The following is a 72,089-nucleotide window of genomic DNA, read 5'->3' on the forward strand; positions in this document are numbered from 1 at the left end:
CAAGCACCAGTTTGGAAAACCAGCAAGTTTCACATGTGAGGGCTGCTGTGCCTGTGAGCAGTGCCAGGGCAAAGGAAGATTTGTCATGTCCCAGATTTGGTTACTTTATAATGCTTCAGAATACACATACTGTCAGCGCTGTGCTCTAGATACCAGTGACAGACAGCGCATCCCAACTCCCTGCTCCCACCCGCACTCCCTCATGTCTGGGCCAGACTCTTCCGTCCTTCCCCTTCCCTGGCTTCGTTCTCTCAGTTATGGAACTGACCCTTCATGACAGCACCAAAGGAGATGGTCCTCCAAACCAAGCTGAGATGCAAATCTGTGACCTATTTTTTTGAAAAGGCCAGTCTCCAAATTTCCCATGAGTTAGCAATGGTTGGTAAAACAGTTTCTCGCTATGCGCTGATAGGTCCAGGCCATCCAGGTCACCAGACTAACACGGGGGTGCTTTCCCATAGGCAGTATGCTGTCCTCAGAGGTGAGGGGAGGAGGATTGCCGCAGCTCCCTGATCAGGATGCAGATCATCATGCCAGAGTGTGCTGATGGTTCTACAGGAGGATCTTCAACAGCAGATACATAAGAACGTGCAGGAGAAACAAAAGGCTATTTAATAACTTGCTATGCTAATTTATATGAGGATGAATTTCTTATTAATGGAGTTGCTGGTAAAAGAATTTTCCATCAAAGCCTTTCTCAGTGAAAAATGAGGTGCGTGAAAGTGTATCAAAAAATGGTCAACATACCTACTCTCTTTGGGATTTTTATCTTTTAAGGAGAATGTGAGAAATAATTCATTCATTTATTGTGTGGGCTTGTTTTCCATCATTTTATTCTACAAGGGATGTGGACAATGTTTTTCTAAACTTTTCTAAATCTTCAGTCAGCACAGTGTGAAGACCATATTCACTAGAAAACTCATTCTCTAACTTCACCATCTTGTCATCCCCCCCATCTTTTTATTCCCCCAGGATGTCAAAAAGGTCTTCAAGAAGGTGTAATCATCATGTAGTCTGCCTTTATTGAACCCCTACAGTGTCTATAAGTGGATCTTTTATAAGGACTGTTGTTTCTGATCAGTTGAAGACATTGCGAAGAAGCAGATACCATGATGCATGGTTGGCTGGGATAGAGGAAGTTAAGAAAATTTGGAATGCATTTCTTGTTTCAACCATCACTATCCCTGAAGACCGATAAATTTAAACTTTAGGTCGTATGTAACCCTGAGAGGATGTCAAGCACGTCTTAACAGTAAAGAAGAACCTGTAAAGTTACAGTGTTCAAAACTCTACCCAGTCTTTAGCTGGGAAAAACTGCTGAAGTAGTCACCATTTCATATTTCATTCTCAATGGTTTTAGGACATATGCAACACTGGTTTTATTATTATTATTATTAACCATGAGAGCATCTGTCCCACTGGGGTTTGGAGAGCATAAAATCCGTAGCATCCCTTGGGGCAGTGATGCATCTGCTCTGTGGGGTTTTGGCTAACACAGTAAGAGGTGTTTTTTGATGTAATGACAGTTGATTATCCTGGGAAGAAGATAATCAAGATGTTTGTTACATTTCCCCTTATCACTATCTCAAAATATCTCACATATTTCATAATCTCTCAGCTGGTGGTGCAAGGCAGGGAGACTGACGTGAGGTTGGGGAGGGAGGCAAAGGGGAGAGGCCACCGTCACAGAGATTGTATTTGAAGACCCAACAAGGTGTAAAGCAAGAAGACTGGAAAATACACTGATAAATGTGCTGGAAGTCCAGCTAGGATGGTAAGACAAGGGGGAAGAATTCAGTTGTGGGAGATTACTGAGGGATGCATGCAGGCAACATGTTGAAGCAAACACCACAATAGTGATTTTGTGGTCACTGATTCTGGCTTGACACACAGGAAAGCCAGGGAGCAGGGTTGCACTGAGACGTGAAGGAGAGACAGCAGCAAGAGCCTACAGAGGAGCGGGAAGGGGGAGAGCCTGAGCCCCATGCAGCAACAGCAGGCAGTATTTGGCTGCTGAAAGGCAGGAGACAGATTGTGTCATGCTTGGGGAAAAGTGGCCTTTGCCCTTATCCTGCTCACCACAGCACACACAAATAAAACCACAACCACCACAGGTCTCAGGCCCCTCACATACAAGTTTTTATGCCAGGGTAACTGCTGTCTGCCATGGAGAGTCATGTTCCTTGTTCAAATTAGTGGGGAATTAGGATCTACCTTTACCAACTTCTTTTAATATATAAGTCTATATATTAAACTGAAATAAATTTTAAAGAGATAGCTGGCTACTCATGGTCTTTCCAAGATCTGTATTTCACTCCTGCAGCTGGTGTAAGTTCAAGGAGCACATCCCCATATATTGATTTTTCTGACACCTTTCAGTTAATCAAAGGTTAAAGTCTGCCAAGAGAATGTTTAATTCATGTATTTAGCAAGTGCAGTTCTTTCATCTGCCCACACAATATGCCCAGAAAATATGCTAAATTGGAGCAATAGCTCAGTCAGGGCTAAAATGAGAAACTGTTAAATGGCAACACTTCTGCCAAGACACTGAAAGCAAGTATCAGGATCATCGCTAAATTATGAATTCTGCTAGCTGAAGTAATTAAAGAGTTCGTTCTGGACTTGCTTCATGGAGTTATGCTACTGTATAGAGGAGATCTTCTCATCCTAGGGATCTCAGTTGTCCCTGGACATCTGTGGCACCAGCAGCAGAACCAGACTCTGCACTGGCTCAGCTGCTTCTTCCGCCTGACAAAAGCATAGCTAAGGCAGTAATGGAAACTGCTATGGAAGCACCTATGACAGGTAATTCCTCTGAGGGAGACTTATTTAAATGAAAGGACAACAAGGGTGATGGAGATAAGCTGGCCGTGAATAAAGTTCCACTGAAATTTCAAAGAAGGTTTATTTTTTGGTGCAAGAGAAGTGCGATTTTAAGACAACCTTCCAACCAGCACAGCAGAGCCAAAAAAACTCAGGAAAACCCAGACGCAGTTTGGTGCTCTGTAAACCAAGGGATCTCCTCTAGGTTGACAATATAATACAGACCATGAAATTTTGTTGCACTGAAGTGCCATCACCTCTGTAGGTTTCTCTCAGTGTAAATGGATTTGATGGATACCCACACCTTGCTCAGGGCGAGAATGCTCCAAAGGACATGAAATGGCCTCTTAGGGCTTACGTATTATAGCCCTGCTGGAGCAGTGTTGATGCTACAGCAATTTACCTTAATCACTCAGGAGTGTATTTCACAGCAGTGCTGTATAGCTATCCTGACCTAAAAGCCCTGTCATGGCTTAAACTCAAATTTATGCCACTCACAGAAGATACCTAAAAGAAAAAGTATATCCAACAAAACCAGGAAGAAAACTGGAAGAGTGTAAAGCTATGAAAACTCAGAGAAGAAAATGTGTTGAAGGAAAATTATACAGTGGTGCCAACAATTATAAAAGTCTCATAGTAGGAAGACCATTAGCTTGGGGGTCAACTGTGAGAGCCATTATCAGCCATTACAGGGCACAGCACGGCAGGATGGCAGCAGGATGCCCGGCCTCCATGGCACCGTCCAGGGGCAGTGCTCGGGAAGATACAGCCAGCTCAGCAAGCAGCTTTCCTGTCTTTTGGGGTTGACATATGGCCACGTCACCGCTGCAGACAGGTGACATCACCAAAGGGCTCTGCAAGGGCCATTCCCAGCAGAGAGAGTCATCAGACAGTAGCCAGAAGAGGACAATATGGGTATGTTGGCAAAGGAAGCTGAGGCAGAAAGAACTGGACTTCTGTCCACATACAGTTTTAACTAGAAAATTTAAATTATAAAAGTTATGTATTTGAACATGTTAGTATGCTGCTCATACCGTGCTAAAGGGTGATTCAGCTTTATTAGTTCTCACATCTGAATGGCTGGTCAGTACATCATCCATCTCTGCCTCTTCACACCTACACTCTAACCTTCTCCCCCCATTAAGCACATAAAGAGAAGCTGAGGAAAAAAAGAAGGAAAGAGCATTATTTCATGCCCAGCTGCAGGCTCCGTGAGATGGATTTTGCAAATGGAGGGAGCACAAGCCGGTATTAAGGTGCTGCAAGACCGGGACCCTGCAGCAGCTGTGCCCACACTGTCTTCAGCACGGTGCAGCTTTGCCCTGTGGAAGAGAAGCTGGCACACAAATTTGCAAGGGAGAAAGAATATTGGCTGAAGTTATCTTGGAAATGTACACAAAAGCCAACAAATTCAGTAATTACTGTTTTCATAACAGGAAGGTGTGAGCTGGAAATATTTAATGAAGAGCAGGGATGGGCTAGCAGTGGCTGGAGAAGCAAGCTGGGACAGACCTGAGCTGTGAGCTTCAGCAAACCTCACCCGCTACAGCCCTGTATTCTTCACCTGAGCTTGCCCACAGGCATCTGATCACCCTCTGCGGGTTTCTCTCCCTGCCAGTGCTGATCTGCGTCGTACTCCTTCGGTCACACATCAGTGAAACAAATCCTTTGTGCATAGGTGCAGCTGGTGGTGGCCTGGACCCTTTGGGAGGCACAGGGAAAAGCAGTCATGGCTTTTGTTTGGCAGGCGTGGCTGCAAGTCCTGCTACACTCTCAGCTCTGGCACTTCATAGTGAGGTGTTTGCAAAACCTCACTGATCCTTGAAGTGCCTCACCCAAAGAAACAAGGCAAAAACCCAAGCTACTACTGATTTTTTTTCTGTTTGTTCCCAGCAGAACAACTTATTCTGCCAAGTTTTTTCATGGAAGGTGCTGTAATGAAGAGACAAACAGGCTCAATTCTTGTTTTACACATCTTGGTGTTCATTGATTTCAGTGGAATTACTCTTGATCTCCAAAGAGGTACAAAGTTTGCTGTGCAGCACAGTTATGGGAGATAGCACCTGGACCTGGAAGAGGTGTACAATCTTTGGGACTCAAAAGGAACCAAATCAGTGTTCTGTTTATTTTCACTGTGTGAAAAATACCTTCTCTCTCATGCACCAAGGAGCAGGAAGCATCCCCAGGGCTGCTGCATGATGTGGGGTGTCTTCTGAGGATGGCAGTAACTGCATGTAAGGGCTCTTTCCCTTCCAGAGTGATCCCACTGGGGCCATCCTGGAATGCAGGGAGAGGGATGGGGTGTTCAGGGTCTGCCTGCTTCCCCAAACAAAAAGGAAGGAATTTCTCCATCTGTACCTACTTATGTTGGCTTTGCATCTGATCTCTGTATGGGACAACCAAGCAGCTAGAGATTGGCACATTTCTCAAGGACTCTGCTCTTGAACTCTCTTTTTGCATGTCAGAATCTAACAATTTCTTTCTTGCCTTCTAAACACAGTTTTTCGAGGTTGCGGTTGCCCTTTTTTTAGGGTGCTAGTTCCTTAATCCTGTAATTTTCTAATGTTTCCCAAAATCATCAGGGGATTGAATTATGTGCAACGGTCACCTTTAAAGTAATCAATGTATGGAGGACTTGCATCCAGAACCACATTTGCCTGTGCTGCATCATGCAGCCTGAGGGAGGTTACTTCAGATGAGAGAATGAAGGCACCTTCAGTGACAGCTCGATAAGTCTATGGAAATAAAAGGAAAGTCCTTCTGGTACCTAAAAAGCAAATCAAGTGAATTTTCCAATTCAGGAGAACCTTCTCACAGCCCAGACTGACTGACTGCTCTGGAGTAGGAGATGTAGACAAACTGACAGACACACATATGCATGCATGCGTGCAAACACAGAGATGACTTTTAAATACTTTCACCCACTGATGCTCGCCTGGCACAGGGAGCACACGCAGAGCTGGGGACCCATGGGAGGATGACAGCAAAGCATCCCGCATCGTGTGACCTCCACCCATTGAACGCCCTCAGTGTATTCTCTGGCAGCCACGCAGGAGGAATCACACCATCACAGGTTTACGCACGGAGCACAGGCAGTGATGCTACACGAGCAAAGTGATACAGAACATCTCTCCATCTTCCTCTCTGGCAATCCAGTTTCCGCCCACCCCTGCAGCAAAATCTGGCTGCTTCTACCCAGCGTGACACAACAGAGCAGCTGCTACAGCTCCGCTCACTTCACGTTGATGCCTCTGATCCTCCATCAGCTGAGGATCTCATTTCAGGCATCTCAGGATTGCCTTCCTCATCCGTATCTCTTCTACTTGTCCTGTCTTAGAGCAGGTGGCACTGAACTTCACTCCAGGGTACAGAAGATGACACAAGTAGGTAGAGTTTTCATAGCAGTGTTCACACTGGAGATAATGGGCAAGTTTCAAAGTATTAATAGTTACATATTAGACTGAATCAAGGGAAGACTGCAATGATGCAAACCTGTACCTTTGGTCAGTCACTTACCTGCATAAAACATATTGAAATAGAGATTGGCAAACTGGATAGGCAAAACAGGAACTCACAGTCCACCACTGTTTAACATCTTTGCTGGAGACACAGACGGTGGGATTGAGTGCACCCTCAGCAAGTTTGCCAACGACACCGAGCTGTGTGGTGTGGTCGACACACTGGAGGGAAGGGATGTCATCCAGAGGGACCTGGACAGGCTGCAGAGGTGGGTCTGTGCAAACCTCATGAAGTTCAACAAGGCCAAGTACAAGGTCCTGCACGTGGGTCAGGGCAATCCCAAGCACAAATACAGGCTGGGTGATAAGTGAGGAGACCTGTGGAGAAGGACTTGGGGGTATTGGTGGATGAAAAACTGAATATGAGACAGTAATGTGCACTCACAGCCCAGAAAGCCAACTGTATCCTGGGCTGCATCAAGAGAAGTGTGGCCAGCAGGTCGAGGGAGGTGATTCTCCCCCTCTACTCTGCTCTCGTGAGACCCCGCCTGGAGTCCTGTGTCCAGCTCTGGGGCCCCCAACATAAGAAGGACATGGACCTGCTTGAGCAGGTCCAGAGGAGGCCACGAAGCTGATCAGGGGGCTGGAGCACCTCCCCTATGAGGACAGGCTGAGAGAGTTGGGGTTGTTCAGTCTGGAGAAGAGAAGGCTCTGGGGAGGCCTTATAGCAGCCTTCCAATACTTAAAGGGGGCTACAGGAAAGATGGGGAGGGACTCGTTATCAGGGAGTGTAGTGACAAGACGAGGGGTAACAGTTTTAAACTGAAAGAGGGGACATTTAGATTAGATATAAGGAAGTTCTTCACTGTGAAGGTGGTGAGGCACTGAAACAGGTTGCCCAGAGAAGCTGTGGCTGCCCCCTCCCTGGAAGTGTTCAAGGCCAGGTTGGACGGGGCTTTGAGCAACCTGGTCTAGTGGAAGGTGTCCCTGCCCATGGCAGGGGGGTGGAACTAGATGATCTTTGGTGTCCCTTCCAACCCAAAACATTCTATGATTCTATGATTCCTTTCAGAAAAAGGAGTGCTCCTTAATATTTTAGCCCTGGGAGAAAAACTTCACCATATGAAAACTTCCTGGCCCCACTGCCCAAGTCACCCCAGAGGATCTGGCCTTTATTTCCTTAGTATTTATCAACTAACCAAAGCACAAAAATGGAAGACAATAAATCACTTTTTTTTTTCTTTACTGCTATTTATCTGGGGACAACCTAGACCTTAACCTGCACTGCAGTTTCCATGAATCAACAGGGATCAGAGGTGCTTGGCATCTTACAGAATCATGTTCACCCATCCCAGGCAAAGGCTCTGCAGTGTTTCCACCTGCAGGGGCTGCCCGAGCAAAAGCACCAGGCTGTCACCAGAGGGAGCTGCAGCAAGAATAAAGACTTATTTTTTCGTTGTTTTCTTTGCACACATAACAGAGTCCAAATGTCTTTTCTGAATTACATTTTTTATTAGATGAACACGGTTTTAATATATAATTTAAAACTCCACGTGTACACAGCCTAGGATGCAACGTGCTCCCTCTCCCATTGAGTTACGAAACACTGACGCCGTGAAGGTGAACACCAGCTCTGCGTTTGCAGCCTCACAGGGATGTTACAAATGGCCGGGAGTGGAAGCTTTGCACGCAGGTGGGTCTACACAGGACAGGACAAAGCACATTAGGAAGAGGTAAAGAATAGGAAGAAGGGAGTAAGCGGGATCTGCCCTGGCTGAAGGACTGCTCTCAAGAAGCTGTTCTCCATTTCCAGATTCCTCAGGGAGCAAGAGGGTGAAGGATAGGCCATGATGTGGCTGGAGTCCTGTGGAGGGTGGCACTGTGTGGTTTCACACATGGTGCTGCCAGCCAAGGGCCCCTGTGAGAACCGCTGCTCAGGCTGCTGACAAACCATGGGCCATTCCGTACCATGTCTTCCTCTCCTGCTCTCTGTGCAGGGCAAACATGTGGGGCTCCCTCCTCCTCCCACTGCTCGCACCAAGATCTAGTGAAATCAGTGGGCAAGTCACTGAAGACTAATGGGATTTGGCACTTTCCTGGTGATGACCCCACTCTTGCACTCCTGTGAAGTGTCTCAAGGCACTGCCTAAAATCTCAGTGTTCTGAATCATGGTACTCCCAAAATTGAACTCCCTAAATAAATGGCCTGACAGAGGGACAGGGCAGGGAGGGACAACCAAGAAATCCACTGAGAGCTTGGTAGCTCCTCTTCATTTCAGTGATAGCACTTGGGCTGCTCAACACTTGAGTCAGTTATTTTAAAGTGTAATCATGGATTTAGGGGCTTTACTCCAGGTCCACTTCCCTTGGAAGGTTTGATTCTAGACAGACAACAAAAAAAAAAAAACAGAAAGCCACACTAAGAAAAATCAAGAGTTCAGAAGACTCATTAAGAACTGTTTCAACCTTCCAAAGCATGTGTCTTTTGACTCAGGCCTCAAAATCAATTTACTGCATTATTAAAAAAATAGCAATATAGAAACTACCCTTTTCTCAGTTCAAAGTTTAAGCATGTCTAAGAAGATCCTACAGAAACAGTCCTCTTTCTAACAAGGCACTATCCAGTAGTGTGTGGCACAAATAATATCACCTCTATCAAAGCCACTGATACAGTGAATGTGCACGTGCACGTCAGCCCACACAGCAACTTTAGCTAGTTACAAAGATTTACAGTTTAATTCACACTGCTCTCCCTTTTAAGAAGTTGGGTAGTTACAAGTATTAGCTAAAGATTGGGATCATTTGGTTCTCAAGATACTTTGTATCCAAGTATTTTAAACAGAATTAAGAATTTGTTATTTCTTTCAATAAATGGCTCTAGTTTCCACAGACCTTTTCAGTTACCTGACAGTTACATTCCATTATTAGAAAACTGGTTTAAAAAATTCCAGGTCATCTCGTGTAACAAACTAGAACTCTACTTGCTTTAATTACAAAAATAAGGCTGTTGCACAACAGACCAAATTCACACTCAAGCAACATATATGCATTTTTTAAAAAAACTAGCCACTTATAATTCAAAAGCACATATTCTAAGGGATTTACACTGCCAATCCATGCAAGCAAGCAGGATATCTTTGGAGCTAGTGTTGTCCTCCATACAACTGACTATGTCTACATGCGTGCTCTGAAATAAGCTAGGTTTACCTAACAGCTGTAACAGGACTAGCTCTCCACTGAATGGGAGGCTTCTATTCTACAATTACCAAAATTCAAGATGAGTTTTGTGAAACTAATTTCATCCCTGGAGAAATCAGTGTGCCTTTCACATCAGTAAGCCTGGGATTTCGCCCAGAATTACTCATGTGTATATACTTACAGACTTAGGTAGGTTTTTAGAAACTGGGACTTCAGGGAGTTCTCAAAGTTTACAACATATCAAGTACATGATAAATCCAGGATGGCTTCTCTGTAATCAACTGCATAATTATGTAAATTTATATCTGTATTCATTTGCAAAGTTAAATATTTAACTTTTTTTTAGGAATAGTTATATTGAACTTGGTGAAGTTAACAACATACAGCTCCACCTCATGTCACATTCCCTTCCTATAGTGAGGTTCAAGTCTCATGAAAATATGGGATCAGTGACAAGAATGTCACAATAACTTACCACAGACAACGTAAGTTTTAAAAATGCACATATATATATGTATACACATATATGTATACGCATGTTATCAACTCCCATTCAGGATTCCTCTAGAGAAGATGCTGTAGCTAAGGTTTTGACCAGTAAATACAATCACAGACTTGAAATCTGTGTGTGCTCTTACTCCATCTAGTCCTTTATCTGAGCTGAGGAGGCACCAGAGGATGCAAAGAGAAACTGATTTATGGATGGACTCCTTTAACATCTCCTTTTTTAAAGCTTTCTTGCCTTTGTACCAGAGTGAAAAGCCACACAGCTGTAAGCAGTTTGTAGCTGAGACAACACAGACAGGAAGGTAACCTTCTCTTTACTCCAGCAAGCAGTAGTCATGAATATTATTCATGTCATACTTCTGTAGTCATGAGTATGCTACTGTCCAAAATCTGAGAGGCTACAGTTCTAGTGTTCAGCATCTTCAGCAGGGACTTCGAGGATGACATAGGGTGCACCCTCAGCAAATTTGTAAACAACACCTGAACCTGGTTCAGTGGTTGGTAACATCTGGCAGAGCTTCAGTCCAGTGGCATCTCAATAACCTTGAGGACTGGGCTAACAGAAACCTCATGAAGTTTGATAAGAACAAGTAGAAAGTTCTGCTCTTGAGGGTGGTGAAGCATCAGTATGGGCTGGAAAGCAACTGACAGAGTAATACCCCTGCTGATGAGACCTGGGGATGTTAGTGAATGCCAGGTCAGCAATGTACTCGCTGCAAATAGGGGAAAGCATGCAGTGCACTACTTCAGAAGTGTGGCCTGCAGGCTGAGGAAAGTTATTATCCCACTCAGCACTGGTGAGGCCACATCCAAAATATTGTTTTGGGACCTCCTCCCAATTCAAGAGGGATGTGAACAAACTGGAAAGATTAGTCATCCACCAAAGCAAAGCAGCCAGGGGCTTGAAGCACACAGCCTGTGAAGAGAGGTTGAGGAAGCCAGGTTTGCATGATCTGGTAAGAAGAAGGCTAAGAGGTGTTCTGATGGTAGCCTGCAACTATCTTGAGGGCAGTTACAAAAAGGATGGTTCCAATGAGTGCCAGAAAACATAGCAAAGGCAACAGCCACAAATTACAGCCTAGGAGTTAAGGCTGGACATTAAAAGAAAGTTTTCGCTAGGAGACTACTGCAGCATTGGTACAGGTTACCTAGAGGGTTATGAGATCTTCATCTCTGGATATTTTTAAGACTCTGCTAGACAAACCCATATCTGATCCAAGCTAGTGTTGGCGTTAGCCCTCATTTTGACGGTTCTGGACCAGATGACCTCCAGTTGTCCTTCCAACTAACATGTCTTGGATGCCATGGTTACTGATTTTAACAGATGTGATCTGTTGCACAGACAGTGCTGTTTCCTGACACTTTTTACAAGTTTTGCTTCCTTCAAGCCACACAGTCTGAGTGATGCTGTGATTGCGAAGAAGCTTTCCCACATAATGCTTGTCTTCCATTTAGCCAAAGACATGAGGACATTTAGTGGAATGGCACTACCCTGTCATTATGAAATCACTTGAGTAAAAGCCACATGACAGCGTAGTTGTTATTTTCATAGCCAGACTTGATTCAAAATGCATAATGTAATTTGACTTCTGTCTAGAATGCATTTTGTAATGGTTATTGGCAAGTCACGAGCCTAAGTTCTGCTATGTGCATCAATACAGTCCCACTGGAATAATCTCCACTTCCTTCACTTGGCTCCCGCTCCTCAGCTGAGCTGACCACTGTGGCCTCATCCAGCAAAGCACACACTCAGCTTTCTCACTGTCTGTGAGGCACGTCCACATTTCCATACCTGGGGATATAACCAGGACAACAGCTGAGTGAGTTAGGTGTGCTCTTGGACCATGGTAGAGTATTTAACCATCCATGGCACTGAGCCCTGGCTCTCAAAGTATCCCCTGTCTCTCATGTGGCTAATGGTGGAGCTGTGTGTTATGGAAGGTAAACCTCAAGGTTTTGGCAGAATTTCATTTTTAAGACAGTCCAACTATAGAGTTCTGACTTTGGGTGTTAAGTCTTTCTCAGTTAAGAGGTAACTTAGTATTATCATTAGCTATGATGAGACCTCTTCTTCTGAACTACTCAGTTATTTTCCACCAAGTGTTTTCCTGCACATTTCACCTGCATTTGGAACAGGAACCATGTCAAAATATTATTCTGTGATTCTGTATTCTGTGACGATTCTGTGTTTCTGTGATTTCACTCTGGCACCTCCTCCATGGTAACAACTGTTTTTAAACAGTCAATTGCAGTGTGCATCATTAGACAAATCAAGTTTTCATGAACAAGGTTATCAGCCCATGGCTCTTACAATAAACATGATCTAGCAAAACAGCACAATAAACAAATGTACAGCAAAATATGGCAGTTATTGGCTTAGACCGAGATCTTAAGATTGACGATTTTTACCTTCTGGATCATAGCCAGCACAAACATTCTAGTAACCACCAGCACTTTAACTATCATGATGAGCTAATTTCAACTACAGTAGCTGGAAGAACTAAAAAAGGTAAGGAATCTGACTACATAAGTATATCCATGAATGACAGAAGCCCTTCATTTCCACTCCTTATTCTCAAACATATGTGTCTGTTAGAATACCAGTGCCAGTTGCAAAAACCATCCAAAGACAAAAGTAAAACATCAGCAATGAGTATTTTTAAAAAGGAAGATGAGTAGCCCGGCCTTAATCCTGTTTCATATATGTGTTATTAAGTCCACATTATTGGAGAGCACCGCCTCATGGCAAGCAGACTACTACTAATGATGCATGTTTGCTCTATCACAGTGATCCATTAGGGAAGCTGTTGTGTGCTGAAGAACAGGGTCGTTCATCCAGGAGATGTGCTTGTCGATACTTCAGATAGGCTTTCTAGGGTTCTGACTCCTATTTAAAACAAAAAAACCCAAAAGACAAAAAAAAATATTATTAATGTTATGAAAATACATTTTCACAGAATCACAGAATCGTCTAGGTTGGAAAAGACCTTGAAGATCATCCAGTCCAACCATTAACCTAACACTGACAGTTCCCAACTACACCATATCCCTCAGCGCTATGTCAAGCCTGGGATGGGGACTCCATCGCTGCCCTGGGCAGCCCATTCCAACACCTAACAACCTGTTCTGTAAAGAAATGCTTCCTAATATCCAGACTAAACCTTCCCTGGCACAACTTGAGGCCATTACCTCTTGTCCTATCTCTTATTACTTGGTTAAAGAGACTCATCCCCAGCTCTCTGCAACCTCCTTTCAGGTAGTTGTAGAGGGCGATGAGGTCTCCCCTCAGCCTCCTCTTCTCCAGACTAAACAACCCCAGTTCCCTCAGCCGCTCCTCGTACGACATGTGCTCCAGACCCTTCATCAGCTTCGTTGCCCTTCTCTGGACACGCTCGAGTAATTCAATGTCCTTTTTGTAGTGAGGGGCCCAAAACTGAACACAGTAATCGAGGTGCGGCCTCACCAGTGCCGAGTACAGGGGTAAGATCACTTCCCCTGTCCCTGCTGGCCACGCTATTTCTGATACAAGCCAGGATGCCATTGGCCTTCTTGGCCACCTGGGCACACTGCTGGCTCATGTTCAGCCGGCTGTCAATCAACACCCCCAGGTCCCTCTCTGACTGGCAGCTCTCCAGCCACTCCTCCCCAAGCCTGTAGCGCTGCTGGGGGTTGTTGTGGCCCAAATGCAGCACCCAGCATTTGGCCTTATTGAAACTCATCCAGTTGGCCTTAGCCCATCGCTCCAGCCTGTCCAGATCTCTCTGCAGAGCCTCCCTACCCTCGAGCAGATCAACATTCCCACCCAACTTGGTGTCGCTGCAAATTTACTGAGGGTGCACTCGATCCCCTCGTCTAGATCATCAATAAAGATGAATAAAGATTTTCATCTCCTGTGTCTGTGACCTTCGCATACAAGGAGACCCTAGCCCTGGTCCACAGAGCAGCTGAGGATGCATCTCTGTGAAGTACTACCAGACTGAAGCAGTGATCTGGCCAAGTTTATAGAGACACTCCTCCAGGCCTACAGGAGGTTATTTCTCAGGAACAGAGCTGCACAGAAGCTGTTATTTTTGATTGCAGTAAGACACCATCTTTTTCCTGGGACTAGTTCTTCAAGCTACAAAGAGAGGCAGGCTGCCAAAATAACCTGCTTTTGTGATTCCCTTTTGAGGTTCTCTGTCACTCATGGGGTCCAGAAATAAATGAATTCCTGGCAGAAGAGGAACTCTGTAGATACCCAGGCCTGAAACAGTGCTACTACCAACCACAGCTATATCTACAGCAGTCAAGGGAAGAAAAATCCTCCCCTACTTGTCTGATCTACTGCTCAAAGGCACACCATAGTCTCTTTGAACAAGTGTCCAGGCTTCCATATGTCAATAAAATCTCCTCTGTTAAACTGCCCTCAACAGAAAGATGTTATCTGGCTTTGTGTTCTGACCTGTATATATATGTATTTGTTAAAACCAAATTCTTACCCAAAAAGTTGATATAACTCCCAACTGCTCTAGCATTTCAGCATTTAAAAAAACCCAACTAACACCTAATGAATAAATGCTGTCCTGGTTGAGTCATTATGCCAGGCTGGCCCAGTAAGATGTTTTGGTGACATAAGCTGCAGATATTCCAGTGATAAAGATCCTAGTTCTGTCTCCTGTTATAATTCAGTTGTTTTCAATTTAGATTGATAACGTGAAGGAGAATGTATTCTTTAAACTTCATTTATCTGCTGTCTCAAATTAACTCCCATGTATATCCTTGGTTTCATTTAAAATGCTTTGCTTTTCATGGCAAACATTTCAATTACCTCATTAGCATGAAGTTGATATGGACAACGCATGGATCAGGGCAGTGGTGCATCCAAATACACAGAGTTCTTTCAGTTCAAAGAAAATTCAGTCTCAATATTTCAAGAATTCCGTGAAAAGTCTGCAATACTACACTGACCTTTGATGCCAAAGTAGGTTTCAGTCCAAGAAAGGAGAAGACAGTGTTGCTTTCCTTTGATTCAAAAAAGCCATCGTAATCCTAGAGAGAGAAAAAAAAAGATGAGTCAACATTTGTATTCATGTTTTCCTGATTGATCTTACCACACCATGTATTAGACTGAGGAGTGATATGTAATAATGCTCAGGAAAATACTGATACGTACCCATATACTCCTATACAAACCTAAAAGCTATTCTAAATGCAATGATATCACCAACTACAACATCAAAGAAAACCACACAAATTCTCAAACTACAACACCCTTCACTGACTTATTTGAGAGGAAAATATAAACATAGACTTGCATTAAAAGGAAATCTATTGTGGGTGTATTTTAAAGGTATTTAAGTGCCCAACAATGCAAATAAGTTTCCGACCAGGTTTCCAATTTGCATTTTAGCAAATAAAATACTTCCTAACATGGAAACCTCCAAGAAGTCCTAAGGCATCTGAACTTCTTATTTCTTCTGTGGTGGAACAGGGACTTCATCATTATCGTATCCTTTGAAATCAGCAATCATATCTCAGCCTTGGACAACCACATAGTTAAATACAAAATGTTAGCATAAAGAAACTTGTTTCATAGAAAGATAAAAAACAAGCTTCATTATCATGATTAAGTTCCTTTTAGGTTTCAGCTGCTTAAGATCTGATCTCAAGGTGTTACTGCTACTTTTACTGATTTGTTTATTTCATTGGACACCTGCTACTCTTCTATCATCAGATAAGCCTACAATATACAGCTTACAAGGGGAAAAGAGAAAAACAGAGCAGTTAGTGAATGGATTTGGCATATGGCAAGAAGTCAAGAAGTTTCAGGTCTTGTTCGTGGTTTCACAAAGATTTCCTCTATGACCACTAGCAAACAATAAAGCACCCAGTTCAGACTCTTTTCCTCCACCACATAGCTGCAAAATAGAAATATTAATCCTTACTTAACCACTTCTGACATGTAAAATACTCTGCAAATGTCAGGAAATTTCTGGTATGTGCTCATCACTACATAGCAATTACCTTTAAATATCTAAGATTAGTAGTTACACTTAACTTGAAAGCATTCAACAAGAGAAATGCCTTTAAATATTGACCATGCACACACATGCTTTCAATATAGAATAGTAACAGGCAGTCTCTGTGCATCCACATGCTTCCCATCTTTGTAACAGTCATTCCCAATGCACCTGAGCCCCAAAGTGAGCACTTCTTTGGCTCCTAACCTCTAATCTCATTACTTTTTGAGAGCTCATCTCTCATTGTTACAGTTTCAGGTACTTTCCCTGAAATTGGACCTCAATTTTTCCCCAGCAGCAGCTGCTTTGCCCACTTGTCTCCTTCCGCTCCTGCCTTCCCTTGAACCTGTAACCTCACAAACCACCCCACAATCACAGGGGACCATGTAAGATAAACAGAAGAAGCTCTAATTGAAAAGCAGAAATCTTCCTCTGACCTGGGTACCATTGGAAGGCCATTATAGGATGTGCAAAGATTAGGAACCTTCTTTTATCTTCCAACCAGAGTTTACTCATGCCTAGCCAACATCCATTTGTGCTTACGTTTTGGCTTCTCAGATCCTAAGAAGGAAGAAAAAAAGGTCTGGGCAAGCATTCTGCTTTCCAGTATTTCTCTGGATCTTCACAATGCAGTGTGAATCCCTGAATAGCCCTTCATCCCACCTGCCAGACCCAGTTATAAGATATACCAAATTATATCCTTGCAGAAGGATGGTTGATATTTTGTGACATAACTTTGTAAGGAAAGTGTGTGCTTGTAGATGAAGACTTTACTTCTCTTCATTCTCTTTTTTTCTCTCCACCAACTTAAAAGAAAAGATTTTTTGGACAGAAAATACATAGTCACTGTAGCAAGGATAATATACCTCCCATGAGATCCATAATCATCTTGCAGATGTGCAGAATTTCTCTTAAAACCTTTACGGTGCACTAGACAAAGATGCTTTACTAGCATTTCCATAATGATATACTGCTATACCAATGTGAACACAACTGTCCTAGCAAAGTGATACTTTGCATAATCATTCAAATGCCCTCAGCCCAGAAAAAGACATAGCTGCATAGAGGCAGTGTCCCAGCCTAACCCTCTATACTATCAGCCCTGAAAGACACAGAGAGGCCAGCAGGAGTGTATGATGGTCATCAGGCCTCAGGCATATTAGCTGACATAAGTAGAAACAGTAAACCTTCTTAAGATGGCTTTTTGTCATCGTCTTCTTAAAACATGGCATACTGCTGTGCTATAGACTAGGGCGATAAGTCAGCATTGCAGGACTAACCTTTATGTCCACTGATCTTTTCAGCTTTCATACATATGTGTATATCTATGTGTATACAGAGGGAGACAGCGCACGCATTTCTTCTATCTGGTTTGCAGTTCCATGGTTGTCTCTATGTGCGATACATAATTTCTAATGAATACCATCTACCCACTTCACTCTATGGGAAGAGTCAAGTTTATTTGTTTTCACTGCCAGGGGAATTAAACATTTCAAGGAATAAAGCAGTTCTGGAGCAAAGGAAGGTAGAATCTCCTGCAATGATGAGCATCATAGACTGGAAAACAGACTTGCAGGCAGATGCTACTTATCATTATGAGAACAGAACTATTACTATTACTGTTTAAAATGCTAACATATGAAGATATTAGACACAGTTTTAAGCTCCCTCACTGTTAATTTTAGGTATGGTCTCTTCTATATAACTTTGAAATTAAGCATACAATTAAACAGGGGAAATAGATACTTTTACACCCATTTTAAAATCATTAAAGGTGATGAACTGATGCTAATTTCTGAATTAACATAAATTTATAATTAATAGCCAGAAAGTAAATACAAATAAAACAGACAGTAAGCCATGGCATAAGCTGAAACAGTACTGAAAGCAACCCCAACCATGCCATGGATTAAGAAGGGACAATGTAATCACTGAAGAGCTGGAGGAATGATAAGTAATACTGAAACTCTGCAGAAGGATGTTTGATTAAGTCCTTGACCTCTGTGAATGAGACTTGAAAAACTGCATGGACACTGTTCAACCTGAAAAAGGTCCAGCCTGACTCTGCTAAAGCAGATGAAAAGCCATGAGAGACACAAGCTATGTAAGCAACCACATGTGAAGAAAGCACCTGATCTGAGAAATACCCTTCATTTCCTCCACTGGGTTCATCTACAAGTGAGTCACACTATCTCTGGAACTGAAGGTAGGGGAGCAGTGGATGAATACAACCCATGGTGAGAAGAACAAGGGCACCCCCCCTCCCCTTTAATATCAGGGCAGGTTTAAATTGCCTTAAGCTGCTCATTACAGCCCTGTAAACTGTAAGCAGCCAACCTGTGGGCAGGCAGCTACTGAGAGCATTTCTACAGCAGCATGGCTCAAGGCAGACATTTTCATTCCCTGCAGGAGCACCCTTTCCTCCTAAGCACACAGGCAGTTTTCATGAAGCCCCAGATACCTGTTCGTCTCAACAGTTTGTCCAAGGAAGGCTCTCTGTTTGCATTAGTCATCACCTCTTATCACTGTTTTCAAATTCTGGGGTTCTCCTGAAGTGTCTTAATGCAATTAGCTCTAGAACCATCACTACTCCAAGACTATGTTTTTTTCACTCTTTGTTAATAAATTGGGAAGAAAAACAGGGCAGGGAAGGGTTCACAGCCTGAAAATAATGTCATAAGAAACAAGGCTGCATTCCTGGCTCTGACAATGACTTTGTAACTCAGCTAATCCACCAATATCTGTGAACATCTGTTTACCTTAACTTCTGTAATTTAGTACTTAATCATAAAAAGCTTTCTGCAAGTGCTAGTTATTAATTTTTACTTCCAGAGGTACCCAGGTCTAATTTAGTATGCCTTTTCCACATTTTTACAGATTATCAAACCTAGATTCACTTACTGAAAAAAATCATGAAGGTTAGACACTGAGCTAAACTGAGGAAGTGTATGCTTGAAAGAGCACAAAACCCAGTGGGTTGATTCATTTTAAAAGGAGCAGAATAGTTAATAACCACAAGAGATTATCGACCAGAAGCAATCTCCCTGATGTTTTGAAATATCTGCATTGCAAAACATATTGAAATGCTATTGACACTTTCTTACTTTTGTGAGGGATGCAGAGAAGCAGCATGATGCTTTCAGATAAAGTAGCAGTAAAACTTTAAATAGGAGAATCTTCCTACTAAACTCTGCAAACGTATGATCCAAAAATATTCAAATGTGAAAAAATTGTTACAAAAATGCATAATAGTGCTATAAAAGTTTAAAGAAATCACTTTAGTATGGTAGTTTCTTAAGAGATTTTTGAGAAGCATGATCTCAAGGAACACAACCTCAAGGACTCATCAGCTGTGCTTTGGCATGTGGTAGGAGTTCAAAGTGGGCATCCCTGGCTTTCCCTGTAATACAGGTGAGATAATAGATGTTCCAAAAACATCCTGCCTTTGACCTTACCTTTATAAGGAAAGAAAGTCTGTGCAAATTTGGGCCACATGTAAAGACACTAAATGCATGGGTGAGGACATGTAAATTCTTGTCTTGCATAAAGAACATCCCACTGCTATCAGCAGTAGATGCAGAGGCTGAAGAAGGAAAATGGTGCCAAGCTCAGTGGAAGCTGAGAGCTTCATACACAGGCAAGAGCCCAACTCGCTTGTGAGCCAACAGGTTCCACTTGGAAAAACTGTGGGACACTGCCTCCCACAGAAGAAGGACACTACCATCCACTGGTTTTGGCAAGGCACTAGTTCCATGTTTCTGCACCAGGCTTCAACACTGGTAGCAAGTTACTACAATCCTCTTGTCGCTGTCCCAAGCAGCTCTACCAAGGCAGCGGGCACTGCAGCTTTGCTGGGTGCAAGGAAGTGGCTCCCACTGACTCCCTGGAGGCGTTCAGAAAGCAGACATTAACCCAAAAATATACAAGCACAGCAAACTGCCACCCACTGCCCCACTTCAAAAGGCAACTATGTGCACAAATATAATTTTGACCATATCGCTTTAAATTACGATCGTTGGTGCTTTCCAGAGCTGCTAACTACACATTATTAACATATAAAATTCTGGCAACATCAGTAGCTGATTAAGGCTACTAAAACTAAGGGGACACAGAGACAGTTGACATGAATCATCAGTGACTCAGAGACACTCAATCCCTCAGGAAAAGTTGAAAAGCCAAAAATACAGGTGATAAATCACAAAGACGAGGGTATGAAAGGTTACCAAGAATGACAAATGCCAGTTAGGAGAAAAAAATATATCTCAGGATGGTTTGAGGGGATAGAGAAGTGACAGGAGTATAAACAAGGTAAGTAAAAAGCTATTTCAAGTCAGAACAGGTTTCTTAACAGGATAACAGCCATCTAAATGCTTTAGGCCTGGCTCCTCACCCTTAAAGTCAATGGCAGCTTGATCACCCATTAAGCAGTCTGAGCAAGATACAGACAGTCTGTTTTACCACCAGAACAATTACAGCATCAAAGATGCTCTAAGAGCTACTGGGGAATGGATTAGCTGACCTAATAAGCTCTTGCTTTGTTGAAAATAAACAAAGCTAACTGTACTGAAGTTTCAACAGCTTACCCACAGACAAGCAAAATCTTGCTGGCCTTGCATGGCATAAAGCTCTTCTTTGCTTTCCCTCTTCCTGCAGAGTGACTCTCAACGGGATAGAGAGGCAGGCCGTGGCTGCAAATGTCTCCAGGAGCAAAGTTACCCCAAGTGGTAATGGGAGGAAGGCTGTGAAGCTCATTGTGGTGGCAGGATGGTTGGTACTAGATGTAGAGCTCAGTGGAACCATGGAGCACATTGCCAGAGCACACTAAAGATGAGAAATGTTTATATGGCTTCACCAGAAGGCTGAAGTTCATGAAAGAGAAATGTAGTAAGAATTACTAAATATATTAAAGTGAGAAAAATAGCTAGAGACAGGGAAAATACTCAACAGAAGTATTTTACATGTTTGACTTGCTTGTATACTTTCCTTGGTATATGCTCATGGCCACTGCCAGGGCAAAACTGAGCTAGATGGACCTTCAGTCTCACACATTTAAGGCAACTGACGTCATCTTGGGGTGCGTCTTACACAGTTTTAAAATAATCAGCAGTCAGGTGATATTGTCCACTTAGTATGCTGGTAAAAGAAAAAAAACCAAAACACGAGCCTCACACTTACATAGCTTTGTTTTCAAAATCTGAATCCTTGCAGTTTATCCTGAAACTAAAAGGTGCTGTGGTTGCTTTGCACCTCTCTAAAACCAGATTAATCAAAGAGAGAACTTTTTAAATGTCTACATTATGCAGAAATTATGCAGGGTTTTATGACAATTTACTCCAGTAGGAAAATTGTTGGTCCTTGGGAATTCTCTCCTCTTTAGAAATCCCACTTCCAGGGTAGCTTCTCCTTCTCTCAACAGCAACTACCAAGTTCAAAAAGCTAACTTGGCTACAACAGGACCTGTATCCCAGCTGCGATGTGGAGACCTTAAGTGTGCTGTATTCCCGGTGCTGGGAAACCAGATCACTGTAGTGATGTGATTACAGACACTGCCATAATTAATTTGTCTGAGCATCTTGTTAAGCTGGTACACTGAGGCTTGTTTAAACACTGTCACTGCTGACAGAAACTATTTACTGCACACCAAAGTTAAAATTGGCAGTACTGCAGATCAGCATAAATAATTATTTGTGCTTCAAGAAACATAACACAAGCGTGATGGCACTGGGTCAAAGTAAAACATTAACACAAAGTAGATTTCATTTACAATTAGCAATTATACAGACACTGTCTATCCATTACTGCAACTGAGATTAGGAGAACATTATATCTAATGAAGTTTCAAAGACAGTAACTGTGAGTAAAATTCCTTCCAGTAAGTTTATTTAAACAAGCAAGTTGGCTTTGTTGCTTTTTGCTTTTAGCTTGCAGCAAGAGAAAGAGTGAGCTTGTTAAACATCTCAGACAAATCCTTACTGCTTACGACACCAGGAAGCAGAAAAACAATATGTAGCCCATATGTAGCTTGCACTGTTTTTCATACATATTTTTTAAAATGCACTGATTATTGGGCAGCACTTAAAAGATTAGTCTATTGGCATGTTGTTTGAATTTGTTTCTCTTTGTCAATATTTTTTTAATATATGATTATGATCCCACCAGCCTTATAAAAGGGGCAACATAATTGCTCTTACAAGTAATAGTGGGGAACTCATAATTTAAATGCACTGAATCAGCACTTTGCTACTGAGTCCATACTATATGCCATGGAGAATGAGCTGTTAGCATCCTTCCTGAAAAGGGCAGTTCAGTTCTCTAGAACAGATGACATTCATTTACTGATCTGATTAGGATTACAATGGAAAGCCCTTACGCAGCACAGCTCTCCTTGGAGAATGAGTGTGTGTACATGTGTGAGTCTTTTTTAATATTATATAAATACACAAAAATAAGAAGATCTTGTCTGCACAACACAGGACAATCTAAACATGACAGTTTTCAATTACCCAACTTTTTGATAATATCTCTGCACAGGATTTTTAAAGAGCTTATACAATTGACTCTACAAAGCAACCTGTTACTCCTCTCCTAAAGGCCAGATGTTTATTTCAGTAATCCTTTAGTCATAGGCTTCCAGAGACAAAGGCTTTAATAATAGGGAGCAGATGTCAGCTACAGCTCTATTGTCTGGACAGTACATGACAAACTCAGGCTGATGTGATGTCTGCCATTCATTCAGCAATTGTCACAGGGTACACAAACATCAACTATCTAAGAACCAACATCCCTCACCTCTAAGACAGGAAATCCAAGGGCTTCCCCCAGGCAAGCACTGAAGACCTCAAACTGACATAATGCCCACCCGGGCCAGGGGAATATTCAGGGGAGTCAGTGACAGAATCAGTAAGTACTATGGATGATAACAGGTGCCACCTCCCCCTTTTGAGCACCTTCCAGCTCATCATGTTATTTCACAAATCACACAGAAGCTCTGCATGCACAGAATTTAACTTGGCCATGTTTTAAGGCAGTTGTAACTTTACAAGGGTCATGACAACCACATGTTGGTTGGTTTTCCTCTTAGAAAATTTTACTCATTCCAATATTAGGGGACATCTCAGAGCACTAAATGAAATATGGATTTCCCCCTTCCATTTGTTTATTTTAGGAATTGGACACTGGCAGAATCATCTTTCAACATTTCCTTTGTTTTCTGTGGTTCCTTCAGAGAGGAACAGAAAAGGGAAGCTACTAAAGAAAGAAGAAAGCCATACTAACTGTAATAGCATTGTAATGTATTAACACCATTTTTACTTATAAATTGATTATAACTTTGCTATATCTTCAAAGTGTTTCTTAGAATATAATCATATTAGCATAATCACAAGTGGAACAGTGGTGCACTGAATTACTTATTTCATTCTGGTTGTTCTCTGACAACAGCCATGGCCTTCTCTAGATACTGTTCCAATATACTGCTACATCCACATTCTGGGCAATATTATGTGTCCTCAGAGTATTACTGCCACTTAGTAAGCTTTCCTATCCTTTCATCATATATACCATATATCATATATTCTATATTTTAGTAGAACTGACCCTCTATAAAAGACTTTAACCAAAGTAGTCATGACACCTTCAAGAATAAACTCCTTTTCTTCAAGAAAGTATGGCACAATAGGAAGTTTCCATTTCTGCAAAGGAGAATTAGGATCCCAAACAAAATCATTAGTAATTATGTCACACTTACTGATTTGCCGTAAGTTCTGCAGAGCATCAATGTAATAAATATGAAAATCAAAAAGAAAAAAAATTGCAGTATTTTCTACTATATCCTGTAAATGTGACAATTCTAATTTTATACTGGTCACCTTTAAGTGTTTTAAAATACATAAACACCCTATATTATTATATTTAGGAAATAGAGAGTCTGCAAACAGAGTAAGGTATCCCCAGAGATGTGTCAAATCTTTGACAGCTATCATCTTTATGTGGTGGGATAGTTTACAAAATACCTGCTACTTCACTTTGAAATAGCTTTCATGAAGCTTAGAATGCAGAGAGGAAAGAGTCCAAATGACAACTGCAGTGCTGCACCGGAATGTACTCTTTACTTCAGACTAAACTGCAGCACTACAATACATTACTGATTATCAGTTCTAACTGCTCTGAGGAGGATAAAATTCTTGGGTTATTTCATTTTTACTGAGTTGCTGAGCTTCTAATTTTTAAGCCCTAACACTGGGCAGGCTGGCTAGTCTACACTTTGCCTCTGGTACCACACTCCCCTTTATTAAGTACATATCACATGGAACTAAAGCTCTTTGCCTCAGGACACAGAAAAGCAGTAGAGAAGTGGATGGCTAAAGCACAGGCATAGCCTGTAAATTATAACCATACAGACCTTGTGAATGGTCTGAACAGTATCTTGCCAACATGGAGAAGACACATTGGCAGGGATTGCTTTCCAACACTAGCTCTTCCTTCTATATTCCTTGCTTGAGAAAAGGGCTTAATCAGGAAGATAAACAGTGCTGTGTCACTAGCTTCAAGTCACTCACATTCAGCCTAGGGTCTGTGGACACCTGTGAGCCACAAACTACTCCAATGTAACTGCAAGAGGTAATTAAAACCCATTTCAAACAAACTGCTTATATTGACCATACAAGGAAACTCTACCTCTGATGGGAAAAATAATTAATCAAGAAAGTTTCAGCATCATCAAACATCAACAGCTGTTATATGATCTCTGAGCAGTTCACACTAACTTTTATCTAGTGAGATTATCCCTCTTCTAAAGATAGACCCAGACCACCAAGATGCTAAGTGAGTCGAGTAAGACATCTCCTGAGGTGCAGGGAACTGAACATAGACTTGTTGAATACCAAATTAGCCTCACAACTGTCCTAGCTCCCAAAGTAAACACACTACAGCAGACATGCTAAGATGAATTCTGCCATGTTGCTTGAGGATCTAGAGAGACAGAGTTCATGTTCTCTGTGTCTGCAGGCGCAAGAATAATGACAAACTCCCCAATGACAGGCCAGGACAGAAACTCTGAGGTGGCCTCTAGCCAGTTTTCTTAAATCCTCTCTTTCCTCTTCTTTCTCTTATCAGTGAGTAGTTACTGATTTGTCATTTGACACATATAAAAAAGGAAGAAAAAAAATGTGTATGAATCTTTCCAGGATCTTTAAAAAAAACAAAAGAGACTGATACTTAACAGTCCAAAGAAATCAGTGACACAGTAATTGCCGGTGCACTGAATAGTTTCTCGAGAACACTGCACCTCTGTCACCAGCCTATTTTATTTCTTTCTTGTCTATAGGCTTTCACTGTTTTGATGGAGTTGATACCCATATATTACATTTCAGGGAAGGACAATAAATATCACATATCTCTGTCTCTATTGCTGCCCACTAGGCACTCTAACAGGACTTACCCTAACACTCTAAACCATATGAACAGCTTCCAAGAAAAAAAAAAAAAAAAAAAAAGAATAAAAAAGAGTCAGCCTGCTATGTAAATATTTTCCCTTCAGCTCAAACTCCCACCTGGAAACAGATTTCCTTTTAATTTTTGTTGGCCTAAATTTCAGGCGATCTCACATTGGTGGCAGATTTCTGCATATAAAACTGTCACTGTTTCAAAGTGCTAACTTGCAGCTTTGTAAGGTTAAAATTAGAATGCAGCTTCACTGGGAAATGGAGATTTCCACTCTTCTGAAAGATTTGGGAGTCACTTCTAGTCTAAGAAGGGTTGTGTATTCAATTGTGGAGATTTCAGAGAAAGCAGAAGAGGGAGGTGTGAGGCACAGGCCTAATTTCAGACATCACATTTCCAGAATTTCTTGCTCTCTGCTTTAAGAGCTCTTCATGTCCAGTGTTCTGGATACTGCAGATCCTGTTTGGATACATGTACCTGTGGCTCCTCACCTGCCACGTGAAGAAGCTAGAGCTCTAGCTGGGGGCTGCTAATTCCACTCCGGAAGCCACATGCCCAAAATTCAGGCATTTCAGTGCTTGGCATCATGCTATAGCCCCTCTGTGAATCTGGCCCTAATGCACCAATCTGCAGTGACCTCTCCTTCTGTCTGGACTTTCCATGATCTGTGTAAAAAATGTAACAGTAAGTAATAAGTAAGTAAGGATAAGTAATTATTTGTTCATTCTTTTAAACAGTGTTTTTAACCTGCAGGATACTCAATAGTTAGTACAATGTTGGATCCTACCAGCAGTGCTTTAGAAAAATCTGAATAATTCACATACAAAATCACGGATCTGTCTGCATAAAATAAATTCACAGTGGTAGGTAGAGCATTTAGAATTTTTTCTGCTACCTTGAAAGTAAAGGATTTAGTTAGTGAAAACTTAGAAAATGAACTCCTCTTCATGTTTTTACTGGTCCAGCTGGGATGGAGTTAACTTTTTTCCCAGCAACTCCTATGGTGCTATGTTTTGGATATGTGACTAAAACGGCCTTGATAGCACACCAATGTTTCAGCTATTGCCAAGCAGTGCTTACACAGCATCAAGGCCTTCTCCGTTTCTCACTCTGCTCCCCCCTGCCACCCCGAGAGAAGGCTGGGAGTGGGCAAGAGGTTGGGAGAAGACACAGTTGGGACAGCTGACCCCAGTTGGCCAAAGGGATGTTCCATACTATGTAACATCATGGTCATAAAAAACTGGGGAGCGTTTGTCTTCCAAGATAGCCATTGGGCAGAGACTGGCTGGGTATCAGTCTGCTCTTGGAAGATGGTGAGTGATTACATTTGCATCACAGGTTTTTTCCCTTCACTTATTAAACTGTTTTTATCTCAACTCATGAGTTCTCTTGCTTTTGCTCTTCCTATTTTCTTCACCATCCTGCTAGGGGAGTAGAGGGGGAGCAAGCAGCTGTGTGGTGCTGGCTGGGGTCAACCCACAACACTCCTTTTTGGCTCCTGAACAGGGACTCAAAAAGGTTCAAGATAATGACAGATTTCATCAGAGTGTGCTAGACTGAATTTACAGCTGTTATACCTGTTTAGCTGTTACTTCACATTGCTGGTCACAATGTCAACTTGTTTTTTCTTGATGCTGATTTGTTTTTCCCCTCGGTTGCTCTGTCGCTTGCTCCCATTCTTCCTGTACATCAAACTCAAGAGCTTGTTAATAGCTGTTTTCAGCTTTTGCTCTTTGCCATGTTGTTTATCACTTTCTTCTGCTTTGCCTGGGAGAGCCATGATAAAAGCATTGGCCTTGAGCCTAATCTGGTATTTGGCCCCTATGTGTGCTGCCATCCCAGTACTCTGGGAACCATCTCGTGGAGACAATTAGCAATTACACCTTTCTCCTGCAGGAGCCACTTTGTGGAGGAAATGAAGAATGGCATCTTCCTCTTCTCCAGGACAGAGGTTTCCACCCTTGTTGCAATGGCCCTGCAGTTTATTGAACATCCCAATGTAACCAGAAGATTGTATCCGTGTGTGCAGTGCCACTGACTGGCTTTTTGTAAGGTTAACCAACGAGTAGGGAATGACACACAGGAATGCGCCCTGAGGCAACCAATTCCTGGGTGGCAAAGGTGTCTGGGAGAAGTCACAGAAACTGCCACAGGCAAAGGCAAATCAAGAGAAAAGTGGCCAGTACTCTATCTCTACACTGGACTCATGGATGATGGCAAATGCCCTGTGGGGGTGGCTACAGCAACAGAGGCTTACTAACTGGCAACACAGAGGTAAGCCCATCTGGGCTGCTGCATTGTGGCAAGACATTGCTGCCTGGGTAAAGCAGCAATGCTGTAAAAGTACATTACGTACATACATGCCCAAAAGCCATGCCACCAAAGAACATGGAAACAAGAAGCAGGCAGACCAGGCTGCCAAAACTGAAATGGCTAAGGTGGACCTGGACTGGGAACCTAAGGGCGAGCTATTCATAGCTTAGCATGACACATCAGGACACCTAGGAAGAGATGCAATGTATAGATGGGCTCATGATACAGGGGTGGACCTGACCATTGAAGCCATTGAACAGGTTATCCATGAATGCATGAATGTCATGATCAAACAAGTCAAGTGGGTAAAGTCTCTCTGCTGTGGAGAACAGTGGCTGGGAAAGACAGTGTGGGTTGCTCCTCCCTCAGGAAAAGGCAAAATCATTTGTGGGGTTCTTTTTGCTCAAGGGCCAGGGTGCATTTGGTGGGTAACGCAGAAGGATGGGGAAACCCCATGTGTACCTAAAGGAGATTAAATCTTGGGGGAAAACAATCCATGATTTGAGTTGTATGCCATAGCTGTATGCCAAAGTACTACAGCAGGAGTCACTAAAACTAACTGAGGATGAGCCTTGTAAGGAACCAGGCAAGACACAACCAGTTTCAATGCCCAGCAACCCAGTCCAACACACCAGCTCCTACTAAGGCTCTACTTGTCCTTTTTTTTGATCTTTTCCAAATTTTGTCGACTTTACTTTTCTTTATGCAAAGCACATTAGTTCCTTCTTGGAAGATACACTAGGCACTAGCATTTCCTTACTCTTACATAGCACTAACTAGAGCAAGATAACTGTAGCATTTTCAGATTTATACTACTGTAAATTAGAAGAGCAGGTTCATGTTTTGTCTGAAATGTAGACTCTCTTCTCACACACTTACAATGTTATGGCAATGTCACTAAGATGAAACAACAGACTGTAAAGTCATAAAAATATGTAAATTATCATAGTGTCAGTGCTATGACACAGCACTGGATTATCAGTAAAATTATTTCTGTTCTTGTGTGCTCACAGCTCTTATCTTGTTCGCAGGAAATAAAAATGGTTCTTGCAGAGCACTTTATTTCAAAATCCATTAGCAGAACTTGTTACTGAAAAATTGGGGAGCGTATCTCAGGAGACTGAGAAAAGGAGAAGATAAATTAATGATCATATTTGTGATTACATTGACTCAGAAAAATTTCAAGGTCTCACTCACACTTCAAAACATGGTGTTTGCCTGTTGGTACCAGAATAATCCCTCCCGCTGTGATACAGGACATTTTGTGACTCAGTAAGCATTGGTCATCTTTTTATACCTTTCTCCCCTCTTACACCAGCTATCACACGTTCAAAAGGCTGACACTAATCCATTTTGGATACATACTGAAAACAGTGAAGAAAAGCTTCCTCTACATTGCAGTTACATTCTGAAAAGTGATTATTTCAAATGGTAATGTCCTAGCCAGAAAAATCTATTCTGAGATAATACCCTTGAGCGCATTCTACTAAAGAAAAAATGGGGAGAAAAAAACCCCAAACTATTAGTGTTTTTACTAACATAGAAAAAACAGTATGGCTATGAACATGACATTGAGTCATGGCTCGTACACCATATGCTTGTGAACCTCTATGAAATAACATGAACAAAATAAAAACTGTAGCTATTTTGCTTTGCCTTGTGTACATTTAGAACAGCAACGGGACTGACCAGTTTTTATTGTAAGTAAGTCTGTATTGTCAAGAACAATGTATAAGCCAGAATAAATACATAAACACTTTCCTGGTGAGACTGTACAACTGTCAGGCAGAAAAACTGACAGTGTTTGTTAATAGAGCAAATTGGATTAGAAACTGCCTGGACACAAATCAGGAATGATAAACTACAATTTTCAGCAACTCAACTAACAGAAAACTCAGTGGGTATTTTTTCAGTTTAAGTTATTTAATAGTGATTTTTTGAGTTATTTATGTCAAGATAAAGATATGAAAACATTCACTGTGGAAATGACAAAGAGAGACAAGATGTGCAATGTCTGCTGACTTCATCTAATTGTGATGTTTTAAACCCCTTTCCAGTGCTGACCTCCTTTGCCTCCTGCCTGATGTTTTGCCTCCACTCTATTACCTAAGAACTTCATTAACTAATTCAGCAGGCTAACTGATGAATGTTAGAGATCCTGCACATACTTCTTCCTTCTTCCTAGAAAATACAGTTTCTTTCTAAGTATGTTTGCTCTTTAAAGATGTTCATGCAGACAGTAAGGTCTAGTAATGGGATTAACTCTGCTCGACCAAAATCAGGCAGGCTATCAGCTGAGCAGACGGATTAACAAGATCATCTCACATGTTGCACAACATCTTCTTCCTTGCTAATCCCAAACAGCAATTTCTAAGACTAAGTTAAAACATGATATAAAGACAAGCTGAAAGGGTAGAAACAACAGCTTAAAACATTGTATTTCCCAGGCAAACTAAAATCACACAGAACAATGTAAATGTTATTTGTAAGTGAGGGGCTGCTCCATAAGTGAGGGTCAAAATCATTTCCATGTCCCAGATACATTTCTTTAACTGACATTTCTTACCTGGAAGTAGGAAGATATGAGTTATACTGCTGAGACAAACAAGTAAGGCCAATACAAAGCATATGTGAAGGATGGATGTTAAATACCTTGCTTCAAGAAGCTAGTTAGCTGCTGCATCATACCCAATCTATTTGTTGCAGAGGATCCTAAATCACTTCTTCTGTGCTTCCTACATTAAAGTAACAATTGCACTGCAGTTGACAGGTTATCAGGAGACCTGAATGATCCGTCAGCCTGAAGCAGCTTTGTTACAGCACTGTTGAGTCTGGTAGGGACTAAGTTAGAACCAGCTTGGATGTATCTTTGTCACACTGTAGTCAGAAATCCACACAATACCCACATTTACTCTGGTCCAGCTATTATAACCACAGAGACCGTCTTCCCCATTTCATTCTTCTGCTGAATTCACAGACAAACCTTACCCAATCACCTCCTGATGCAGCCAGGGTGGCACATCAAACCCCCCTTTCTCCCACCAGCTATTCTAACAGGTACCTCAAACGTGCATCCTAAAGGATGTACAAGTCACGCGGTTGAAGTATGAAAAGATGCAGCAAGGCAAAGAGAGCCAAGCTCTAGTCTTTTTACAACATTTTGTTCAAAGGTGAGTAAAAGTTCTGGGAAGATTCCCCCAGAATACAACACTGCCCAAGACTCAGAGCTGCAGTGTACCATGCTGGCTAAGCAGGAGAGTAAAACATTCATATGGTGCCATTCTTAACATATCAAAGGCTACCACTTCAGCTTGCACTAGTGGATGGAGAAATTATTGCGGTTTATACCATCAGAGAAATCATCTCAATCTGTTGTCAGATTCACAGGCTCTCATGCTTAGCAGACTTTCAGCAGAGGAAGACAAGCCTCAAGCTGCTTTGCTTTAGGGAAAAATAAAACTATTCTACAATTCAAACAACAAATAGTTTTCATTTAACCTAGAGACTCTGACTGCATAAAGGCTCTCTGAGCATAAATGAAATTTATGCTATGACAGCAGCAGAGAAGGAGCTTAATTACAATGACAATATAACTCAATCTAGCCAATGTTCTCATTTACTGTGCCAAAGATATCCTTCTGAGTTTTTATGCTTGGACTAGACGGAAATAGCAACAAAACCATAAATCCCCAGCTTATACTGGTCTCTTTACCATCAACAGGTTGTACACGAAGCATGTGACATTACAAATTCTTACATTCATGGAGGGAATCCACTAGCTGAAGACAACATTAGGATTTACAGATGAACGATCTGAATTTTCACTTTATGATCATTACCTGATCCTATTGCCCCAAACTATCACCATTAATTCAGATACTGCTAGAGAAAGCTCAACAGCAAGTCCCAGCTTTTTAAATGGCCAACAGGGTATACTGATATATCATCCATTGACAACCATAACAACTACTTACTCCACAGTACCGATCATCACTGAATATCTGTGGTGGCAGTGGATTGCCTTGTGCAGGCTGCCTATCCTCAGGAATATTTTTATACATCCATTGTCTTTTCTCCTCTGACATTGTGATATCCACTTCTTCAAACTCTATGCGATTGGCTTCCAGAAACCTCACCACATCTTGCTGCCTCTTCTTTATCTAGATGAAAGAAAGAAAACAAAACCCAACACTCAGAGCAAGTCCACCATAACCCAGACATGCTTACAAACCTGAGAAATTTCCTCCTCTCTTACCCCACTTTCATGGGATGGGAAGTCACAAACTCAGGAAGACAAAGGAGAAAATATTTTTCAGTTTTAAGTTCTTAAAAGTTAAACACTGCTGTTTCTTTACAAGTTGGCAAAGGTTATACTTCTTCACCTCATTTCTAGAAGGCTCTCTTTAGTTCAACTGTGGGAACTTCAGTCTTTACCCTCTAAAGATGCTTTAAAGAAAAATAATCTGTATGGGACTCTTCAGAAGTAGGACTTAAATGAGGCAGCTCGTTTTCAAAGTCATTAGGGGCTACATTTTTTAAGTATACAGGCACCTAGAAATGCAAGGTAAGCAACCCGGCAAGTCCCAGAAGAATCTACTCCTGTATGTGTTCATTGAGATAAACATGTCAGTACATCTGAAAAAAAAACATGCCAGCTACACATATTTTTGTTTTCCTAGACACCTACACATCTTTTAAAATGCAGCTCAACAGTTCCCTGAGCAAGGCCTGTTGAATCTTTAATTAAGAGTGTCTGTCTGCATAACACACATGCCTAAAAATAAACATGATCTTATCTCTTGAAAATTAACTTCACTGCAAAAAAAATGCATGAGGTTTGAGTTAAATGTATGGGGATTCTGCCCCTCAAAGAGATTATCATCTTTATACAGAAGCCTAACAGAGGTAGAACACCAGCAGTTTTTAGCTCATTGCAGCTATCATCAACCCTTAACAGCTAGCTGGGCTTCAAGCAGATACACTCAGGTGAAGACTACTCTGTCTCAAATAGGACTTGATATCAAAATAGCAACCTTTGAAATAAAAGTCTGTAGGGCTGAGGAAAGGTACCTGAGCTCATGCAGCTAGGTCTGCTCTGCATTCTCTTCAGTCCATACTGTACTTTTTGCATCTACTTACGAAATTAATTCCTTCAGAAGGAACTATAAATTATATGCTGTATTTTTTACAGCTATCATCAACAGCATTATCTGAAGAAAGAAAATACAGCTTTAATAATTCTACAGTACTCCTGGAGTGTCAGATCCACGCAGTTGCTGACTGGCATAAAGCCCAGGTGGATGAATCATGCCTGTGGGTATCGTATGACCTAGATACTATTTGGAAATCAGAGGATTTTTAAAGTGTATGTGCTAGTTGTTCTTGTCACACAACCCAGTCTGCCTATCTAAATGCACCACAAAAATACATGACATTTGGAGGTAATGCTGATGGAATCTTTGTTTCATTGAAATAAGAGGGTACCCATCCCAAGAAACTGCAAAGACAAAGCTCTTAAATGATTACTGTCTTTCATAAGAAGTGAGCTGCATAGTACATTTGTACATCAGTGTCTTAATCTCTTTCCTTTTCTTACATATACTGCTGGGGTTTTTTAGGCATATGTGAAAGGATCACTTTTTCATATAGAAGGCACCTCCTAAAATTGTGTGCAAATAATGCATTATCAACAACAGCAAAATTACCACATCATCATCACTGCTGGTACCAATAATAACATGCCTTTTACTATCTCCCTAAAAATTGCAAAGACAAATTCTGTTGTCAATGTAGAAGTGAAAGACAAAAATAATTTCCTCTGTTGCAAGAGAGGCCCAAAAGAGACAGACACTGAGATTTTCTTAACAAGAATATTAAGCATTTCATAGAATTCTAGAATGGTTTGGGTTGGAAAGGACCTTAAAGATCATCTAGTTCCAACCCCCCTGCCATGGGCAGGAACACCTTCCTCTAGACCAGGTTGCTCAAAGCCTCGTCCAACCTGGCCTTCAACTCTTCCAGGGAGCGGGCGTCTACAACTTTTCTGGGCAACCTGTTCAAGTGTCTCACCACTCCCACAGTAAATAACTTCTTCCTTACATCTAATCTAAATCTCCCCTCTTTCAGTTTAAAGCCATTACCCCTTGTCCTATCACTACATGCCCTTGTAAAAAGTCCCTCTCCAGCTTTCTTGTGGGTACTGGAAGGCCACTATAAGGTCTTCCTGGAGCCTCTCTTCTCCAGGCTGAACAACCCCAACTCTCTCAGCCTGTCCTCATAGGAGAGGTGCTCCAGCCCCCTGGTCATCTTCGTGGCCTCCTCTGGACTTGCTCCAACAGGTCCATGTCCTTTTGTTCAAACAGAAATGAGATGCCTAAAATGATGTGTGGGAGAGGTCATTTCCTTATAGTGGAGTACTGCTAAAATCACATGAACTCCCCCCTACATTGGTCAGAGCAACTAGCAAACTACATAGTGCCTGGGCCAGCCCTCTGGCCCTGAGGCCAAATGGCATCATCTGGCCAAGTCTATTAAACCTGCACCCTCTCAGAGTGGCTGCATGCAAACTGTATATTAGGAACGATCCTTGGCACACTGTAACATCTAAATCATAGCCATGAACTGTTTATGAGACTGTAAGTTAGCCTTGGCCAAAGCTCTCTTTGCCTGCGACCATTTTTCTAACAGTTTCACAGTACCAGAGCTCTCCACTGCTCAGGCCCAGGCCACATACCAGTACGCACGTATCTACATGTACCCATTTTCATCTGTTGTCTTCCAGTAGTCTGTACACTGGGCACAAGTTTAACTGCAACTTAGATTTAATCAGATCCCTAATACTTTATTGTTCACACCATAAGACTTCTCCCACAAACCCCCATTTCCTAATCTCTCCTTTTTATTTTTATAAAACTAATTAAGATGTTGAAGTGAAATAAATTTTGGGTGGGTTTTTTTTAGCCAGAAGCCTTGCAATTCTCCACATGACATCTGCATGAGTTATCAGCTGTGGATGTGCCAGCTGCATAAATTTAAACAAAATGCCTTGAAAACTTTTAACGAAAAAAGTAGCATCTTCTCCTCCCCCAAGTGATTTGATTCAAGCCTGTAAACTGAAACAAGAGCTTTAGTTACATTTAAAATCCTATTAAATTATGCTTTGTTGTTTAAGATGCATGCTCAGAGCATCTGCCACAACAGAAGCCAGCTGATTATTCCCCAAGAAAACCACAGGACCTTTGTCTTCCTCTACAACTGGATCTGTGCCGCAGGAGTGCGTCAGCCTCACAATCCTGCCTGCAGCTCTCATCTGTGGTTACTCTAAGCCCTAAAAACTCCCAGCATTTGACCACATGAAATACTGAGCAAAGACAACACAGCACAAAAAGGAGTGTCGCTTCTCCCTTTCTCACTAGCCCATGCAGAGGATCTGAGCTCCTGCCAAGAGCCTGAAGCTACACTAAGGCTTGGACAACAGGCCCAAGCCAGAGTTGACCTATAGATGAATCCTGTATATTTTATAACTGATAACCATTGTGCTAGTAGGTATTGTACTAGGTTACAACAACCCACCTATGCTGATGTTAAAAGTGCTAAAGTGTTGAAGTACTGAGGCCTGAACAACAGGCCCTGAGCCGAAGCTGCTAACTTAGTATGTAGTCATTAGCGAAATATGTATGCTTATTAATGAAAGATGTAGCTTAGCTATCATATACTCATTACTGATGATGAATGTAACGAAAACATGTCTCTCTTAAATGTATTTTTTATCCTTCTTTGTGTAGGGGCAAGTTAACAAGGCCATGGAGCCAGCTGTCCAGCCTTGTGACCAGAAGTGTATCCTTGCTCATAAATAAATTACATAAGCAGTGAAACTCCCTTAGCATCCTCCTTGAGCCCTGACCAGGTTCTGGGGGAATCTAATTGGAGAGTGAAACCAGATGTTTCCGCTCAAAACAAAGGTGCCAGTTATTCTGGCTTGCTGATCTCTAGTATATAAGGCTGGACCCGCTTGCAGTGACTTTGGATGCCTCACCTACGGGTGGAAACACCGTGTAGGACTTCCCACTTGCCGGGAAAGGCTCTCCAAATCCTCGCTGTAACCGGGGCTCCCCAGCGTCTGCGGATCTGGGTGATGTTAACGTATGCAAGTGGTGAGGTATCTTTCTTAATCACTATTCTCTCTCTCACGTAGTAATGATTTGATGCATTAGCCTGTATTTTTCTGTTTGTTTGCTTTAAGTGCATTATTCTGCCTTTTCTTACTGCATGTTTTCTGTATTACTCTGTTACATTATTTAGATATCCCCAGTAAAATACGCCTACTCTTTTCATTCTGGTGTCCGAGTTTAACTGGTATCCTTAATCAGCAAAACATAGCCCAGTGGAGAAAAATACATCCTCATTTGACAAGATATGGAGGCGGATACTTTAGTCCTCTTTGTGAAAGTTAGCCTTGTACCCTACTGCTTCCAAGGTTTCCAGAGTGTGTTACAACTGAAGGGAACCTGAAAAGAGTATTCAAATAATCAGAGGTACCATGTTCCAAAAAACTCGGTTTGTGGCTATTCATACACCACTTTGAGAAAGCACCTGTATTCTTACAGGATAGAATGTTACGGTATGAAAATATTTTGGTTTTAATGTTTTCAGCACACCACGATACACTGCAAGATACACCATCAAAATATATATCCATTGTGAAGTTTCGCAGGAAAATCTTTATATGATATGACCCTAATCTATCTTTAACGCAGTGAAGAAAACTCTGATAGAGCTAATAGTCTACTATTATAATTTGATGTTTGTCTCCCATATATTTAGCAGGGTGATTGTTTCCTGAACATCATCTCTCTGGGGTTTTTTTTACTGTTAATCTCTATTTCTAGTCACAAAAGTAAGACAGAAAATCCCCAGGGACATCTCAATTCTATCCCAGTATTTATATCTGGTCTTCTTATTAGGATTAAAAAGCGGCAAAAATAGGATGTCCATTTTGATATACAAAACTGTTAAAAAGAGCTAATCACTTATTCAGTAGCCTGATTTATAAAGAAAGTCTATCGTAGCTAAAGTATCCAGTCTTTCTGCCCTAGTTTTCATTTCTTTGTACTGATTTGCAACAGGTAACAGGAGGATACGCTTTCAGACTGCTTTGGAGAAATACTTCAAAGACATACTCAGGCCTGGCCAGGTGGGACCACTGGGATTATCTGTTCTGACCTTCAGCATCCCTGAATTAATTCCTTGTGGGAGTAAAGAGTTTCTCTGGATTTTTTTTCCCCCTAAGCTCCATTCTTGAACTGATAATAACAGAGAATCTGCTAGTCTTTGCAAATTGTTCCCATAGTTAGATAACTGCCTTCACTTAAAATATTTGCTTGCTTCTGTTCAGAATTCACCTCACTTCCAGCTTTCTTTTTATATCTTTGGCTAGACTGAAAACTCTTCTGTTATAAGATTTCTGTTTCCCACACAAGTAATATGGAGGAAAAACAGATCTCTCAGCAAACCTGAATAGTGATCTCTGGTAATAAGAGAAATCCTATTGCTTGTTTAACAGCAGAATGACAAAATGAGGATGTTACCATCATAAATCATCTCCAGACTGGAGCAGTTTAGCAAAATCAGATCACATCCTCTATCCAAAATTCCCTGGAAGCTTCTCATCACTTCCAACAGGTCACAATTTCCTTCTTTTTTCCTTCTCTATGCTTCCTGAACCTTTTCAGAAGATCTTCTGTACTAAAAAGGCTTGCCTACAGACAGCTGCTGAACCAGAGGAGCATAACATGTGGTCTCTCCACTATTAAACAGCAGCAGCATCTCATTATTCTATACTATTTTAACCAAGATATTCAATACACTGCAAAAATCTCACTAGTCCAGGATTTATCTAACCCAGATAGGATAAATGAACATTAGTTCTACTACACTATAGGCAAGATGACTCAAGTAGCTGTATTAATAGGAACTGTAAAATAACCATGATTAAAGATAACTTCTTTCATTAGCCCAGTTAATATAACTGGGACAAAGCAGACACATTCTCAGTTTCAGATCTCCACGGTGTTAGCAGGCATGTTGCTGAGTATCTGGTGCCCACAAAGTGGATGCAGGAGGTTGGTCTTCTGCTCTGGACTGTACCCCCCACCTTCTGGAGATAAGGCATTCATTGGGCTTCAGTCTTCCTGCCTGCAAGTGGAGGGAATGGCAGGTACCATTCAGTGCATTGGCTGGTGAATGAGATGTGTAGCACTGACTGTCCTACGGCCTTTTCTACCTGGAACTGAAGGGACCAAATGCCTAACCTGAACTGTCCACTCATTCCAGACAGATCCCAGGAACAAATAGCCTGCTTTCTAACACAAAATCTCACCCCAAAAAATATTCAGACCACATGTGCTGAGAACAAGGCCTTATGATTAGTATCTTCTAAGCTGGCTTGACAGATCACAAACACATTTTAGAAGTCTGACATTTAAAAAAACAAAACAGAGTGCATGTCTCAGTCCACCTCAAAGACTTGTTTCACAGACTGGCATATGTCTATCTAGATCTGTGCCTCTAAAGATGGAGATGGTCCTGCTGGGTCCCTTCCTTCTCTTTCAAACTGGTTATTCTTCCCTGATGCCTGCCCTTACTCCAGAACTGCAGCAGCCACGTTATCCACTCACTGACTCAGCTGAAAACTGAATGTATTGTATTTGGCAGAGGCACCTTTAGGGTGCAGTTTGATGATACAGCTAAGCAGATCTCACCGCTGGCTGTCACTGAGACAACACAATGTTCCTCCCTCCTGCCAAGCAGCTTCTGCAGCTTTCCTTGCACAAGCATAATGCAGGAACCAGGGGAACAAGGGAAGGAGCATCAATAATGTCAGCACCACAATCTCATCGGTTTATATCAGTAGCAAAACCGCACCCTAAGAAAATGGCTCAGCAGAAGCTGAAGCATGACCAGCTACAGGTATCTGAAATATGAACTGCATAAACAGCATTTGTGTTACATAAACACAAACTCCAGCTCATTCCCACAGCTGAAAATACCCAACAGGAGCCTCTGCCTTTACAACTCATGCAAACATAACCAAAGGGACTGTTGCAGTGTAAAACACAGATGTAATATAGTTACTGCAGAGTATTACTAATCTTCACTTCTCATACAGATAAGGCTTAACACATACTCCCAGATAATGAGACACTGCGCTCTAACAGAGATGCAAGCCCTAACCCCATCAAGTGAACAGAACTCCAAACAGTGTTAACTGCAAACCTACACGTACCTTCCTCAGAAAAGCAAGGAGGAGGCAATGCCTCCTACAGACACACTCAACAACATCTGCATTCTTTTATTCTGTTTCCGCTCTGTTTCTGCTTTCATATAGACCCAATGAAAATCTCACACACGCACAAGGCTGACATGCAAATCCTCATGGTCCTGTTAGATTTGCAACCTGTAGTAAGAGAGACTTTCTGACGAATTTCTCCTTTGCCTGGCTTAGGAAAGGAGAGCGCAACTGACCCCTGGCAATTTTTATGGCAGAGAGATGGCAGTGCTGTGACAGACCTTTACAAAAGTTCGTATGATTAATTCATTGTTCTTGGCACAGGAAAATACAACTCAGCTATGTACATACGGAGAAAGGAGATGAGAAGCTATGGCGAGGTGAAGGAGGTTAATAAAGAAATTTTAAAAATAAAAATTAAAAAAAATCAGCACTGCATAACTATTCCCAAAAGTAAAGTAAGTGGCTACCTGCTGTAGCAAATATTGCATTACATGTGATAGAAGGAAAATACAGTCTCCTCAGAACAGTCTTCCAAATAGCTAAAAACATCTTTAATGTTTCATCCTCAAGAAAATGTTTCAATATCCTAAAAACTGACCACAGAACTTTTCAATCTGAAAAGAAATAGAACAGTCCCTGAAGAGTGGCCGCATGCAGCCTGCACTGCCCTGGTCTCCTGCTAGCAGCAATCTTCCACTTGCACACAGACATAATTAAGGACACGCCGTATGAAATACTCTACTGAACTGGGAGGGCAATCTGTTCAGCTTTATGCAAAATAAGTTCGAAAGTCCCTGGGAGCTGCTGAGACACTGCTTAGCCAGACAATTTGCACACCTTTACCTCTGTGCTATATGGTTGGTATTTTTGAAAGAGTCCAGTATTTCAGAAATGCAATTAAAATTTGAGCCAGGTTTGTTTTTTAAAAGACTCCTAATCACAAGCAGTCAGCAGAGGAAAACACATTATTTTCTTTTTCTATAAAGCTACAGAAGACAGTAAACTGCTCCATGCCTAATGACTGCTAACCTCGTATTTTCCTTGTCAGATGTTTCACTATGATAAAATGCATTTAAATCTATTTCTGTGTATGCATGTCTATTACAAGCTGAAGAGGGAAGTTTCTTATTTCAGATAGTTTGTAACAAACCATTGTTCTCTGTGCAAGTAACAAGGTAACACTCAAACACAAAGGAGTCTTTAGCGAGTACAAATACATCTATCACCGAACAAAACAAGAGGTGATGGGAGTTTGCTCAGGGGTTTACTTCGTATTATTTCAGTAAGCATAAAGGGAAAAGGAGAGACAGAAATGGAACAAACAGAAAAAGGGGAAAGACCAAGAAAGGAAAATGAGAAGGTTCTACAGAAATATCAGCTACAGGCAGTGCCATGCAGGGTGCCTTTGAGCCGTCTGCAGCTGAGAAAGCCTCTAAAGTCACTCCCAAATCTACTTCTTTTGATTTCTTCTGTATTTCAGGAAACAAGACTTGCCAATGATGTACACAAATGAAGTAAGTGATTCTATCATCATTTTCTTCTTGCAGTAGGAACAATGTGTTCCTACAGTGTTGAAAATCCACTTACATGTGAGTCTCTGATGGACTGGAGGAAACCAGATGCTATGAGACCCATCAAAAGACTAATAAGAACACCACTGAGGCTGGATCTGTCTTCCAGTTAATGACATGAATTTGTATTCTGTTGCATCAATGTGAAACCAAAAAACCAGCATTGCTTGTGGAAATAAAAAATGGCTAAAATAAAGTAAAACTTGAAGACTTTGCAACAGGAACTGAACCAGAACTTGGAAGTCCCACTGAGTGTACAGGCAGGCGGCTGCAAATCAGAGAGACCTTGACAAACTAGCAGCCAGAGGACTCCATGCAGACTGAGAAACGTAGTGAGAGGATTCCCAGCCTAGCCTGGCAAGCAGCAGGTGACTGACAGATTGAAGGTCAGGATGCGCTGTTGGTTGTTCTAGTAGAGAAGCTTGCAAAACCTACTGCCAGTTTGGATTGTAACCTTCAGCGAGAGCTCCATTCTGTGAAATTACACTATCCTGAAAACTTTTACATTTCTATTTGACAAAATGCACACTTGAAATTATATTTGTGCTACAGATACAGGATCTTTCCTAGTCATAGGTGTTTTCTTGTGAGGATACTGGGAAGGCATACTGGTTCTTCTTCAGCTGGGCCTTTAGCTAAAACAGAGGCCAGATTCCCAGAGCATGCTGGTAACTTGGTCTGTTTTTAAAAATGTTTCAGCCAACAGTGAGCCAAGAAGTTTCAAAATTGTTAGAATTATGTGGTAGGACTTTTTTGGAGTTTTTTTTAAACAAGGTTGTGGATCCTAGTGGCTAGCACAAAAGACAAGAGAAACTTTACACAGCCTGGAAGATCTCAGGGACTCATAAAGCATATTCTCAGCTATCAAAAACTTCTCCTGATGCAACCATCCTGCAGGACTAGAATAATTCATTTCAAAAGACCAACAATTCAAACCCTAGCTGGCAGCTAACTTCTTGCGATAGATAGATGGTTTTGTTTGTAATTTACCATATGTTTCAGTAATTCAAGAGAGTAGTTAAAAAGAAAGTGTTATTTTCATGCATTTTTCCAACAGAAACCTCTCAAAGATGCCAGAGAATAATTTAAATCTCCTGTTTAGCATTCTACATTTACTCCTCCTCATACTATTCTCTTTTGTCAAAGTGGCATATTTATAGCAAGTATTTTGCATCATGAAAGAAACCCTTTTAACAAGCTACATCTATCTTCCTTTTCAAAATGTATACTACACATAAATACAAGTATGATAACTGCAACCCTTATTAATTCAGCTATTCTTTAGTACCTCCTAATTAAATGCAAGTTGTTCTTTGATCTCCATGCTATATTATGTTTATTCATATGTTTATTTCTTTTGATTTCTCTAAGTTACTTGATTCTGAAGTATATCTTTTGCATCCCAGTAAAGTCCCAGTTCAGGACGGTAGTTGAGAACTGTCAAGTTCTGAACCATTGGAAACTCAGTACTCAGTCCTGCAGAGATGAACAGAAAGTTGATCTTTGAATTTCACAGTTCCTCCTGCAGAGTTAGGAGAGCAGGGAATAGTTTGGTGTTTTGCACATGGAAGTCCAATACTGCTAGAGCTGAAAATCTGCAGGGATTTAGAGATATCACTTTGTTAATGTGACTCAAGCTTGCTTGGTAGAATTATGATTTTGTGGAGGGAAGAAAAGCACAGTAACTATGTTTTGTTTCTTTATTTTTTTAAATGTGTTAAATATTTGGAAATTGTTTAAAGTTCACTGAAATAGCACTGAAGAGAGCAGTTTTACAAGCAGGTTTTGGTAAGTAAGAAAATGCTATAATACTTGTATGAGTCAGCAATGTGCCCTGGCAGCCAAGAGGGCAGATCACATCCTGGGGTGCATCAAACACAGCATAACCAGCCAGTCAGAGAGGTGACTATCCTGTTGTATTCAGCCTTGGTGCAGCCTCACCTTGAGTACTCTGTGCAGTTATGGGCCCCACAATTTAAGAAGGATGTTAAAGGTCCTTGAAAAGGTCCAGAGGAGGGCAACAAAGATGGTGAAAGGGCTGGAAGGAATGTCCTATGAGGAGGACTAAGGCCTTTGGGCTTGTCTAGTTTGGAGAAAAGGAGGCTGAGGGGTGACCTCATTGCTCTCTACAGCTTCTGGAGGAGGGGAAGGGGACAGGGAGGTGCTGATCTCTTCTCCCTGGTATCCAGTGATAGGATGCATGATAGCTGTGTCAGGAGAGGTTCAGACTTGATATTAGGAAGTATTTCTTTATGGGTGGTCAAACACTGGAACAGGCTTCCTAGAGAGGTGGTTGATGCCCCAACTCTGTCAGTGTTTAAGAGGCATTTGGACAATTCCCTTCATAACATGCTTTAATTTTTGGTCAGACCTGAAGTGATCAGGTAGTTGAACTAGATGATTTTTGTAGGTTCCTTCCAACTGAAATATTCTATTCTATTCTATTCTATTCTATTCTATTCTATTCTATTCTATTCTATTCTATTCTAAATTCTGCAAAGAAAAATAGAAGTTTAAAAACAAAAAATCCCCCTAACAAGAAATACACACACATTTCCTATTATGTAATATGTTTATCACCTAAACTTTTAAGATGAAAACACACAATTGTCTTTTTTTTTTGTGATGTGGTGAGTCAGCAGAGCACTGAAAGTGTTGTGAACTAGTTCTATGTATTTATCAGTCACATTGTTTTGTCAAAATGAATAAAGCATCCCCAGCTGTATTTTCTGTACTTACTGCAAATGAGATATAAAAGCAAATTTCTTGGCACTAAAAAAAATAGGTCATGTTTCTTCCTTCTCATTAGCTTTAAGCATCAAACCCCAGTGGCATAGGAATATTTATCTATTAGAATGGATAAAAACACCTAGCAGCCCATGAGACATAATAAGTAATTAGCCTTATTTCATCTGGGTGGGGTCTCAGTTCCGTTAGCTCAAGATGTAAGTCCTGCTGGCCATCTCCTACCTTACCCATGGGGCTGCACCCTCTGTATTTTGTCACTCAGGACCCATAGCCCAACACCCAGTTACACCCAACTGTGACCCCTTGGACACCTGAAAAAAACATCTGGCCTTTCCCTAAGAAGGACTATGCTTGCATTTATTTGTTTTCTCATCCTGAAGGATCAGAGATATTATGATTCCAAAAGGCTACAAAGAATTTGAAAAACAAGTTTGTGAAATAAAGCTGTCAATACTTTCACTATTTTCTCCTGACAGCTACTATCCGCACGGCACAGATGTGTCATTCTGCCAACTATAGATATACACACCCTTGATAATGCACTTTAAAATAACAGCAGTAACAGCAGTGCAAGTCATTCAGAATTTGTTGTGCCAAGTTTTTACGGATATTTACAAGTTCTCCCAGCAGTATATGAAACAGCAACAGGAAAATGCATTTGTGGCTCAAGACAAATGTCATATTTCAGATAAAATTAGACTATATTACTGCAAAGTTCTATCAGTATGTTTTTGTAAGGCTAGGATGATGGATTTTGTTGATATAATCCTCTAAATCTGGGCTGGCTGCCACTGCTATTATTCAGATCAATAACAAAATTACCTTTGACTCAACTGAGAGCAGAATGAAGCTTCTAACTTTATTAACAAATGTCAATGTTATTTCTCTTTCAACAAATGCAACTATATCCGTGTAGCTTGTGTGTTCTTGCAGCTCCATATGTGCAAATTACCTCTTGTTTTATACTTCCACAGACCCATTTCTCAGTGACTAGCTGCATCCCCAAATACAGCAGCCATCTGATTTTTATCCCATAAACTGCAGAGACATCTCCTGTAAGGTCAACAGAAGTCACCTCCACATAGCCAAAGGTATCACTGAATGCCATGCTGAATAAACCATAGATTTTCAGACTTCCCTAGGGCATGATGCTGGAAACCTTTACTAGAAAACAGACCTCACTGCAGGCAAGCCAGTTTCACCGAGTAGGAAGGGACTGCTTGCACATCAGGGTCTTCATGGCAGCTGTCTTCTCTGATCAAAGACTAGTTTTGTATCTCCTTTCTAACTAATTTTAGCTTCCTAGCAGGTTCCTACAGAAGAATGTGATGCTGTCTAAATCCTTCAAATGCCACTCCTGTATCTGCTTCTATATAAATATATCAGATCACTCAATTAGAGATGCTTCAGGAAGATTGTCTGACTTTAGGAGATGCAGATCCAGATCAAAGGTTTAATGCATACTTCAATTGTGTTTCTTTAGATTAGACAGGGATGATAATTTCACTAACCCTGCAGCAACATAATGACAGTTTCAGTTGCTCATGCTCTGTTGTTCATCAGATCAAAGGAAGCTTTCTTTCAAATGAAGACACACCAAAATTCACTTGCTTTTCTCTGAAAAACACAGACCTCAATTCCATGATTAAGAAACTAGTCTTAAAAAGTTTTGTAATGTCACTATTAAATTATTCCAAATAATTATTCATAAAGGTTTTAATAGCACAGATAATACTCAGTATCCTCCTCTGCAGCACATGAAAATGTCAGGAAACAAAACAAATTTGTGAAAGTTGTGATGGAATTTCCACCATTAAATTCTGATGTATTTTTTTTCTGACTCATGTTCTCTTGCTTCAACTGTGAATTCAGGGAACCTGTGTTACACAGCAGATTGGTGAAAAGGATCACAATGGCCCTATCTCCTACCATGTGAAGGTAAACAAAGTTCTGTCTTTTTGTAAAAGCATAAAAAGCCAAAAGCCAACAGGAAAAACCTATAAGCATGTGTGAAGGGAACACACAATATCATGTTTTGATTTGCATTTAATATGGAGTACAAGTTCATGGTTTCAGGGCTCTGCCTACAAACAAAAGCTCTGAGCATAACCCTGCTGGCAGAGTTTGCAGCACAACACTCCCATGAAATGGGACGTTCAGAAACCCAGAAACTGTGGCTGTTTAAGGCTTTGTCACAAGCAGAAGCTTGCCAAAAGTTATCATCATTCCTGCAACAGTAGCAAAACTGGACACGTCCTGGTGCTGCAGATGCTCAGTTTCACAGTCCAATGCATTACTAGCCCACCTTCAGCACCCAGGAAGGCAAACACACAAGGCTGCAACTGAAGAGGCTAGAATGCAGGCACGTGTTCTGTCCTGGAGCTCTGCAACAGGCAGAAGAGCGACTTTGAAATTATCACCAGTAAGGTCTTCAACTGCCACTACTAGCCCTCTCAGAGTTCTCAGATAAAAATCTTCATAACATTGTTTACACTGATGTTAGCTTTCTCCTAGGTAAGAAGGGAAATATTTATGCCCCTGTATGTGCCCGTTAGCCAGCACAATTATATTGGTGGATATCTTATATTGGTATAACTATTTTGATGTTTTGTAAGCACCTCATTTTCTGAAATGTTACATAAGTAAAGCTCTTAAGTATAGGCCAGACACATGGGATAACAGAGACAGCCGAGCAAGCACCATGATTTTAGCACTCTATCTTACACAGAAGACAGACAATCCATGGTTACAGTTCCATAAGGTCCAGCCATTCGAATAAAGGAGCAGTCACTTTTGACAGGGCCCTGACAGATGCTGACAGATCTTGAGCAACCAATGTGAGGCACCAGGACGCTATCATTATTTCTCTTCTGGGGATACAAAAATCAGTGGTTTATTTTTACCAAGTGATAATTAGCATCTACCGGTGATTCCAAGGTTAAGAAACACACACACAGATATAAATATACATAACATATACAAACTATATATATACATAAATATATATACATATGCGTGTATGCAAAAATACACATCTACATATGTATATTCAAACAAAAAGCAGGTTGATACATATGCAAAGGTCACTCTCAGGCATTAACCTCTGCAAGTTTATTCCTTGCAGCAAAATGAGAAACATCTTGCAGTTTTCCACATTGTCTTACCAGGAATGGTGTGGAATAGTTATCCAGAGGTAAAAGAGCAAAACCCAAACCAACAAATCCTGGAACTCTTAACTGTCAAGACAAGCTCTATCCTACCCAAGGGAGATGGACAACAACAGAAGGGCATACTGTTATTGATGATTAACATGAGCCACTGAACAACCTGTGTCTCCCAAGAGCTTCTCTTCATAAATGAGCTAGCAAGACAGTTACTCCCCTTCCTCTGTGCCAAATTTAATTACTTTATAGTGAAGTACAATATTAAATTTAGACTAAATAAGCTTGTTTACTGTTGTAAAACCCAGTTGTTTTTCTCTTCTCCCACTAACGAGATAGAAATAACTTGTTTTAAGAAGGTTCATCATGACGATAGCTCTTACCACTCCAAAAGAAGGATATCCACATGCTTTAGACTCAGCCCCTTCAGAGTGGTGACAAATAACTCTTACAGTAAAGTAGCACACCTGAATGGAAGGACTGCCACAGCCTTGAACAGAAGAATCAAAAGATTTCACCCCAAAATACTTCAAAGATGGAGGCATAAAGCCCAAGGACGACAAGAAAGAAAGTTTTGTAACCATGTTTCCTTACTATGTTAAATGAGTTGCCTGCACAATATTTGCATCTCAGTCACTCCTTCCTCCCAGCCAAAGCATCTTAAGTTCACCAATTTTGAGTCTTTCCTTGAAAGATCAGGTCACACTTTGCTAACCTACATGAGTCCCACTAAAATGAATCTGATGTTTGTTTTTAGAAATGAGAGTCAACAGTAACTTAGGCTTCTGAACTGACTCCATCCGCCCATCCAACAGGTGCTGACTAAACAGTATACCAACCCCAGGAGAGAAGATCAAGGAAACAATCTCATGGCTACTGAGGAACTCAGAAGCTCTTCCAAGCTATTGCAACTAACTGCAGACTGTTTCCATTAACAGACACAGGTAAGAAACACTACCACCACCTCTACATTTCCCCTCACCTTGACAAGAAGGAAATCCACCAACTTAAGGGACTTGCAGAACTGTCTTCTGTAAAACTTATCAAAACATTAAGCTGGTAAAAAACACTGACATACTGGAACACGATCATGGTTTTGGATACAGTAGATTTCAACTAAGACTAGATTACAAAGACTACAGCATTTCTGTGTTCATTACTCTTCTTATCAAGTTTTCACACTGCAAGCAAAACAAAGATTGCAGTATTTCTTTCTGGATAGACTCCCTTAGGAGGCCAGCACTTGAGGCTGAAGGTGAGGAAACTGTTGCCCTTAGTGTACTTTCTACTAAAATGATACACTCTGGGTTACCAGCTTAGTGACAACTCTTTATCTCCAAGTTGCACTCATATTGATAAAGACACAGATGATCCTGATTTTATACAACAAAGAACTTCCTTAAATGCTGACTGTTTTTCCACAAATCCTCATTTTTATACATCTCCCTCTTTGGATAAACAGAAGTTTAAACTCTGTGAAATAATTAAATTGAAAGATGGATTGTACAGAAGGGTACCAGAAAGAATCTAACAGAGTTCAACTGAAACATGTTTCACTGTAGACTTAATTTTTGCTTGGATTTTAATTAAAATCAAAAGCATTCATATAGCAAGTGAAATGGACTTATTCAGCAGTATACTTCACCTTTGATAAGACTATTAAAACCAGAATTTTCAACACATCAGTTAAAATATGGTATTTTTTTAAAGCTCTTACAAGTACTGAGAAAGGTAATTTACACTGAATAAATATGTATCGTTATATTGGCAAGCTTTGTTGGGCTTTGGTACTATCAGGTAACTTTGACTAGTATACTTTCACACTTACTGCTATGTCTTCACTGTTTCTTGAATTTTATCTATAGGTCCTTAGATTTTTAAAACGGGCAAGTATTCAGGAATAGAAGAGAGGCATAACTTTGCAAGAGCTAGTTATTTGTTTCTAGTCTCACTGTCCACCAGAATGGTGGAGATTCAGGAAACTCAGCTCTTTTGCCTACTATGTGGCCTGTAAGTCATGCAACTGGTACTTACTTGCTGTGGTTTGCCCAAAGAAAGAGGCTTAGGAGTCCAATACAACCCTTCTACCAACAACCCACTTCTTTCATTTTAGGTAGAAGATTATATTCTGAGGTTCATTTCTCCTTACTGATAATGAGGACATGTTATGTTTGCAAACAGTGCTCAAGCAATTCCAAATTGGAGGCAGCAGCATTGTATCATTTAAATGCATGAATAAAAACATTTAGAACAATACACATTAATAAAGTCCTGAGCTTTTCAGACACACGAGACACCATTTAGGTTTAATGGTAAGCATGGAAGCCATCTGGCTTGGATGAAATCCCAGTCAGTCAATGAAGATGTTTTCACCAGTTTCAAGAAACTTTGGATCACATCTTACATGAATTTACTACACTAGACACCACATCCCAGTAAATGACTGCAGATCACAGCATTCACATTAATCCAGCAGTGACTTTAATGCAACATCTTCTTTTAATATCTCTTTTTACAAAGGTACTTACGTCCAAAAGGAAAAAAAACACTGATACTCTGGTGCTTAGTATATTTTGCCCAAATAAGACTTCTTGGAAAAAAATGTAAAAATCTAGAAAGGAAGTGAATATCTGACCTAGGTTTACAGAAGAATAGCCAAACAAATTTTGGGAAAGCAGTTCTGTGATCCCCAAACATAATGGAATTCAGTTCATTGTCCCTTGGCTAAGCAACCTTTCTAGTGACAAGAAACCAGACACCCAGCCTGCAGTAGACTGCATATGGAAAACATGCTGCTTTCAATTTGAATTCACCAGATGAAAGTTGCTGATACCAAGACCTCCAGTTCAGCAGCACTGAAGCGAGCAGTTGCAGTGACCCAATGTTACAGCACGAGAGCTGACTGCCTTGCCCCTCTGCTGGAGTTTCTTTCTGCAGGAGCAATGTTGGCAGAGAATATTGTGACGAAGACAACTGTAAATGTGGCAGTTTATATGTTGGTGTACTAGTGCCAGACAACAAAATGGAGACAACCAAAGAATGGCATATCCTTCATTCCTTGCCTTTCCTCCTGCGTTGTACCCACTAGAAAACAGACAGGTGAGTTAAGTGCCCAAATTAATTTTCATTTCACAAAACAATGTGGAAAATAAAAGTAATCCAAAAGTAATTTGTACCAATAAATTGCATACAAGTTAGTTATTACTTCATTTTTTTTTTCATTAATGTAATCAAATTCAGTTATAGGTGACCTCCTGTGAATGCTGACACTCCTCCTGTGAATGCTGACACTATGACCAGAGTTAGGAAAAAGAATTTCTAAGCTTTGATGATATGGATGGAAGATTAAGGAGAACAGGTCACCATCAGTGAAGTACATCCATTCAGGGACTTGCACTTTGACACTGCCATACTCTATAGAAAAACAGAGGGGAAAAACCTTCTCAAAATGAACAAGTTGCCTTTTCTTACTCATTTTATTCTTTCCAACCCATGTGAATATATTCAAAATAGAGGGCTAAATCTTTAACGAAAATGTCACTATATAGTTGTTAGAGACATTGAACCATATGTCTGTACAAAGCAGATCAGTATATGGAGAGTCAAAATACACACTCCAAACAGCCTTCAGAAACCCAGTCAGAACACTACCTCCTTTGAAGTTTTATTGCAGCTACAACTGTAATCTAAGGTCAGTAATGGTCTTACTGCCCATGACACTATGTAGTCTAAAGCATGTTCTTCACGGTAGCATTATTTCTGACACAATCTATCTGCCAAGAAGAAATGTAAATATTTGAAAAGCACTAGAGCATACAAGAATGGTGCAACAGTTAGGTACTGAATACCATACACAGATGGTCTAAATTCCACCTGTATCCTTGTGACTAGGGTTCTCACCCGGCTCCCTCCTGAACACATTCCTTAAACTGTCTGTACTGCTTAGTTCTCTCCATCACAAGTCACTAGAATTTAGACTTCTTTGGAATACAGATTTGAGAGCTGGATCCACAGAGGGGCCCCCTTAGGGTGAAAAATAGCTAAAGACTTCAGCGCTGGCCGCTCTCTGCCTTGCAGAGAGCACAGTAGTGAGAGAGGCTCTCAGGCTCCTTCTGCCACGTGAACCCTGCAAAACAGGACTGACAGAAGCCAGCAAAGGTGATATGAGCCACCTGACCTGATAATAAGAAACTTGAGGAAGGATGAGGGGACTAATTCTGTCAGTCAAAGGAACCAGATCCAGAAAGCCCCCAGATCTCTCTTATGGGCACAATATAATTGCTAAGGTCCAAGACATGGATACACATGACGTGTTCCGTGACTGAGCAGGGATCAAACTTTTCTTCCAGTAATGCCGCCGTTGCTACAGCACTATTCTGTAGGTGCACAACCAAAAGCACCACTATCTTGACCAAGTGAAGTGACACAGTATGATGTTCATGTGAGATTCATAAATCAGACTTTGAGGTTCCAATCCTCAGCATGCTGAGAGATGTTAGCAATATTTTAAATGCATAACCACAGTATTGTCTATTTCCAATGTAAATATTGGAGGATCACTTCTAATTGTAAAGATTATTGTCTCATTTCTGAAGAGATAACTTACCTGCTGCTATGATCTGATTTTACAAACTTCTAATATTAAAAAATCATAATGTTTGTAATTTGCAAAGCCTAATATTTTATATCATAGGTAGCTGACTTTCTGTAAATCACATGCAACAAGTTATAAACCCCTCCAAATGACCACCATAACTAATACAGTTTTCACAGAAAGCACTTGTATGACTCAACCAAATCAGTTTCAGTTTTGAATGTTGTACTTTTGGGGTACAGAGAGGCAAAAAAACCTGTCAGATGGTGGATATTCTAGAAGTGACCTAATCTAAACTAATTTATTCCACACCTCTCAGCAAGAAGCACATTATTCCTGAGAAGTGCTGTGAGAAATGCTGAGTTACAATGACTTTGTATAAACAAGGGTGGAGCTGAAATTCATCATTATCGCTAGGAGACAAGCTTAGCCTTAAGAATGCTAGCATTGTATTTGTCTTCATTACATTATCCAACATGTGAACCAAACAAACATGCCTGCAATTATTCTGACATTCTGATATTTTATACTGTGATTTAATCACTCCAGGAAACAAAAATTCCAACTCTTTTGACCTCCATAATATGCTTAAACAAAAGCAGAGCTTTGGTCTCATAAAACCAATATTTGCTATAGAAACAATTTCATTATAACTGCACCTATCTTATCAAGCTTCCTAGTAAAAAATCCATAATTCTCTTCAGCAGCAAGAGTCAAAGTCCAACATTTGGTCATTTAAAAAAGTCTATTCATTTCAGGTTGATGCTGTTCTCACCAAACCGTCCTGTCCCCCTAAATACGTTTTCATGGAGAATGTGTCTGAGCAGCACTTGCCCTTGTACACTAAATGGAATTCATTTCAGTTATGTGTTTTTCACATCTCGTGAACACACAAAAATTTCAGTAGGAAAGTTGTAGGGGCCTGGGCTGCATTAGAAGGAAGCTAATGCAGACAGGACAGTGCAAGGACAAGATAAAGTCAGCAAACAAAGGGATAGTTACGGTCAGCAAAAGAAGGAATGACTATGGTCAGCAAAAGCACACAAGTCTGAATAAAATAAGATACAATGTAGAGAAGTTTGTAAGTTTCAGGTTGTATGTATGCAAATACAACTAACCAATGCAAGTGCTTGTAGAGGCGCCTGAACAGCGCGTGTAGATAGTATGCAGCCTATCGGAGTACAGATGTGCGTGTGTACGGAACTTAGTGTACTATAAATGTAACCAGGATAGGAGAATAAACGAACGATCTGATCATCATATTGGTGTTGTGTCATTCCTGATCCCACATGAGCAAATAAGGACCCCAGCAGAAAGTGTTTCGCATCTCTCACTGGTCAGAGGAGATTCTACCTGCTGTTTCATTATTTCAGTAACTCTACTACAATATCTGTTCAATTTAACAGATGAAGCTCCAAGACAATAAATTATTATCACAGAGGAGAAAATACAAGTGAGACAGTTGTTTGAAGTTTCTCCATTATTTGAAAGCTCTTCAATGACATTCCCCTTACCTGATCTTCAGTCCTCTGCCTGCAAGAAGACTGAAGTCTCCTCTGGTTTGCAATTTCTAGATAACTACAGGAATTCCAGGCATAGAGTTACTTAATTCATACTACCAGCTTCCTGTCAAAGGTAGAGCTGCTTTAAAACGCTGAAAACCATTTAACTGAGTTAGTATGTATTACGGTAGCACAAGTGTAAATTTTTATTGATAGACTGGGAAATGTGAAACAGATTAAATCACAGTCACCTTGGAATAATTTGGTGAAAAATGAGGACATAAACTATTTCCTGAAAACAGTGAAGCACTGCTGAGGTAGAAAAGTAAACGCTAATTTTGAAGTAGCCTTTCTCCTAAGCACAAAAGAACACTGATTGTCCTTATCAGGTAGAAGTAGTAAAGCCTGCCTCCCCAGTTCTACAAAGAAGTGCTTGGAATTCGAGACACAGCTTACCAACAACAAGTAGAAATTCAGGTCAGAAAAAGTAGGAGACAGTAAGGCTTGTAGAAACATGCCTGTCTGCCTATTCAGAGACTTCCCATTGTGATTCAATTGGATCTGCCTAATGCATGCTTAAAACAACATGAGGTTTTTTAGAAATGTACACATACACACAATGCCACTCTCCTCCCTTCCCTCAAGAAGGTCCCAGGCACTTGTCTACAGCATTCCTATGGGGTAAACCCGCAGTCCAGGTTCCATAAACACTGAAGATGACAACAAGCAACAGCTAGGTTTTGGGATCTGTGAGCTCTTTTAAGCTCATAGGGCATTCATATTCACAAGTATTATTTTTAAAAACAACCAAAAAAAGTTACTACCATTAACCTCTCAGGGGTCTAAGAACGTTCAGGTGTGAGGAAGATGCTGCAGGGGGAAGTCCAAGACCAAATGCAAGGAAGGTTTGCGTTGTTCTTTGCTTTTTCTCATCCACTCCAATTATTTCTTTTTCTCATTCTCCAGAATGACCCCCAAAACATTTTATGTGCTGAACTCTTAAAATTATGTATGACTATTACATATTTTTTTTGTCTTTAGCACAAAATAAATTACACCAAGTATCAGGATCCATAAACATTTCAAAAGTTCCCAGGGAAAGTTGTATTTATGCAAACTGAAGCCTTTGCTGACTACACAACCAGTATATTTCTCAGGAATGTTTCAGCCTATCATTCAACCTGGGTATTCCAAAGATTTCAAAAGGATTAGTACACAAAGAGTTTAGCTCATATTTGCTCGTAATATCATCTCTTTCACCAGTTAACATATGGAAATTGATGCATATTTTTTATTTAAATAAATCACTGTCTTCTTCCCTCCCTCTCTGCAAACTCAAATCAGTCTTACTCCAGGCACAAAGAGGAAAGAGGACTGAGAAGCATCCCTGCCTTAACAGCACACTGCTGGTGAGGTAACAAACAAAACCAAAAGCTTACTCTAGAGACTAGATGTCATTTTAAAATAAAAAGGAATTTAATAAAGTATCTCTAGTGAGAGTAGGAAAGTGAATCATGTCACTATGACAGTGCTTTTAGTTTATCAGCAAATATTACATATAGACAGTTTTGGTCAATTACCGGTTGGATACTAACCTCAGCCACTCTCACAAGCAGCTAGCCTACAATTTGACTCAAACTGACCTACAAGTGGAAATTAAACCATGGATTCTGACACTGTTTTTAGCAGAGGACAGAGTAGGATCTGTAAGGGGTACTCATTTCTCTAGACAAGGAAACCATCCTGTCTCATGAATTGCACAGGATCCCAAAAAGTAGTTGATGCCGTTGTGCTGAAGGCTGGAGGAGACGACAAGGAATTACATGACTCAAACACTTTTTGTTTCCTTTTGCTAACGTTTAGCTCTAGGAGGATGAAAATAAGTTTAAAACTTCCCTGTTTAGAGACCTGAAATACAGTAACCACCCTTTTCTCCAGATCCGGATTCTCACATAAACCAGCTGATAATAATTTTTTCTTTGTCATTTTTCTCAATAGCCATGATATATGGACACCCACTGCAAAGCCCACAGAAAAAAGCCTCAGTGATGCAACACTGAGCACAGCAGGAACCTAGCCCATAACAAAGATTCCTAAATGGTGTGATAACACAGAAGAAAAACTGACAGAAAAGTGATGACACAGTTCTTGTCCCATGTAACAGTACCTTTAATCACTAAATTATCTGTTCTTCTCTGGCTAAGCTGTACTTGGACGTACTGCTGTCTAGATGAAGAAAGTTGACTGTCACCAGCATGCAAACTGTTATCCATATAATATGTCATCTTGTTGTCCAACAAAGAAAAAAGTCAGCAAATGAACTGATGGACAAATTAAATTGTTTGTCAACCTCATATTTGGTTTCTTGGGTTAATAGATAGTCAAGAGGGTTTGATGATGATGGGATATGTACCTTGCAGGCAGAGACAGGGGAAGGAGAGGACAGAATCAAAAACTCCCATCAATAACCTATTTGCAGACTGGTCAGAACAGGAGATTTAGGTGAGCTAATTATGTAGCCCTTTTCCCCCTTCAACAAAACCTAAATCTAAAACTATGCATTATTGTTCAAGCTATGAAGCGTGTAACAGAAACTAAATCTAGCAATACTGAGCTACCACAGCATAAACCAACTGCCCATGTGGGGAAGGAGCTGTTTCTATTATGGATGCTTGATGAACATGGATTAGAGTCCTGAAGACGCTCTGTGGTTACTCAGTTGGCTACTGAAATGGATAATTAGTTTTTATTAGCTGTAATGCAATCACTAAGCATTTTGAACACTTCATGCCAAAACATATCAGAAAACATACCTGTCACCATGCCACTGAACTGAAAACACGTATCATGAAGTAAAAGGCTGAAGGAAGTAAACACACGATAAACCTTCAGATGGGAAAATACAGTGCTATGTCCTTCTGCAATGCAAAAATGATGCTGCTTTCACTGCTTAAGCATAAAGAATAGCAATCATATCTAAAGCCTTCTGATGTTTCTCTTAAAGAACAAATTCAGTAGAACGCTTATGCTCAGATTGCTTTAACGGAAAACAGAGCTGTCACTTTATATGAAAATATGAAAATTCGTAGGTCACATGCATAATTAATTCAATGAGAAAGCTAGATATGCTTCAATCAAGCGGAGGACGCAGTGATGTCTTTCAAAACCGAGTTTGAAAGGAGTTATACCTTTTCCAGAGTATTTCTTAATTCAAAGAGGTGCTAGTGGCCTGAAGTTTGTCTCTAGGCTCCCCTTTTATTTATTTTTTAAACCTGCAGTAGTTGGCAGGCACCGAGGCACCGCACCCGGCAGGTTCGGCGTGCCTCAGGGTGGTCTCCCCTGCACCAAGGCGCTGAAACTCCCTCCCAAGCGGGCAAGTTTAGCCCACTCTAATCCCCTTTAAGACACTTTAAACACACCCAATACTTGTCCCCTACGAAGGGGTTTCAGGGGCGCTTGGTTTGCCAAAAGCAATTTACGCCCAAGTTACGCTTCGGCAGCCTTTCGGGAGGCGGCGGGGGAAGTTGTCATTTTTTTCCCCCCATTTGCACACGCAACCCCGGCAAATTCAGAGCCGCGTTTCACAACAGCCTCCTGACTCTCGGGTCCCTGCCGGCGGGCGGCGGCGGTCCCGGAGCCGAGGGCAGGCTCGGCAACGCCGGGGACGGCGAGCGGCGGCTGACAACCACCGGGCAGCTTCGCCGGGCGCTGTCCCCGGCCCCGCAGGCTGAGCCCTGAGTGCGGCGGCCCCGCTCCCCGCTCCGCTCCCTTCTCCCCGCCGCTCGCCCCCACTCACCGCCACCGAGCCCGAGGAGGAGGCGACGAAGACGCGGATCACCATCTTCACCTCATGAGCCGCGCCGCGACGACGGGACCGGACGGGACGGGGCAGCGAGGCTGCGGGGACGCCGCTCCCCCGCACGGGACCGGGACGGGAACGGGGCTGGCGACAGGGCCGCCCCGCTCCACCCCGCCGCCGCCCCCCCCGCGGGCAGCCGCCCCCCGCAGCACCCCCCTTCCCCGCGGCGGCGGCAGCCCCTCTCGGGCGAGCCGGGTCGCGCCGCTCGCTGACAGGAGGCAGGCGGTAACGGCGAGAGGCGGGAAAGGTGGGGGCGGCGCGCAGGGGCCGACGGGCGCTGTAGTTCGCTCTCCCCGCGGCGGGGCCAGCGCACTGTGGGTCAGGATTCACCAGCAAAACCGAGCCAAGCGGGCAGCCGCCGTGCTCCAAGGTGCCATGCCCCCGACGCTGCCGAGTGCCACCATTCGCGTCCCAGAGGCTGAGGAGGGGTTTGTGCTGCCCTCCAGGTGCGCTGCCCGCAGGTCGAGGGGGCCCCAGCCCACGATGAACAACGCGCCTAAATTCATCCCCTCCGCCATCAGGGCTGCTCCTCCCTGGCCTGGCCGCTCCTGGTCCTACCCTGTGTGGAGCCGCCACCTCTGCTCCGCTGGGCCCGGGTCCAGCCCCAGTGGCCACCATTTACAGTGGCGAAGGGGTGGAAATGGCGCCGTTCTGGACAGGCCACCCAAGCTCATTCCTGTCAGGGTGGGCAACGGGGACAATGCCAGGGAGATAGGCCACTGGGCAAGAGGGCTCTCCTACACTGGGCATCTCGAAGGAGCTAAACGGCGCTGACAGTTTTCACTCTCTGCTATAGATGTACAGTTCTCAATATTGTCAGCTGTGTAACAGATGTTATTAATCAACAGGATAAGCAGATAACCCCAAATAACCCTTCATCAGTCAGCTCATCTGCAATGGGCTGAGGGGAATCCCTACAGCCTTCATCAGCTTGTGGGTCTGTGAGGACGCGGCCTATCTTTATTTAAAGACTCAGAATCATGTAGCTGGCAGCCTTATATGTGTTACTACCGTCGTAACCCTCATCCTCTTACTTCCCTACACGCAGCCAGATGGTTACTCATTGCCTCTGACTAAACCCTCCCTTCCCACCATTTCACCCCGATGGCAAAGTGCATGATGCCAGCCTCCTTCACACCTTTGCACCCACCACCCTCAGTGAACTTCCACCCTCCAGACTAAGCGCCAACCTTGACTCACTGCCAAATACGTCCTTAAAGCTTTCTTTACATTTTAATATTGATCATTTATTTTTAAATTCTGCAGGTCTCATGGAAGGTACCTAGCAAGCACCATAAAAAATAATCAGGACGCTCAGTGCTCATTTTGAGCTTGATTTATATCTTGTGGAAGTCACTGGGAGGCTTTCCACTGACTTCACTGTCCTCTGGAGCAGAGCTCAATACCAGCAATATAAAGTCCAATCCTGTAATGGGAATTCAGTTACCAATCTTGCAAAGATTTATAACCATGCATTACTTTGCTTTCATGAGAGTTCTTGCTGAAAAGAGTAAATTTCACCAGAGTAAACTCGGGTACAAAGGTTAAGATTTTCTGGCTTCAGTGCTCCTGTCTTCATTTGAGCATAACTCTTATTGTGGAAACCACAAACCAGTGACCAACAAGGACTTACTGGTTAATTGCTGCTTAACAACCAGCAAAAGGAGCAAAGGAGGCAAACCTTTTTTATGTTGGTTTGTATGGTAACTTGTTAAAATTCTATGATAGGTGAGTAATTATAGGAATTTGCTGGAAAATCCCCATTACCTTACTCAGTGAATTTCCTTCACATTGCAGGATTATTTCTGACAATATATTCTCCTGTGTTTCTCTAAGTTTTCTTTAAAAGATGGAGATGTCTACTTCCCTATTTACTGCCTACTAGAAAATATTGGTTTTAATACTCTAGTTTGGCCATACTGTTATGATATGAAACAAATGGAATCAGGGCAACTCACTGCAGCCGGTTGTATTTGATTCTACCACAGCATTAATATAGAGCATTAAATGATAACATTAATAATTTCTGCCTTCTAATATATTTCTTTACAGCAAAACAGAAAAAAAGATAGCAAGATCTGATTCTGAAGGGTGCCGAACATCTTTAACTCTCACTAAACAGAAGAAGAGGGTGCTCCTACTTCTCAGAGACAGCCTTGACACATAACCAGTAACCTAGAGAAACCACGTGGCAATGGCACTAACTGAAAAAAGCATGAGATGTAAGTAAGAAAATTAAGAAATTCAAATGGGACTATGTCATGGTTTGAGCCCAGAGGGCAGCTGAGCAGCTGTTCACTCACCTCTTCCCCCCAGCTCTGGGAAGAAGAAAAATGAATCAAAAGGCTCAGGAATTGAGATAAGGACAGGGAGGGATTGCTCACCCATTTTACAAAAGACAGGCTCGTTAAGGGAAGAAAACAAGAACGTAACTTTAATTCAAACACTAATAAAACCAACACTTAACAGACAGAATGGGACAGCGTGTTACCATATCTTAAAACACCTCTCCCCACCACTCCCTTCTTCGTAGGCTCAGTTTTGCTCCGGGTATTTCTACTTCCTTCCCCAGGGGCGGGGGATGAGGGGTGCATTCAGTCCACAACTTCTTCCTCCAAGGAGTGGGGGAAGCACCCTTCTGCATTCTTCCCTCTGCTCCATGTGGCATCCCTCTCACTGGAGACAGCCCTCCACAATCACTGTGAGTCCTCCCCACGGGATGCATTCTTCTCAAGATGCTCTGGTGTGGGTCACCTCCACCTGTTGCAGTCCTCCCAGCACTGAACTACAACAGCGGGGGCTTCTTCCCACTGAGTCCTGAGGGTCCTCGACAGGCCACAGATGGATCTCTGCTCCTCTGGTGACCTCCATGGGTGGCAGAGGGCAACCCTGCCGTCTCACCATGGGATACAGAGGGGCCTTCTGCTTCGGCGCACCTCCTCCTCCTCCTTCCTTCCACTGACCTCAGTGTTTACATAGGTGTCCTCCTCATAACTCATCCTCAAAGTCCCAACCCCTTCTCAGATTTCCCTTCTTAAATATGTTATCACAGAGGTGCGGCCACCATCACTAATTGGCTCAGCCTTGGCCAGAGGTGGGTCCAACCTGGAGCCGGGGGGAGCTTTCAAGAAGCTTCTTACAGTGGGCCACTGCTGTAGTCCCCTCCACTGCTACCAAAGACCCCACCACACAAACCCAGCACAGACTGTAAAAACTGTAACTAAGGTATTTTTAAGGTTGTTTCCTCTCCTTGTAAGAGTCCTCATTGTCAGCTCCAAAAGCCACAAATCTAGTCTCCATTCCCATCTGGAAAACAAATAACTTTCATTTCACTTCACCTGAAAGTGTAACAGAGTTGCATAAATTCTCAAAAGCTATGGGAAAAAAGAGGCTGTAGGAGAGGTAAAACCAGGTAAAAACAACACATGTTAGAAGAATCCAAACCCACTATTCCAATTCAGATGCCCCAAACGGATCCCCAAGCCAGCTAAGCCAATACACATGTTTCTTTTCATTGTTTTTAGAGTCTCCCTTTTGTTCTTATAGTCCTTAGGTCAGTACGTTCTTACAGCTTGAAGTTCAAAACAGTCTGAGCAGCCAAACTCATGGCCAGAGCCGATAGACCCGAATTGAGCCAAAGTGACAGAGCTCATGGAGATCTTCCATCCATCACACTTGACACAGCTTCTAGCCAACGCTTCAACATCCTTATTCCACACATATTTAGAGACACCATCAAAGATAGACAGAACAGGGGGCTTCCTGCCAGCATTCAACTACTTGACAATGAATGCAGCAACTTAATTAAAGTGGCCTTTCAAACACATTTTGAAACAGATTTTGAATAATCTTACACTGTATTTCAATGAATTTTCTTATCATTCTCAATTTTTATAAGTAAATTTATAATATTTTGGGCTAAAAATCTTGCACCTATAACTTCTCAGTATCAACTTTGATGTAGCATGGGCATTGAGAATCTAGACAGCTTTCTCTTTTCTCTCTTTTGCTAGTGTTTCCATACACACTATGGCTAGTTCTGCTGTGGAAGTAATCCAGAAAGTTAGAAAAAATAAATATTACACTGAGTAGCTGAAGATTTCAAAGTTTCTAGCGCAGCCTCTTACTTTACATGGCTCCTAAGCAGAGAACTATTACTTTGTGGAGGGTAAAACCTATTGGACATCGCCATGTGACATTTTGCACTTTCAGGTGGTGTACAGGTTAAGAAGTGCCATCACCCTCTGTTCTGCAGCTGCCGCTGGTAAATGTCCTGAGGCTATACTTTTAACTCCATTTCTATTGTGCAGTTCTAGAGGCTTGAAGACCAAATGGTACAAGCATTTAGTTAAGTAGAAGAAATCTAATAAATGAAAAACATTGTTAAAATTATTTATGAGCAGTTTTCCTTGTTTACAGAAGGTACAGAAACACTGCATTCTAAGACTGGAGTTGAAAATGTGAATTTATGGGGGGAAGGGGGTAGTTTCTAAAGATTTAATGGTAAGACTGATTCATTGTTATGCCAGATCTTCATGGAAGATTAAACAGAACTTTACTGCTGCTAAAGTAACAAAGAACACACAAAACCAAGGCTTGCGAATATGTGAAAACAAAAGTATAAAAGTACAACCTTGGACAAACAAGATTCTAATTATGATAAAAGATTATTTGTATAGCAAGATGCAACAGGCATAGGAGAAAAATCCTGGAGAAATGGAATATTATGTTCAGGACTGAGAAAGTGGTTAAGATGGCTTCATCTCTCACCTGAAGGGAGCAGTCTGTCTGAGGCATTTTAGAAGTTTTCTGGTCTGTGGGCTGTTGGTACCCAGCAGTTATTTCTCTGGGTTCTTTGAAATGTTGCTAAGAAGTAGTAAAATCACACAGACTCTGCAACAATCCACATACTTGAAATTTCTGAAGAGGTCTTTAGCACTTTTTAAAAATTCTAAGTATCAAAACATGTTGAAAATTACTGTTTTAGACTGTCATTAAAAGCTCTGTCAGTCCTGAGCAGACTTCCTTGGTGGAAATGTGACCGTCATGATAGGGAGGAGAAAAGAAGAATATAAATAGTAAACAGAGTGCTCCAGCTTCAATAGAGCTACAGAGTATTAACCAGCTGATCTCACGCTGGAGACCCCAAGAGAAAGTAGATAACTTAAAGGCTCTAAAACAAAGTGGCCAAAGAAATCTGATGTAAGTACAGGATTGTTCGACTTGTTCAGTAATGGCACTTGGTGTGGTGGCTGATAGCCTATAAATATCTTGACTAGACACAAGCTGAAAGCATATGAGATAATGTACTTTGGGGCCTGATTCTCCACATATGTCCTAGAAGCCACTATATTTTTAAGGTATCAGTTTAATCACAGAAGGAACCTCCAGGGTACGCTCTCTCAGTCGTGCATTAATACCTGCAGTTGTGGGTTGTGCATACTATTATGACTCCCCTTCTACATGCACAACAGGTCAAGCAGCTCCTAGTCAAGATCACCTGATTCCTTGCAAAAAATGGCTTCAGAGGTTTTGTAAATCATACCGAAGTCTCCCAATAACAACCTCCATTTCACACAGGACTCCCTTCTTTCCAGAACCTTGACTGAGGCCACAGGTTTACATTCAGAGCATTTCACATCTTTCCCCACAGTCAAATTTTAATTATAACATCCCAAGATAAAGCTTTTTCTATTTTGACTTGAATTACTCTGAAACTACTACAAAGCACAGGTGTTAAAGCAGGCTCTTGGGAAGAGACAGAGCTAGAACAATTTTGAGAAAGGTTTTGATTCTTGCATTCACAAATTTGTGGTGTGTTGAGGAAAGCAGAAGGGTACAGCTGTTCTTGATTTCAGGATGATTTCTGTACTATCTCTTTATAACCAACAGAAAAAAAAAAAAAACAAACCCAAAAACAAACAAAAAAACCCCACAAAAACCCCACAAACAAACAAACAAAATCAGAGACCTGAGTAAACCTTTCATGCCATTTAAATCTATACATAGATAATTCCAAAGCTACATAAAAGTCCATTCTTTTCAGCTGCTGCCCTTTAGTCGAAGTCACAATCTGCTGCCCTTTAGTTGAAGCATGACTAGTTGTTAATATCTGTGGCTGCTTTGGTTCCCTCCACGAATTCCTAATACTAAGGACCTTTGAAAAGAAAAACATTTCCCTGTGAAATTTATCATCTGATGTAGCTCAGTCATCTGACTTGCAATAACTGAACCTGGAGGTAAAAACATTTTTCATGCTCTGTATTAAATCATTCATCATTCCTTAAACTTATGGCTACATTGTGTAAGAAGTGCCAGCATTCATTTTCTACTCATGTCTTTAAAGATCCCACCATGGCTGAAGCCGGTGTCTCTGACTGAGGAGCAGGAATCCAGGCAGGTTTCAGACAGTGCCCAGCCTTCTACCGCATCTGCTTGTTCAGCCCAAGATATTGCAGACAAATCAGGCTTAACAATGTCAAGCCCAGTAGGCTTGAATTTCCTGGTCAAACCAAACTTCTGAGCAGCTTTCTCCTTTTTTTTTGCAACTTAGGGAAAGGATTCATCCTTATTTCTGCTTTGAACAACCTTTAGTAATCTACATTACTGCAGAGGGATGAAGGATGAAAGCCCCTACAAATCTCATTTCCTCATCTGCAGTTCCAACAAAACTTAAATTAGTGAGCAATTGGGATACAAAGTGCACTCAGGGAGCAGTCATAGAGCATTACATTCCTGCCAGCTCTTTTCTGGGGGATCTTCTGCCAAGCCCTTAGAAAAACAATCTACCACCACATTAATTTTGGCCGTTTTCCAGCTGGTTTTCCATGTCTGTCCAGTTCCACTCTGACAAGGCACTTTAGAAGATTCATTTCATGCAGGATGCAGGAGCAGTGGGTCAGCAATAACATTTATGTATACCAGAACAAAGAGCGAGCAATCTTGTGGAGAATAAGAAGCAGCTGAGTACATGAATACTGGCAACTTTCCTAAAGTGTATGCACCAAATAAACTAAGAATAGTTATTATTTTTATAGTACTTAGGAGTTTTTTAGATGTTTCACAGAACAGAGAGGGGGAAGAAAATCTCAAACTTGGAAAGCTGACATAAATTTGAGGATAAAGATTATGTGTGCACTGCATTTCAAGCATGGCTTCAAGCCCACGATGGAGGCCACATTCACATTGCAGGGACACAAGACTGTACTGGGGCTCAGGTTTGAGTGACCTTTAGGAACAGCAGGGAAGAGCCTTTGGCCCACAGTAATCCTCAGCTCAGAGACAAAGGTGTCCCCTGTGTGCAGTGCAGGTGGCCCAGGCGTCTTGTGCTGGCCCCTGCCCTGTCGCAGGTGTATCCCATCTTTCTGGAGATGATGCCGCATGACTGGCAGAGCCCTTCCCCGCAGACAGGATGTGTAAAAGGCGTGAATTTAACTCCGTAAAAGCAGTGCACGTATGGCATCCTTCTAGACCAGGGGAGCACTGCCCTGACAGCATTGCAGGCTTCATGGGTAGAGGCCAAGGACAATGAAGGGGTGGGGAAAGCGTGGAAGTCCTGTTTCCCAAACTGAAGAAGGGACAAGCAAGTGGGAGCCGGAGCTGGTGGAAGGAGAAGGCAGAAAAGGAAAAAGTGGCAGCAGTGATTAGGGATGTGCTGCAGACAGGCTGTGTTGACCTACATGGGAACTGATTGCAATTTCATGAGCTGGTTTGAACAGGGAGCACCCTCTCGTGCCTGGACAGAAGTGGAAGAGATGTGGATTGAGAGCAGGAGCACACTGGACAGAAACCAGCTGCCTGGCCTGGCACTATCATGTCAGCATAGCTACAACCTGTGCAGTTAATACACTGAGCAAAGGAGCATGTAGGAGACTATATGTAAGCCAGGCTAAACAGCAGCTAAATAAATGAGAAAACATGTCTCAAGCGATGGGCAGACAAATCACCGCCCTTCCATGCATTGTCTTATTAGTCTCAACCCAGGTTCTTTTGTGCTAAGCATGGACCTGCCTGTCCAAGCAGATACACTTTTTGCATTTGGTAAAGTAACCCTGCAAAATTTGCTAACATTGATTGATGATGTCTTTCAGATTTGTAGCATGAAGTTCGTTACATTTTGCATTTCCATGTCCTGTTTTTTGCACCATGTTTTCCCAGATCTTCAGTGCAGCTGTTACTCTGTCTCAGAGCTATCTGAGATTTATTTTCTACTGCCACTGGGGAGGTAGCAATTGGGAAGTAACACTCTCCGTAGAGGACTAACTAACCTATAACTGTTTTTCAGTTCTAAAATGTAAAGTGGTGAAAATGCTAAGCGGCGTTTTTAGCACTTCCCAAAAGTTAGCTACAAAACTCAAAACTACTGTTACCCCAGTCACATTCGACCTTACCAAGCCCTTCGTTGCAGAAAAACATTACATTCTTGTGTCCATGTTTTTCCATTGGGAGAACTGCTGTTTGAGACAATAAGTATGTATTACTTTTGTCAGTGAAGGCACATCTTAGGATAGCTTCCAGACTATTCAGAGCATGACTTGGATGGTAAGAACAAAAAACTAATTCAACCAATTTTTTTTAATTAATTGGAAAAGGATGGTGAAAGGCACACAACTGGTCTTCATCGGAAATACATAAAACAAACATGGCAAGCCAAATGAGAAGTTATGAGTGGTTAGCAAAATTAATCTTGCTGCAAGAAATATTATTTGCTTGATTCATCAAAATCATCTTCTCAAGATACATACTTTCTGTTTCACTAAGCAACAGACATATCATACAGCCAGCAGGGTCAAGTCTGCTGTTATAGTATGGCAAGGGTAAGCATGTCAAAGCTGCTATTGATTTTTTCTAAATGCAGCTGGACTGAACTAGAATTACTTTCAGAATAGCAGATACAAAATAACTAATGAAGGTATGGCCAAGCAAATATGTTGCTAAACTTTAACAGCAATCTTTCCCTCTCTGATGCTTTTGGGGGTGAATTTGAGTGCAGAATATGACCCCGAGCCATGTAATAATGCTAAAGATTGGACTAAATTTTAAAAGAAAAAATTATTAAGGAGGTTGTTTGGCAAGTAGAAATACACCTCAAATCTTAAGGTTTACAAGAGCAATGCATGCAAACTAGCCTATTTTAGACAGCATACCTGTCTCAATCACACCCTGTTTTAGCCATGAATTTGTCAGCATAGGCTGCTCTTAGATGACTCCTGGAAAAGAAGCTACAATTTTAAAAACCTATTTTTTTAAATGAATTAATTCCTTACTTGTATAAAGAAAGTTGTCTTTTGATCACAAATGGACAAATATGATACCACAGCTATATCAGACCCTAAGTGGGTAAATATCTCTGATGCCCAGTCAACTTTCTACACTGTAAAAAATCAGCTCTATTTAAAATAACAGTAGATAAATTTGACTCAATATTAACTTTTTAATGTTGATAACGGCCATCTAGGAAAGTCTAAGAAATATTACACTCAGCACAGTGGATAGTTTGGTATCATAACTGGATGCAACATTTCTTAATGGAATCTACATAACAGGACATACAACAGACGCTTTCTCAGAGTTTTTGGACTACAGAATAGGCTGCACTGGAGGCCAGTGTGCAGTGTTCCTCCTGAGATCCCTCACATCATCAGCAGGTCAAAGACTAGCAAGGGTCCAGCAAAGACCTCATGGAAGCCTTCACTGAAAGGAAAAACATTGTTTCATATGCCCACAGAGTCAGTTCAGCTCCTTCATTTTGATCCACTTGCCTGCCTCCCCATCTAATCCCTAAACCCCTAGCTGCAGTCCTTGTGCCCATTGAATAGACCTTGCTCAGACAAGTATCATTCAGTGAAATAAATGGGACTATCTGTGTGAATGAATGATGCTCAGCAAAATGGGTTGCAGACTGTGAGATAGCAGCTGTGAATCAACATGAACTCAAACAGCAGCCTTTGTTTTAGGATGTGACTGGTGAGGGCCTCACAAACCTTCCGTAGCATGACACAGTGGTGAGACACTGGTCTACAGGCCAAGAAACCTGGCTTGGTTCTGAGTTTTGCAGCCTACCTACTGTGTAGCAGGTGTATCTTCTTTAAAGCAGTTTCTGAGAGACAGTCTCTCTTTCAATATTCCTTTTAGGATCTTTCCATTTTGTCACTCACTGGGATGCAGCCATTAAGCATGACAAGCAGTAGATAATTGTTAGTCGTGGTTTTCATACCTACAGACATCTCCATCTTACTCAGATTCAGCTTTACCTGTGGTATCTTCATGCTATCTCCATGCTGCTGTCACTTCAGCCTGGTTTGTCTCACCTGTTTATCTGAAAGCTGCATCTAGATGTTGAATCAATGAGATTGATTTTTATGGGACTTGGATATAATGAAGATCATGGTTGAAGATGTAGTTTCTCTCATAGGCTGGAATTCATGTATTAAGAACAAACCCCTTAGGGATTCAGAGCAAATATCTTGTGAGGCTGATCAAAAACACTGCTGTGAACTTCCCCAGGAACTAAGGGCTATTTATACTTCTTGGTACAAGTTACACTAAAAAACAAACAAAACTAAGTGAACTGGGTTATAATATTTCTCCTATGTTTGAAGCTCACTGAATTCCAATGGAGATAGGAACCATTGTCAGCGAAGCAAACCTTTTTTGTCTGTCACCTGGAAATTCATGTCTTGCTCTAATATGGGAAATGAAAGACTGTTCCCAAATGGGCTTAGTGCCACAGAGCTGGTTCTTGCACAGAAGCAGCCCTCTTATCTACAAAATATTAGTATGGACTTATTAAATTGGAATTGCACCTGCCTACATAATACATTTTATGATATTCCCATTCTTTGGGAATTTAGGAGACTAGAGGAGAAAACAAAAAAACTGCATGCAGTCTTAATCTCAGCTCCCCACTCTCTGGTTCCTTCTCTGACCTTGGTGGGTTTTTTGTAGTATTGATTTGCAGCATTTCCTAAAATATTAGTTCTTTTCTGAAGGTTTTGTTGTCCTGATTTTTTGGAAACTATTTCATATTTGTTTATTTTAATTAAAAAAAAAAAAAAGAGTTTGTTTTAGTTATAATGAATGATTCATGGCTCCTGCGGATCATCCAGGGACACCATTCATAGTTAATGATTAAAATGCAGTAATAAAACATGAAATGTTTGAAAGTCAACAGTGATGTCTCTGAAGGTAGATGCTTGACAGGAATTGCTGACAGCATCAGAAACTCTCATTTTATAAATATATATTCAAACATACTAATTCCTCTATTTATTTTTCCCTTTTGCCTTCTCTCCCTTGCAGGTGTCTTCTATATGTGCAGTTTCAGGCCAATATTCTAGCAAGATGACAGTTTGTCTATAATTTAATTTAACATTTTTCTTCCTTAATTTACATTTTTACTAATTTTTAGCCTGCAGTGATTATTTGCATGGAACGAAATTGTCTTCAAAGTCTATATTTAGCTTGACATATCGGATTAGAAATGTAAGCCAATCATGCAATGAGGTTAATTTTAAATCCTGTGGAAATTGTACCACTCTATTCAGTTTTCTCAGCACTGGCACCCATCTTGTTTGAGGTCATCTGACCTTTAACTCCAATGTCAAATGTAATTTCCCACCAAAAGGAGTACAAGCAATCCTCTTAAAATAGGCATTTTAGAATTTATAAGAAGAAGCCTGAGCAGATTTTTTTTTTTTTAAGCTGATGATCTGAGGGCTGTGATTGTGTTTAAAAATATGCAAAGAAAGAAAAGTCAAGCAAAAAAAGGAGAAACTTGTTCTTGTTCTCCTTTTCCTACCACAAGCAGTATTCACCAATTCTTACTTCAGGATCACCCACCAATACCAGTAGACCTGCATTTTAGCCAGTGCTGTATTTAGTATATTTAACCAATGTTAATATCAGTTAATACTACTTTTAAGTTCTACAGTTGCCTTAACTGCTCCTTTCCACCTCAGTTTGCCCCCATTCCCCCGTCCCCAAAAGCCAAACCTTTTGGATTTATTTTTTTTAAGTAATATTGCTGTTTTCTTGGCAGTGGCTGTCTAGGGATGACTATCACATTCATCATCCCCATCAAATCTATTTATATCTATTGGTTAAAATTCAGCTTGTGATCACTGAGCTGCAGATGGAGCTCCCCAAACAGCCAAAGGAATCCACACATCCGTGCCAGGAACAGTTGGAGCCACAGTGGAGAGGGGGTTGAGAGGATCTGTCATTACAGAGTCTTTATCCCACGAACCTCCGAGAGGTGTCAAAAAGAGGCAGAGACTCCTACCTTACCTGTGCATTAGTGTCGGGGCTTTCAGCAGACTCAAGAGAAACCTGATTATTCAGGGTTTTTTGCAAGGTGACATGAATTTTACAAGTAATTAAAGAGAGAATATAGGGAGTAGATGTGATTGTCAATCTTCCAATGAACTATTAACAAAATACTAAAAAGATGTGTTTTTAAAGGATGGAAAATGCAGGGTAGGAATTATTTTTAAAATGTGTTTTTCCAGCAGAACTCATTAAACAAGAGATCAAGGCAGTTCCATTCTAACCTATAAACTTCTGGATGATCTGCTATATGGATATTTTTGTTTTCTAGGGCATGGGCTCACTTGAATGTTTCATTTCTTAAGTGCATGAACAGGAGCTGAAGAAAGGGTTTTAGAAAAGAAGGAAGGACCAGCTAGTCAGAAAGTATATTCTCCTCCAAGGGCAGGAGCCATGCAGGAGAGTCCCCATCCCTGGGCAGGGCTGCACTGGTTTCAGAAGGCTCCAGATGGACATCAGGGTGTCTCCTCATGGAGCGCTGCAGAATTAGGCTAAACCGAACATATTTAATATGATCTCGGACAGCTAAGCTGCTTATCACTGTGTGTCAGATAATACATTATATAGCTGAGTGGCTAATAGATTAAACAGAAAAAGGCTGATGGCAGGGCATTTTCAGTTGCTTTGGATTATATTCCTCCACTAGGAATGACACTGTGAACTTGGAAGGCACAGGAAAGATTCTCAGCTTCCTATTTTTCCAGAAAACCTGCTTAAAAAAATATATAAAGTAAATCCTGTCTTCTGTATGCAAAAAATTGAGCAATTCTAAAAGTCATCATGATTTATAATTCTTGATATGAATGGATCTTAACCAGGAATAAGGACTTGATAATTAGATATACGTATTATTACAGAAAATCAGTCAAACGTTAAGAACTCTTTAGTTTGGTCCTGAAATTTCCATTTTCAGTTTCAAAAAGGGTTTTCAATCTACAAAAGTGCAAATGAAATATCACTGCTAATGAAAAGGTATTTTCATGTAGTTGTAATGGTGTGCACAAGCCCTCAGTGGTACATGTCCAGCACGCAGCCCGAGAAGGATCAGGATTTTACATTTGTAACTATTGCCATAAATGAAATTAATGGAATGAACAAGCTAACCACATTTGCATCAAAATAAAGCAGTGGTTTTATTTTCTGTATTTTTATTTCATGGTTTTATTTTTGGAAACTGTGTTTATTTACTTAAACCATTCCAGACACTGGAACTCTGTCTCCTTCACTGTTGCACTGTGGCTGTGGCCAGTGCCATGGCTTTCCCCCTAGTCTGCTAGCGCTCTCCTCAGCGATCCCCGTGCATGGCTGGGGAGGCAGCACAGGCCAGGGTCCACTGCCAGTTTGGATACAGCTACACAATTTCAAAATCACAAACTCACAGACCAGTATAGCTTGGAAGGGACTCCTGGAGGTCATCAGTCGGACAATCTGCTCAAAGTAGGGGCAACTAGACTGGGTTGCTCGGGGCTGTGCCCAGTCAAGTTTTGAATATCTCTAAGAACAGAGACTCCACGACCTCTCTGGGCAGCCTGCTCCAGTGTTTGACCACCACTGTGGTGAACAATTTTTTCCTAACATCTGGTCAGAATTCCCCATGTTGCAATGTGTGTCCAGCGGCCTCTTGTCCTTCCACCGGGCACCTCGGGGCAGAGTCTGGATCAATCTTCTCCACTCCCTCCCAGCAGGTAACTGTAGACAGCAGTAAGTTCTCCCTGAAGCATCCTTCCTCCAGGCTGAGCAAACCCAACCTCCTCAGCCTCTCCTCAGACATCCTGTGCTCTAGACCCTCATTAGCTTGATGATCCTTTACAGGACTCACTCCAGGTTTTAAATGTTTTTCTTGTACTGGGAATCCTACAGTGCATCACTGACTCACATTCAACCTGTTGTCCACCAGGATCCCTGGGCTCTTTCTGGAGAGCTGCTTCCTGTCCCATACTTGCCCAGTGTGTGCTGCCTCATGGGGTGACTCCATCCCTGAGGGTGACAGTGGGGCCTGCAGGGTCTCACTGGCTGGGACCAGCCCCATGGCTCCTGCAGAGCCAGCAGGGCTGGGCTGGGGTGGTGACAGGGGTCAGCCCACACCCTGCGGTCACCAGGCTGGTCCACAGCCATGGGACTGCCGGCAGATGAGCTGAGGTCCCATCTGCAGGTCAGTGCCCTTGGCACAAGACATGCAGCTGACAGTAACTCCCAATGGCAAGGGGTGGCCCTGGCTGCAACCCCTCCATAGCACATTTGAGAGCCCCCCACACCCAAATCCCCAGCTTGGAGTCCAGCAGCCAAACCCCAGGAGTGGGAGTATATACCCAATGCCATAACAAACTCCAACGCCTTGTCCGGCTCAGTAATAAAGACATGAAACAATACTGACTCTAGTATTCATCCCTGAGGGGATGCCTCTAGTCACCAGCAGCCAGCTGGACTTTTACCGTTGATCACAAACTTTTGAGTCTGGTGCTTTACACCCACCTTATAGAGTCTCCATCTTTACGTGTCTCATGGAGGCTAAGGGAGTTAAAGGCATGGAAGTGGGCAGACCACAGCAACTGGCCGTGGCGCCACTGAGAGGCTCCCAGCATGGTTCAGTTCACGTTGCAGACGCAGAGTCCTAGCCTATGGCCCAGACCCCGAATCGCACACTGGGCCAGCTCTCCATCTGCCTGCAGAGACCTGGGTGCCTGACCAAGGTGATGCCATTCCCCGCTAGCACAGTAAGATGGGAGGTTGAGATGTTAAAAATAGTTTAGAGAACTTGTGGATGTATTTTCTGCTAACAAGACTACACCCTTGCACTGTCGTGCAAACCTCCTCCACGCATGCTGGCTGGTTGCCACATGCATATGAATTTTAAGGGAAGATAAACAGGACCAGACAAAAAGGTTTTCTCGTTAAGCACGATGAAAGGAAACAGCCCAGCAAGCAAGCCAGTGTCAAAAGGCAGTTAAGGAACGAGTTTAAAGACGGGCCAAAGCTGTTTCAAATCCCTCCATCGCCTTTAAGGGCTGGTTTTACTCTTACAGATGTGGGCAGGCCCAGCTCGCTGCCTCTGCCGGTGCTGAAGCCCCACCTAGAGCATCGCCGCGCTACTGCGCCTGCTCCGCGCCCGCTCCGCCGGAACCGGCCACCGGCAGCGCCCCGGGGCGAGCGACGAAAACCCGTCCATCATCTTTAAGGGAGTGGAGAAAGGGTAAGAAACTGAAAAAAAAAAATGGTCTGCACGGCAATCCTGTGCTTCTGCTGTCAGTCCGCTTGGCAATGGTACTTGAGCAATTTGAATTTCAGACTTCATATAGAA

At 41.7% G+C, this 72,089-nt stretch overlaps 1 protein-coding gene across 2 annotated transcripts; it reads right to left on the reverse strand.

The window, feature by feature from the left end:
• Positions 1-7,773: 7,773 nt before the first annotated feature.
• SH3BGRL2 (SH3 domain binding glutamate rich protein like 2) lies at positions 7,774-56,615 on the reverse strand. Of its 2 annotated transcripts, XR_012622631.1 has the most exons (5): positions 56,402-56,615; positions 31,714-31,899; positions 20,569-21,118; positions 14,934-15,014; positions 7,774-12,873 (listed from the first exon to the last, which is right to left on the reverse strand). XR_012622631.1 is itself a non-coding variant. In XM_074819705.1 (4 exons), exons 1-4 carry the CDS (start codon positions 56,444-56,446, stop codon positions 12,859-12,861), a joined length of 327 nt encoding a protein of 108 aa, XP_074675806.1. In that variant the 5' UTR covers positions 56,447-56,613; the 3' UTR covers positions 7,774-12,858. The 2 variants fall into 2 exon arrangements, 1 of the variants encoding a protein (XP_074675806.1); XM_074819705.1 differs by lacking the exon at positions 20,569-21,118 and having other exon boundaries at positions 56,402-56,613.
• Positions 56,616-72,089: the final 15,474 nt, after the last annotated feature.

Source organism: Strix aluco, chromosome 3, assembly GCF_031877795.1.
Source record: "Strix aluco isolate bStrAlu1 chromosome 3, bStrAlu1.hap1, whole genome shotgun sequence".
In the NCBI taxonomy this organism is placed as follows: Eukaryota; Metazoa; Chordata; class Aves; order Strigiformes; family Strigidae; genus Strix; species Strix aluco.

Excerpts from the sequence above, each read along its gene's own strand:
- SH3BGRL2 (XM_074819705.1), bottom strand. The coding sequence starts at position 56,446 with ATGGTGATCCGCGTCTTCGTCGCCTCCTCCTCGGGCTCGGTGGCG. Across the intron at positions 31,900-56,401 it reads CCTCCTCGGGCTCGGTGGCG|ATAAAGAAGAGGCAGCAAGA; the intron begins GTGAGTGGGGGC and ends TCTTTCATCTAG. Across the intron at positions 15,015-31,713 it reads GTGATGATCGGTACTGTGGA|GATTACGATGGCTTTTTTGA; the intron begins GTAAGTAGTTGT and ends TTCTCTCTCTAG.